This window comes from Heteronotia binoei, chromosome 8, assembly GCF_032191835.1.
Source record: "Heteronotia binoei isolate CCM8104 ecotype False Entrance Well chromosome 8, APGP_CSIRO_Hbin_v1, whole genome shotgun sequence".
NCBI lineage: Eukaryota > Metazoa > Chordata > Lepidosauria > Squamata > Gekkonidae > Heteronotia > Heteronotia binoei.
This window is the reverse complement of record NC_083230.1, coordinates 83,698,069-83,759,016: the sequence shown is the minus strand read 5'-3', so window position 1 is coordinate 83,759,016 and position 60,948 is coordinate 83,698,069. Positions and strand designations below refer to the sequence as shown.

General features: G+C 43.2%; 1 protein-coding gene across 1 annotated transcript; it reads right to left on the bottom strand.

The window, feature by feature from the left end:
• Positions 1-208: 208 nt before the first annotated feature.
• On the bottom strand, positions 209-42,177 carry CSNK1E (casein kinase 1 epsilon). The gene is made up of 11 exons (XM_060245455.1): positions 41,906-42,177; positions 37,729-37,816; positions 23,929-24,039; positions 23,596-23,744; positions 22,729-22,957; positions 8,908-9,078; positions 6,965-7,113; positions 5,283-5,472; positions 4,714-4,853; positions 3,543-3,608; positions 209-1,671 (listed from the first exon to the last, which is right to left on the bottom strand). Exons 2-10 carry the CDS (start codon positions 37,802-37,804, stop codon positions 3,576-3,578), a joined length of 1,248 nt encoding a protein of 415 aa, XP_060101438.1. The 5' UTR covers positions 37,805-37,816; positions 41,906-42,177; the 3' UTR covers positions 209-1,671; positions 3,543-3,575.
• Between the last annotated feature and the right edge of the window lie 18,771 nt (positions 42,178-60,948).

Here is a 60,948-nt window from a genome sequence, read left to right as displayed (position 1 = left end):
ATTATGAATCTGAAGGCCAGATCAGCTTTATTTTTAGGCGTACCAGTAGTGTACATTCTCTTCCCAGTGAATCTTCTTTCCTGGAACTTGGAACTGAGTAAGGCAGTATGTCTGTGTGCAAGACGATACTTCCGGCCTACGTGATATCACTACAGCCAGGTTGGCAGCAAGAGGGAATAGAGGGAAAAAAAGACAACAGATGCTTCCATCACTTTATCATTTTCTACTTTATTACTTCAAATTAACAACCACGATAAAGCTCAAAAAAGTCCAATATTTACACAGGAAAAAAGTACAAAATCCCCCCTCCCCAAAGTTCAAGGGTTTTTTTTCTGTTTTTTTAAAATTACAAAGTAATAAAAAGTTTTTTTTTTACTTTAATTAAAAAAAAGGAGAGTGAGAGACACAGTAAGCGGGGTAAATAAATTAGGGGGGAAATAAAGAATAGCCACGTGTTAAATAAAAAAAAATAAGAACCAAGCTGTCAAGTTTCCCGCCTGCCCCTTCAATGGTTCCCACAACTGTCCAAGGTCAGAAATCGACCCAAGTTTAGAGGCTGGAGGGCACCACAATGGCAGCTGCAATTCAAGCCCAAGAGGGATCAGTTCTCTTGAGTCAAGTCTAAATTTTGTAGAGAACAGGGCAAAAAGGAAGGTGGGAGAGGCCTGTGACTTGGGGGGAGGTAGTGCGTCTAAGCTGGGTTGTCGTCTGTAACAGAGGAAGCAACCTCTACAATAAAGCCAGCTTTTTACTCCCCCCTCGCCACCTCACTTTCACGTACCCCTCCCTTTTCTTCAACACCCTCCCTGTCTTCTGGGCAAGTAAAAACCATTTAAAAGAAATAACTAAACACACTCAAACAGATTGAGAAAAAAAAAAGACCCCCACTGCCTGCGTGAGAAGTGGGTCACATTTCTACATCCTTCACATTTGCTCATGCCTTGCCATCTCCAGCCATGTGCACATCCTTCAACACAGAATTGCTGCTGTGCCAGTATCATCTGCCTTACTGGTATATATGCCTGTTGCATCTCCCAAGGTGCCCATCAATACACAGAGGGACAGCAGTGTCCCCCCCCACCCAAGGAAACAATGCAAGGAGCAGGCTTTGCCCTGCCACCCTAAAAATGCAATGCCACCTTGCCACCGCAGTCTGTTTTGAAACTAACATTACACCACCACCTAGGGCTGGAATTTTAGATCTCCTTCAAACGTCCTCTCTCCTCCCCTTTTAAAAAAAACAATCCCAAAAGAATTTTAAAATTCATGTTGGAAACCATCTTGATTTACACAAGCCAAACTGTTTTAAAAAAAAAGTAGTCTGGGAAGATTTTTTTTTTTTTTTAAGATACAAACAGCTTGAGATGGGAGCGGAAAGCCTGGGACGGCTGGGCACGGCCTGCTGGCATGAGATGGTGGGCGAGGCCTGGGAGATAAAGCTGTACGGTAGCAGCAGAGGTGCTTCTGCAAGGCTCCTGCATCGGCGACTTGTCAAAGGCAAATTGGGCTTGGGAACGCAGGCGGCGATCTCAGAAAAAACGGACATGAACGCCAGCGCAGGGCAGTTCCTCTCCTCATTGCTGGCCAAAAAAAAAGGTTGGGTTTTTTCTTTTTTTTTCTTTTTTTAATTTTTGTTATTTTGTTTTTTAAAAGAAAAATACAGTGAAGACACTATAAAAAAGAAAGAGAAAAAGAATGGTTATATTTTCCCTTTCAGCAACATTCAATGTCTATCTCCAACACTTGTGACCTTTCCACTTGTTTTAGGGGGGAGAGAACTGTGGACATGATCAGTGGACTTTGCCATTATTAAAATTTTGAATGGTGCACAGAACGCACTTCCAGATCCTTTTTCAATGCTGCAAGATATGCAATCACTACTCCAATTCAATGTGGCAGAAAATGATCAAAATATCATTTTGTTAACATGGGAAAAGTAGACCAGGATTATGATATGACCCCCCACCCCTCTCCACACACCATAGTTCAGCTTTCTGAACAACTTTCTGAACTATGTTCAGACGTAAGCTGCCCTGAGCCTGCCTCTGCGGGGAGGGCGGGATATAAACTGAATTAAACATAAACATTCTTGATACACAAAATTAATCAGATTTGCTTCTGTTTGTATAATTTATTTTACAAATTGAAGTGATGCTCTGTATTCTTGGTGCTTGCGAGGTGGGCTGCAGGGGGAGGGCTTCTAGTGTCCTGGCCCCACTAATGGACCTCCTGATGGCACCTGGTTTTTCTGGCCACTGTGTGACTCAGAGTGTTGGACTAAATGGGCCAATGGCCTGATCCAACATGGTTTCTCTCATGTTCTTAAGGAGAGGCTACAAATGTATTTGACAATTAACCCCAACCCCAACAAGGGACTGTAATTTCATCAGCCATTTCCTACAAGTTATCATGCACACTTGGAATCTTAAGCATTAGACTCAGCTGGTTAAAAAAAACAAGCAAACACACAAACAAAGAAGTCCCAGGATGCTGAATTCTGTACAGCCCTAACAATGAAAAGTATTCTAGTTGTAATTGCCATATAGTATAATCTTAAGCAGAGTTTGCACCCTTCGAAGTCTACTGAAGTCAGTGAGCTTAGAAGGCTGGAACTCTGTTTAGGATTACACTGTAAGGAACACAGACAGATGCATGTCTCACTATCATATCCAACTCTGATATTAAAGACTTGCCCTTCCCTTCTATGCTTTTTTCTAGTGTTTTCTGCCAACAATATTTTTTTAAGAGCAAAAAAGGTAGACTTATGGCTGAGAAAAATACTGCAATTCATGAAGTCATCAACTGGGTCATCCATACTATCTGAGCTAGGACTCAAAGCCAAGAATCCGGCAACTATAAAATCAGTACATTTTTAAAAACAGCAGCAGTTTACTCCTGAATTCACAGTTGGAGCAGAATGTTTTACTTGCACACTGTTTGCCGTGGGAACTAAGCCCCTGGTCTACCTGGCTGCTACTCTGCCCCCACAGTCAAGGAGCAGCCATCTTCATATATTACATAAGGGAGAAAGGAGATTGCTGCTTTTGGAGAGAGGATTCCGTCCAACTGCCTGCACTCCAGAGGACAAAAGTAGTCCTGTCTACCAGAGAATCATCCACATGTCCTCATTCAAGAAGATCTGCTGAAACAATGGTTAACTACTGGTGGTCAACAGCAAGAATGACAATGACTTAGGCATGCCCAGCAGTAACTCCCATGTGAATGCATCCCTCGGAAAGATCATCTGATTATGCCCAAGGCTGCACATTTGGAACAATTATATGTATCATTGGTTGTTTGATACATTAACCAAAGCAGGAATAATTAAATCCCAAACACAAAAAACCAAACATTTGTACAGGACAAGCAGCCATGTGGTATGGGGAAAGCTTAGAGCATTTCATTGTCAATACCCGCAGCCACAAAACAATGAGCTGGAATAAAAAGCAGAGAGGAAGGGAGTGGACCCATGAAGATCTGCCTGTCAGATCAACACAGCAATCCTCGAAAGGCCAGAAAGCACAAGGGAAAAAGGCACTCACCTAAGCAAACACTGGTCTGGTGGCATTCTCTCTTCACTTCCCCAGGTGATCAAATGGCACACTTGTCTAGAAATAAAAACAGTCAGAGAAGTTAAGAGAAGGACCGTCATCCATAAATGGTCAATTAGGGTATTTCAGAGAGAAATAAGTAGCTCACATTATAGAAGAACCTCATCTATGATACAACAGGAATAAGTTCATTCCATATAAAACAGGAAGTCATATACTCTACAATACTCTACATTACACTACATATACTCTACGTTACCCTAAAATTTAACCTCTTCAGCAGTTTCAGGAACAGTTCTGAACAGGTCAGTGGGCTAAAACCAGATACCCAAGAGATGGCAGTGACAGGCATTGGCTTCTTCTAGATGCTTAGGCATGGGAGGAAGTCACATTCTTCCAATGTGTTTCTCCCCACCTTGGAAGCTCAAGTGATAGCCCTTAGCTATGGTCAGGAACAATTCCTACCAATACACCTACTGCTAGCCACTGTTATTGTCCCCCCCCCCCCCCCCCAAAAAAAAAGGCTAACACAGTTTTGTTTCTGAACACACACAATCCCACAGTTAACTGCCCAGGTGGTTTTATTTGGAAGCCATGTACCTTTCTGGTCATCCAGTCTTCTGACAAAATTTCCTGCTGCTTAGAAAATGACAGGTCCTCACACAATAGGGGAGCTCATACATGAGAATTCAGACCCCTGAATTCTTATTCTGGCACATGACCAGTACTGCAGCACAGAGAGCATCATTATTCCATTTGTCATGCTGAGCTGGCAGAATTTTTACATTATCCACAGTGGGACCTTGGTAACTGTTTCCCCTATGGCATAAAAACCCCAGCCATCCTCTTCTGAGCACCAGACATTATTTAAACAGACCCACATAGAAGCAAGAGTAAGCACCAATGGGCACTGTTGGATCCTGGTGGGTCTTGACTATAGATTAGGGGTGGCCAATGCTAGCTCTCCAGATGTTTTTTGCCTACAACTCCCATCAGCCCCAGCCATTGGCCATGTTGGCTGGGGCTGATGGGAGTTGCAGGCAAAAAACATCTGGAGAGCTAGCGTTGGCCACCCCTGCTATAGATCACTGAATGTAATGTAACAGCTAATCCACTGCCATACTCCACTTCTCTGAGCTCCCATTCACCAGAAGGAACTCACCTGTGATGCTGAAATCCGTGACACCTCTTGCCGCCCTGTGAGGTCAGATGAGGAGATGTTGGCAGGAGCTCCTCGGTGTAACCTCATGCTGACTTTCCGCTCCCTGTCCACCCGCGAGATCGCTCTGGGGGATGTATTTCCTAACAGGGGGGAAAGGGAGGAAGAGAAGGAATTAATAAGAGGTGGCCTACAAGGCAATATGCCCCTCCCCCCCCCAAAAAAATCAAGTTTACAACCTCAATTCCAGCTCTTGAGAAAGATAAGAGTGAAAGAATGAAGAGGCTAGAGCAGGGGTGGCCAACGGTAGCTCTCCAGATGTTTTTTGCCTACAACTCCCATCAGCCCCAACCATTGGCCATGCTGGCTGGGGCTGATGGGTGTTGTAGGCAAAAAAAAAAAATCTGGAGAGCTACCGTTGGCCACCCCTGGGCTAAAGCATCATAGGGTGGGGTGAGGAAATGGTAAAAAGGAAAAGTCACACGCATTTGGGGGCTGCCTTTTGGTTGGGAGGTGTGAGATTCCTATGCCTGACCTTGCATCTGCTGCTTCTTAAATTAATGGCTACTCACCAGACTGCTGGATGCGGGAGGTGGGCGTGGAGGCCATAGGCTCAGCGTTACGGAGGCGGTTTGCTGTGGCCCCAGCAGGAGGACCAGGGGGCAGTGCCCGTGTAGCAGAACCTCTGAGCTGCCCCATTCTCTCCTCTCGCTCATGTTCTCTCCTCTCCCGATCCATATCCTCAGGATTCCGGGCTGCCCCCTGAAACAGCAAACATCCCCACAATGCAACCATAGTACTATCCAGACTAACCTGCCAGGGTTTGGGAGGTCAACAAGCAAGGTTTTCCTGCAGGCTGAGGTTCATTCAGCCTGGGCCAGGGCCTTTTTATCCACTGCACCTACATTAGTAAGTTTCTCTCCCCCCAGATGGTATGACTAACATCATTATTTAAAATGCTGTTTGGCTTACGCTGAAGATGTTCTTAATCCAGAAAGTCTTTGAATTAAGTTGTTTTGCTACAAGTTTTAAAATTTTGGAGTGTTGGTGTATTTTATACATTCTTATGGACTAACTGCTGAGTGCTGCTTTTGAAGCAGGCAGGTTGCCAGTAAATTAATTAAAACAAGTTAAGACTTCAGAAACAAGCAAAAGGCACCATCACGTTCCTCACACCTCTCCATGACATTAACCTCGGCAAGCCAGTTACAGTCACAGAGGTAAAAGAACAGAGTTCTGTATGATTCATCCAGCAGATGAAATAATTTCCATACATTAGTTTATTATGTATAACAATATGTTTATTATTATTCCTTGCTAGAAACAACAGGATCAGTGTAGATGTAGGGATAGTCCAGGACCCTTCCTAAATAAACAACTTTCATTTTTAAAAAGGGAATTAGTCTCTGTGCTTTCCTAACTGCACTAAGAGGAAACTGCAAGCAGGCACTAATTCTACACAATTGCCTAGTAAAGGTTCTCTTACTCTCTCTCTCTCATTTCCCCTCTAGTCTTCTACAGATTTGGCTGATGAGATGGCAGTGAGATGACTGACAATGACTGTCATTTGATATTTTATTTTAACAAAACAGAAGCATGTTGCATTGGAGTTTAAATAAGTTCAATAACTTTCAAAGCATGGAAGGTTATAGGTTTTTGCTCTTTTGCATTGACTGAGGCTTGATTTAAATCTGCTGTTGAAGGGGGCAACAAAAATTTCTCCTGCACCTTTGAACAAGAGGTGTGCAAGTACAAAGTGGGCTGCTATCTGAGCAAAGCAGCTATGCGGCATACTTCGGCATTGCACAGGAGACATCAGCCCAATTTAATGAGATGCCATGTGAGCACGAACACCCAGAGATTACTTCTGCCTTACAAGCAGCGCAGGCAGATCGAGCTGTTCCATACTGCTCCAGAGCATCCTTTGGTTCCTTTCACCACAATGCCACTGGCTATGAACTAAGAAGGGCTATGCAGAATGCAGGAGGCCCTATTCATCCCCAGACTGCCTCCCAAGACATTATCAGGTACTTTTCTGCTTCTCACAGACACTTGCTTATAAAAACCTAGAAGCCAAGATCTAGCACCCAGTGACATAGTCAACATTTTATATTTGCACAACATGACTGCAGAAATGACCACATACATCATATCCCTGGGTCCAGGACTATGCAGACCAAAGCAATCATAATTGTCCCTGATCCCATCCCCAACTGCTTGCAGCTCACTAGCACGCACAATCTCAATTACTCACAAATTTGAGCATGTTCCAGTCAAACACATAGTCATAGGAGAAGCCCTGACGGTGGAAGAGGTTGCGGAACAGTTGCCTCAGGTAAGAGTAGTCTGGTTTGTCGTCAAACCGCAGTGAACGGCAGAAGTTGAGGTATGTAGAAAACTCAGCTGGGGAAGGAAGGAGACATGGTCATTACTTCTCAAGCACAGTTTCACTTTCATGAGGTGCTGCTATTTGCCATTTTGCCAATGCTTCACATTATAACTAAAAGATCACAACAATGTGACTACATTCCAGAGAACCACTGCAGTAAGGTAGAGATATGTGTGCATGCCCACAAGAATGCTGTTCATTCAGGCTACCTGGGTAAATCTCAGATTTTCCCATACAAGAAGCAGCAGGTCATGGAAAGGAGAGCAGAAACATCCAACTGCCTTGAATGTATATACAGGGCTGAGTGAAAAAAAGCCACATTTCACCCCAAAAACCCAAACGGGAGTTTTGGAACAGAAGGGTACATTAACTGAAGCCTAACTGGCATCCCAACCCCAACCTGGGTATGACACCACAGACAATGCAAATACTAACACCCAATTCCACCACTTCAGAAACAGCTGCCGCAGGGCCGCATTATATCTCATGTGGGCTCTAGGCACTTTTGCCTTCATAGGCCCCTCCCACCATAATATCAATATTAAATATTTTTGATATAACTTTAAATATTTCAGCATTTTTTTCTGTTTGGGGCAAAATGTAATAGATTTTCATGGGCCCTAAACACTTCATTTTTTTCTGATGTGAGGAAAAAAACCATTTTCTTTGACCCTAAATGTTATCCCCCCCCCTTTTGATTTTAAAAGAACATTTTTGTGTGCTTCTAAAAGCATAATGGGACTGTGCTTTCTGTGCCTAGTAGATAAGTCAGCCCTGATCTGCAGGCTTCCTCGACTCAAAGGCCTTCCATGCAATGCCAGCTGGTACACAACTCTCCCCATCCCCCACTGTCCTCCACAAGTCTTGCAGGCAGGCATGTTGCCCTTCCAACAGTGATTCTCCATCTCCCCCTTTTTTAAAACTGAGAGCTACTGTCTCAGCTCTAACACAACTTATTTTATTTATATCCCGCTTTTTGCCTTGAGTGGAGACCCAAAACAGTTAGCTCATCCTTTCTCATATACAGCTCTAGATGTTGCTTCTTGGTTTTGAGTTTGTATATTGGCCAGTGTGGGGGTCTAGCACTGATGTGGAAGGGCAAAATCTATTTCTTCTGTAAAACATATACCCATTACCAGCTGCTTAGTTATAAGCACTATGGCTTAGTAATGCAATTAGACAGCAATCCTAAGCAGGTCTACTCTGAATTCTAATACTGTGTATTCAATGGGGCTTACTCCCAGGAAAGTGTCCTTAGGATTGCACTGTTAAGTACATTCATATTCAAATAGTTTTCTGCAGACAGAAATGCCTTTCCATCACACAATCTGAAGCTTCCCTTTCCACTGCAGATCCGTCCATGCTGCCCCTCAAATCCTGTTTGCATGGGTCCCCGTTTCCTAGAAACAGAATTTCAGTGGGGCTCAGCAGGATGCTGGGGAAGTGGAAGAAATCCCCTTTCACAAGCTTTGCGCTGCTTGTGGTTCACTGGATACAAATTCAGGCTTCCCATTTTCTCTCTAGAGCATACAGTATAGTCTTTATTGTATGCACATAAGAGCCCTGAAGTCAAGTGGCCTTGCCCCACGTATTTCTGCAGATTGCTTCACCATGTGGGACAAGCGCGCCAAATGACCATGACTGAATTCCTGATGGTTCACTGAATATTTTGCATTCACGGAAGGGACAACATTCTTCTGAGTTGTAACCAGTACCCGAGTACTGCAAGAACATTAGAGCAGTATATGTCTATGCAAACTGAGTATGTTTATATACTCACATAAACAAAAAACAAAATAAGAACTTACAAGGGTACCCTTTGCAGAGCACTTCGATAGGCGTTGACATCTTTTTCTCACTGATGCGCTCGTATTTCTGGCGCTTTGTGGCAGCCTTCAGACCTTGCCAAGGCAGTGAGCCGAGATTGAAGTACATCAGCACGTAGCCCAAGCTCTCCAAATCATCACGGCGACTTTGCTCTGGAAAGAGTTGTGTACATGGGCATGAGAAGAGTTGTTCCAGCAACAGCTTATATAATGTCAGGAAAACAAGGAGGAGAAACTAGATATCAGGGCTTCTCCATGACTTGAGTGATGCTGAATCCAACACAATACTTAGCAGAGCTGGTCAAATGTCAAGAATCCATGTATCCACGTGCGTGTTACAACACACACAATTTTTGCCTTTATGACTGCAGAGGAAGAAGAACAGGAAAACCTTGTTCAATTCTTGTCTGGCCACTACAGTTTCAGCAGATGTTGCTCACATGAATGTGTAGGCAACATCTGCTGAAACCAATATAGTCAGAACTAAACAGGATTTCCTGTTGTCAAGGAAAGGGTTTAGGGCTTGGCTAGATTCTTGCCTCACTCTAGGACTAACAGAAGCCTGATGAATTATGCAAAGAACACAAACATGCAAATTAAACCTAGATATAAACTGTAGATTTCAGTACAAGATTTAGATTTAACACACACACAAAGAAAGAGACACTTCCCAAGGTGAAATATGTTACTTTTGCTATCAGATCAGAAGGAAGACTAGAATGCATTCAGTTAACATCGAGGTTCCTCCTGGCCCTATCTGTTTATATCTCTGCTGGTTCTCCTTTGCAACAATCTCAGTCTATTTTCCCTAATCTATGGTAGAATAGGAGAATTCAGTTTTAGAAGACACCTGAAGTCAGAACAAGAAATTCTTAATATTTAAGTGTGAGCCTGAAAAAAATAACAAATAAAAGCAATACCACAAGTCATCTTAAATCCAATTCCATTGGGTTTCAGCATGCTTAACAGGTAAATGGCCCTAGTATTTGGCTTCCAGCACACCTGACCAAAAATGTCAGTTCACAATGCTTGCCTTTCCAATCTGTTAGCTTGGATCCTAACTACAATTTTCATGGATGGAAGGTATGATAGCTGTTTACAAAAGTACAACTTTTCTGCCTTCTCCTCCACCCTTGACTATAGCCCACAATTCCCCATGGAATGCTGCTTCTGAGTAACAGAGGGACCACCGAGAAAAATTTAACTGGTGTTCTGCCACGGGAAGGGGGCTTCAGTGGAAATCACACACTTAGCCAGCTTTAATGTCCATGCCATATTATTGTAGGGGGAAAGGTTAGAGAGCTCTCAAAACTTTAGACCAAGCCTTGGGCTTCTTCACATGAAAGAACGGCCTCCAGCCTGGGGGAGGCCAGATGCCTGGTACACAATGCTTGAGCAATACTCACCCCTTTGCCAGTTTGAAAAAGGAACACATGTGTACACACATTTTCACACACAGCATGCCTGTATACATTTTTCTGGTCATCCCCAAGCAGCTATACAGCAACTTGCAACAAATTTTGATAGAATTTTTTCTCAATATTTGCATGACAAGTTTAGCCAGGCAGCTGCAATTGCCCAAGCAAGCTTGTAAATCTGAAGCTATGTTACAGTTAAATCAGACCACTGGTCTATCATTTTCTACCTCAACCAGCAGCAGCATTCCAGGGTCTCAGGCAGAGGTCTCTCATATCACTTACTACCTGATCCTTTTAACAAGATGCCAGGGATTGAACCTGGGGTCTTCTGCATTGGAGGCGGGGGGTGATTGCAGCCGTTTGGCACTTTAGGCCGCTTCAGGATCTGGCCCTCCCACAATTTTTAAATCACTTTATAACAGAAGCAGCATCCCTGCGGTAGCTATGAGGATGTCATCATACCTAATTTGACCCTGAGCCACAGCCTTTGCTCAAGGCTTCTGTGACTGATTAAGGATATCAACTATCTCCCACATCTAAACTCAAATCAAATCCATTGTGCTTTATCAGTGACCACAAAGCAGCTATAAACCATTACCCTAGCAAATGCGTCATGCCCATATGCACAATGCCCCTCCCGTCACAACTCCTCACAGTGTCTTTGTTCAGCCGCATGGAGGCTTCTGGTGGTGCCTAGCCCTCAGTTTGCCTCTCTGAGTACCACAAAGGTGAGGGCCTTTTTCATCTTGGCCCCAACCCAGAGGAGACTCACTCTCTATGGGACTTGTCTGCGATCTGCAGGGCATATAAGACAGACCTATTCCACTAGGCATGCCAAAAGCGGTGCACCGAGTTTTAACTGGATTTTACTGAAATTATGGTTTATTGTTTTTATTGTATTGTGATGTTGCTAGCTGCCCCAAGCCCTATTCTGTGGCAGGGGGTGGGATAAAAATCTAATAAAATAAACAAATTTCCAGTTTTACAGGGGGGGGAGAATAAAAAGGAATGCAGGCTGGGGAAGCAGAGGAGGAATAGCTGCCTGCTATTTTATCAGGCTGCACTAATTCTGGAGAAGCCACCATAGGCAGCCAGGTCTATAACTGCAACAGAATGAGGCTGCATAATGCTGAGCCAGCAAAATGGGCCTAACCATTTCAGACTGTGCAGGGAGGGGGGAATACTCCTTCACATAGGAAAGGATTCTGTAGCCTAGCCTATGCTGATCTTCTATTTGCAATTTTTTAAAAAATGTAGGATAGCACTAAAAAATGTGACCACCAACCTGTACTGTGAAGAATCCAGACTCATTCTGCACCTCCCTTTTCCCTACTATCTCAGCCTCCCCAAAAGACCCGCATTAAAATAGGCACATCTGCAATTGGGACATATGTCATATATATAAATTCTGTGGGGGCAGGGTTTAGTGAGGGGCTTATTTTTTAGAACAAAAGAAGGGGTCAGTGAACCCCAGGCACTTTTCTCACAGCTGGGCTTACACATCAGAAGTAAGCCTAGTTATGAGAAGAACAACCTTGCATGGCAGGTGGAGAAGAATCACAAGAAAGGCTGAAGGCCCCTCTCCTGTATGTGCCTTGATTTCTTAAAAGTTACACTGTGATAGAATAGACCTGTATTTTAGAAGATGGGTCTGCCACCTTCACACTTAGCCTGCTTTTCTGTTGTACCAAAAGCCAAGTTCTCAGGCTCCTTAAGATTCATACATGTACTGTGGCACAATTGACACTCCTTCATTCACTGGAACAACTTTAACCAAACTTAGCTGCATTTACCCTATTATGCATTAACAGGATAGCATAAAGCTCCAGTACAGATTCCTCTTTAAAAAAAGAGAAATATTAACCTAACTCCTGAATGACTTTGTAAACATTTACATGAAACTCACACATCAAAGTGAATCCAGAGGCTGCTACACACACACACACACAATGCTAAGTGGTTTTCAGCAAGTGGTTTTCAAGACAAGCCAGAAGCAAACTGCCTTCCCTAGAAGTCTCCCATTCATGTAGACGCCTGCTTAGCTTCAGAGATATACCATACCGCCTTCTGTCTCTTGAAAATGGGACTTAATGTATAAAATACCTGGGCCCTAATCACAAGCTCCATCCACAATATGCTATGTCACCTCCCCTACTTTCCCCAAAAATCTCTTCAATGCTTGCTGGACCATAGCCTCATGAAGTATTGGAAGCTTCTCTTCTCGACAGCAGCCCCCTACTGATGGAACCAGCTACCGGAGGAAGTGAGGGCCTTGCAGGACCTCGTCCAGTTCTGCAAGGTCTGTAAAACCACACTCTTCCAGTTAGTCTTTAACTGCTCTAGAGTTACCGTCATTTTGGGAGAAAATGTAAGAATACTGAAGCCATCGGAAGTGAAACTACATATGATATCAGCAACAGATTGTTTTAATGATTGAATTTTAATTGCTGTATTAATGTTATGCAATTTTTAAATTGATTGTTTTCATTTTATTGTTGTGAGCCGCCCTGAGCCTGCTCCGGCGGGGAATTAATCAAATAAATAAATAAATAAAATAAAATAAAAACGTCATGAACAAATGTGGGCTGCTGCTACCAAACAGCAGTGGGTGGGAGTATTAAACTTCTCCCTGAACAACTCTTATGTCACCAGTCCAGTTCCAATCTCTGTGTTGTACTAAGATAAAAGGGGATGGGGGGGAGAGCAGCAGACAGGGAGAGTTCAGAACTTCTTTTTCCCTTTTCCCCACTGCTCTGGATATTGTCTCCCCCACCATCCCCTTCACTATTGTTTGCCAGTGACCTCATTTTCAAAGACAGGCTACTGGCCATTAAATGCTGATGTCCCTATATTCTTTTGCATAGCATGCCCAACTTCTTCCTACTATTTCAGTGGGTGAGAAAAATTCAACACTTAGCATACCTGAGGCTCACACATACAGACAAAGAGATAAAGCTCTGATCATTTTAAAAAATCACTTCATTTATACATTGCTTTTCTCCTCAGTGGTAACCCAAAGCAGTCTACGTTGTTCTCTTACTTATCATTACAGCAACCCTGTGAAGTAGGTTAGACTGAGAGTGTGTCACTGGCTTAAGGCCTAGTCCAACACTCTTAACTACTGCACTACACTGGCAGATTATACATGGCAACCCAACTCTGGGAGTGTGCCAGCAGTACCATTTTAATTTTATTGGTAATCTTTAAAGAGATGGGAAAAAGAAAAAAGAAATTTGGGGGGGGGGCACATGCAGTGGGAGAGAACTGTATATATGGGTTTCTTTTCTCTGGTCACAGACAATTAATTGAACTCCTACATGGAAAGCAGAAAACCCTTAGCGATAATTAAGATTGGGAAGTGGACGGGTTTAGTATAGCTTGATCTCATCAGATCTCGGAAGCTAAGCAGGGTCAGTATTTGATGGGAGACCACCAAGAAAAACTCTGCAGACGAAGGCAGTGGCAAACCACATTTGCTTAATCTCTTGCTTTGAAAACACTGTGGGGTCACCATAAGTCAGCCGCAACTTGATGACACTTTATATAAACATTAATGGTGATTAGCACTGCTGCTCACAACTAATGGAACTGTGAAATGCTGTATTTTACAATTTCTCTCTCCCCTATCCAGTGCATTCAGTTATTCTGAGAATGATGAATGCCTTTATTTTGGTATGAGATCCGCTACTGGTACGAGAAAGTAAGAGGGCTTCAGCTGTGTGCTTCCAGACACTTGCAAGCATATAAAGAGAACTAGTATATATTTATGCCCTCCTCCAGCATTTAGACAGAATCTGTTACAGGCCCACTCTTGGACCCCTCAAGGTGTCTATTTCAGATCTCTCAAGGGTGCAGGATATGCTGGAAGTCATCTTCAGAGCATGTGAAAACTGAATGGAATGCATAAATCAAGAGTCTGCTTCTCCTCCCAAGAACTGATTCTGTAGGGTCCAGCTGAAGGGCCCCTCCCAGACTTCCTTTTCTTTCCTCCCAACCTTCTTTCATATAGGGTTTGACTGAATACACATCCTGTATTTCCTCTGGACATTAATCCTTGCACTACACATTCAAATGAAGGCTCTTCTAATTGAAGATACCACAGTCAAATAAGTCCCAAACAATGCAGTTCTCCTTCTCCTCTCTAAAATTAAATGCAAGAACTAAATAATGCAGCCCAGACAGAAAACTGACTAGCGGGGATTCATTAAAGACAGAGTTAAAACTGGACAGCCCAAATGAAGCCAGCCAGCCGACCTGGGGGTTTCCTGATTGCAGAATGCGATATTTTAAGCACAGAATTCCAGACTCTGAATAATTGCAAACTTTTGTCAGCCAGCCAATTGCCAGCTCTCATAGCGTCCCCAGCTTCTAATTACAGATCTTGCCTTGACTCCTCAGGCCTTGTCTAAACCAAGCTGCTCAAGCTATTTCTCTTTAAAAGGTTCCAGCGGTATAGGATTGATGGTAACAGCTCACAGCGCTATCCAACAGATAGCAATATATGAATAGAATGTTGCATCTAGCCAGGGATAAAAGGCTGGTAAGTCTGTCCTAGGAGTTTTCTGCTCAGAGAAAGGCTTGTGTAGTTCCCCCATTAAAGCTGCCAATACAGTGCTTCCACACAGGTTTCCACACGTTTTCCCTTTCCCAGTCACCTCACAGTGTCAACCCCCAACATCACGGATGCTTTTTCAGGTTCTTTTAAATCAATATTTGAATCTGTGTTATCAGATTATCTTGAATTCCCAGATCTCGTTTTAAAAACAGAAAAGGTGGGAGTTCAGAGAGCCTGATACACAGATTTTTATAACAATGCTATTCCATACCTATTAAAAAAAACAAAACTGCAGTAGCAGGGGAAAATGGACATTGCAAGGGACCATAGCAGGAACAGTGAATGGGGTCTGGGCTTCCCCATTCACATGGTGGCAACCCTGGCTTTGCTGGTATCTTTTTAAAAACATTGCAGCAAAACATGTTTGGGAAAGATCACAGAAAAGATGAGTGGGAACTAGAGGTGCATGGAAACACCATGGCGCTGTGAAGAAGCAGGAAAAATTCTTGCTTCACAATAGCATCCAAAACTAGGGCAAACAACCAGAGTGTAAGCAATCCTAAATAGATCACATGGTATGCACAAGTAATTGGGATGTACTGCACAAAATGGTTTTACAAACTTGCTTCAATAAATGACTAAGGAGTATTATGGTCCATACTTCTGTGTTTAGCTTATTGTAAGTAGGATCCTATTTGTGTAATTTCTGTACCACTCAATGAATACTTAGGCTATACTTCTGTCCCTTCTGGTGGTTCCAGACTTCTAAAATCCTGATGCACAGCTATTGGATGTCCCAGTTTTGTGACTGTACCAGCTCACTACGTGTAATCTGTCTTGAGTCCCTGTGGAAGAGGCGGACTATAAATAACAAATATAATAAATTGAAATAAAATGTGCACATGAATACACAGCGTAGTAGATTTGTGTAAAGGGTGCTCTCATGTCAGATCTCAAATTCGGATCAAGAAATTAAGATTCTTCCCCTAAAAAGAGAACTGGCTAACAATGGTGTGTTAGTATTTTTAAAGAATCTGAATGCAGAAAGAAGAGGCCAACGGTGGAAGTATTGTTTCATTTGTAGCCCCCCTTTAAGCGTAAGGAGTCTATAAGACAGCTCACACCACCATAAAAAACCATTCAGGGTACATTTCTGAATTTAGTATACTTTGCATAACTTATTCGGTTTAGAGAATGAGCTGGCATAATCTGGTTTTCCTCATCACGGAAGCATAAAAAGAATCAGGACTTCCACCAGATTAATCTTTAAATACCTAGACAACCTCATCAGGTTTATAGCATTTGAGAATGCTATGGGAAGGGCAAGCCATCTCTATACATCAATTTCAACAGGCGTGCCTTATTGCTGAGACTTAACATCCATCAATCAACATGCAAACTAACACTTGATGCTTATCTGCCAAGCTGAAAAGATCTAGTCACAAACAGAAGTTCACATTGCTTGATGCACAGACTGTGTACACGCCCAACTGGCGCAGCTGAAGGCACTATGACTAAGGGCCACTACAGTTGTGAAGGAAAAGCAACACACAGCTTCTGAGATTACCTATGAAACCATCTCAATGCAACTGTCATGTGGAAATTCACAAGCATTCTCTAAGTTCAGAAATCAACCAGACCATGGCTTATGCTAATCACAATTCAGAAACCAACTTCCAGATATGCAAGCAAGCAATGGTTTACAGTAGTTAGTGTTTTCTATATGCTCAGCACTCCTTTTTCTAGGTACCACACATCCATGGGCTGTAACTATGGTTTGGTCACTGAACATAAAAAGAGCCTTGCTGGATCAGGCCAGTGATCCATCTAGTTCAGCATCCTGTCTTGCACAGTGGCCAGTAACTCTGGAAGGTCTGCAAAAGGGCAAAGAGGCCAAGGCCTTCCCTTGTTGTTGCCTCCTCACACTGGCATTCAGGCTAGTGGTCACTGATAGACCTATCCTTCATGAATTTGTCTAATCCACTTTTAAAGCTGTCTATGCCTATGGCCATAGGATACTCTGGCAGCAAATTCCACCTTTTAATCACCTACTGTGTAAAGAAGTATTTATTTTTGTCCATCTACTCCCCATCAACTTCCTTTGATGCCTTTAGATTCCAGTATTTTGCGAAAGACATTCTTTGTCCATTCTCTCTAACCCATTGCTTAGTTTTATAAAAACCTCTATTACACCCCGCATTAGTTGCCTCTTTGCTAAACTGAAAAGTCCTAGACTCTTTCAGCCTTCCCTCCTAGGAAAGATGCTCCAACACACTAATTACCTTGGTTGCCCTCTTTTGTACTTTTTCCAGCTTTGCAACACCCTGGTTGAGTTACTAGACCTGCACATGGTATTCCAAATGAGGCTCCACCACAGATCTATACAACAGCATTATAACACTGGTAGTTTAATTTTCAATCTCTTTCCTAATAATCCTCAGCATAAAGGTTGCCTTTTTCACTCCTGTGGTACACTGGCTGCCACTTTGATAGAGCTATCCACTAGCTCCATGTAGGCAAGCACTGTAATCGGTCTGGGCTGCACTCTTCCAACAGGCTTGACTGGTAGCACAACAGGTTCTGCATCCACAAATTTTACAGAGGTCCCCAGAGAAACAGAGAGCAGAAAGACAGGAGGTTTGAAAATCACCAATTTAAGCCACTGGGAAAAATATGGACAAGGATGTGTGATGGGGTGCATTAAAAGACATTTAAGAAAGACAGTGGGTGACAGTTTATGAAATTAGTTAATAAACTGGGGGGGGGGGAGGCAGCATACATAGCTGTAGCCAGCCTGGTCACCTAGAGGTGTATTAAAACAAGAACCTTGAGCTAAACAGCTCATGGAAAGGGCTCTCCAGCTATAAGTCCAGAACTGCTCACAATCACACGTAGGTTCTAAGAGCAACACTGGAGCAGTGCTGGGGTATGCAGTGCCTTGACATGGCAAAAATCAGAAAGAACTGCTGACCACCACCTCCTTGGGTGGGAAAGACCATAGGATACAAGCTGTGGTGGTCTAGAAAGCTGTGCTTAATTGAATGATGCATAATAAATACCACTGGACCAGAACAGGAGTCAGCTTGCATGTACAGGGAGTGTTTGTTCTAATGCTTCCACACCTTGCTTGTCAAAGAAGAAAGCAAAGAGTCTAATTACTTCTGTCATTGCTATCAAAAACCCTTCATGCAGCTGTGAATCTGTTCAGGTCAGTTTTGCTCCGCTGGTAATTTCGTCAACAAAAAAAACAAGATTGTAATTCTTCAAGGGTGAGAGTGTGAGGCTTATCCCCTAATAACCCTTAAAAATAAGAGTCTCATTAAGAAAGAGGGATGAGTATTTAGCAACCTTCAAAATACAGAACATGTGAGAACATCTTTCTGCTGACTTAGATGCAATGCAGACCATGTTTACAGAATTAGGCTAGATAGTCTTCCACACTAGTGAAGGACCCTAAAAGCAAATTAGAGAACTGAGAGCACCTCCAGCACATGGCCAAGGCCATGATGCTCTCAAAAACAACATCTTAAATATTTTCATTGAGAATCCACTTATCACATGCCATGTTTGGGCAGTAAGAACAGGCAAAAAGGTGGTACTGGAAAACTGCCAGAACTCTCTTAAGAATGTAGGAATTGCCTGGCTGGGTCAACCCAAGAGCTGGTTTGCTCAGCTTTGTGTCTTCAAACGCTGTCACCCACAAGCCCTTGAGAACAGATCATGCTGTCAGACACCCCTTATTCATCCCCAGTAACTGATTCTTGGAGATATTTTACTTTGGAACATGAAAGTGCTACTGTTTTCATCGCTATTGATCATGGGAATACTCAACAAGGAATCTGAACAAGGTTAATTAGGTACTGTTGTGTGTCCTCTCTGTTGTGAGCCTCTAGTTAGTTAATGCCACTGGAAGACTTGGAGTTTGGTATTTGAGAATACTGATCTTCTGCATGCAATTCATGATTCTATAAACCATAACCATGTCTTCCTTAACCATCTTTTCTGCCAAAACTAAAGTACCATAGTTTCTGGACTCTCTTTGTAGGAAAGACCATCATTTTGATTTTCCACTTCTATATTTCCTCTACCTTTCTTTTACAGATGGGAGTGATCAGAACATCACAGTGGAGTCTACCTGGTTTAAAACTGAAAGCTTCGATTAAGCGCATGATCAATACAAAAAATAAAACTGATTAAAATTTGCCCTTAAGTGGTGCAAAAAACAAGCCCCCTCTAGGATTCTGGAAGTGCCAGCCAATGTGAAAAGTGATTGCTATTTCATTCCAGGCCAAATGCATAGGCTTAAAGATGATGTTCCTTTCTGGTATGTAGAAACAGGCCATTCAACATGGCCATTTTACAGATCACGCTATTGTCCAAGAGCCTTAAAAAAAAAAACTTTTGTGGTCTTTCAGTGTAACATTTAATTGATCTCCAGAAAGCCTGGCAGTTAATCTAATTTAAAGACATTTAATTGTTGGATAGTCTCTATTCCCAGTATTGTGTAGAATTAATCTAATCTATGCTTTTGTATTTATTTTCTAATTTTTTTATCAGCATGGGGGTTTGGAGCAGGCTATGCATTCAAGTATGTGAAAAGTGTCCTTCTATGAACACTTTGCCTCATGATATTATTATTATTTATTACTCATATGCCCCATGCACATCTTTCAGTCTATGTAACTACAACTCTGCAAATAGAGATGCAAGATTTTAAGAAATTTGAAGCCATTTGGTGGTTGGTGGTGGTGGGGAGAAGAACACATTTCCCCCACTTGGGGAAAAAAGGACGTTTAGGGAAAAAGTGAAACATAAGCAATACATTCTTATCAAATTTAAACATCTTATTGCTTTAACAATATAGAACATTCATACCTTAGCATATAAAACTATACTTTTAATTTTAAAAAAATATTTTTGCAACCAAGTTAGAGTTGTCTTATGATGACCCTAATGAGCTGGAGTCCCCAAAGTGGTACCCGTGGACTCCTTACATGGCACCCACCAAAGGTTTTGAGGGAGTGGGTGGGGTAAAATTGAGCTTTTACCCAGCAGCATTTCTCATTAGCGGTGCAGATTTTTAAAAAGATACTTTGGCAGCAGCTGCTACCATAGTACAAGGATTGTCACTGTGTGAAGGTACATGCAAGAAAATATTTTTAAACCACGTATTCATTTTAAGAGGCATCCTGTTAAACAGAGCTACTGTTAGAAATATTCAGGAGTTATGCACAACCAACTGTTGGTTGACTCCACCTCCTGTGGTGGCCATTTTATGGTTGCGCTGACAACTTGGAGTCATAATTTCAAAGGTGCCTGCAGGCTCAAAATGTTGGGGACTCCAACCATTGATTTTTTTCAAGAAAGAGATGTTCAGAGGTGGTTTGCCATTACCCACCTTTGCATAGCAACTCTAGACTTCCTTAGTGGTCTCCCATGCAAATACTAACCAGGCTGACCCTGCTTAGCTTCCAAGATCTGATGAGATTGGACTATTTATTTCAATTTTTAGTCCACCCTTCCCATAGGACAGGCTTGGGGCAGGTCTATCCTGGGCTATCCAGGCGAGGGCTTCAAAAATACACCAAGGGAGAAATGTCTTTGCACAAATCCAGTACTAGAGACAGAACTGCAAGCTGCTATACCCCGTGCTACCAAAACACATACTGCTTAGTTTGAAAGGTCATGAGATGAAGGAAAGCAGAAATTCACAAGAGGGTCCTGTGTGTTCCTCACAAAGATGGTAGGACCCTCTAAGTCCAGAAAAGCATCCTGGATTTGAGTACTGTAGTATATTCAGGAATTACACTGGAGCATGTGGCTCCTTCACACACATTGTGTGGCTCTCAAAGTCCCTACCACCCCATTGGCTGGCTTGGAGAAGGCACTTAAAGTTCAAGTTAGCCTTTATTGGCATAAAGCACTTAAAGTTAAAGTTGCTTTCTTTTCACCTCTCCCTCCATCCTCCATCTATTTGCTTTCCTCACTTCTTTCCTTGCAGCTCTCAAATACCTGACATTCATTTCTTTCAAACATCTGACAATTACTCTATATGGCTCTTTCGTTAAGCAAGTCTGGCCATCCCTGTTGTAGAAGCATATATAACAGAAGCATTATACAGGAATGTTCAAAGCATGCATTTTGGCTTCATTCAGACTGGCGGTCTGGGCGTTTTGGCGTTGGTGCTAAGTATTCCATCACATTGTGACAGGGTTTTCCATCAGACTCCCATCCTGATCTGGTCTCACTGCACACTTCTTCATGGTTGACCATTAAGATTAGTGCTGCACGTCAACCAGGGAGCGCGTGATCTGGTCTTTTTTTAAAAAAAAAAAATAATGAAGTGAAAAGACTTATTGGGTGTGCATGTGCTCTATGATTTAAAAAAAACAGAACAGCAAAATTTGAACTAAATTTCCACACTTCCAAAATTGGTTTGAGCATACATTGAGGGAGTTCAGACATTTAGACACGTGGGATGAATGTGTGGGGATTCATTAGCATCAGAATGCAACTACTGTCTATTTACTCCGTATCCAACTTGTCTCATGACTGGGTGATTGCGACTGGGGAATGGCTGCCAGATGTGACTGTGTGATTGAGCCCTTTTAATCCAATAAGAAAAAGCAACTATATGAGACCAAAACTCCCATCTGATTGCAGCCTTTGAGCGAGTAAAACCATCTAAACATTTCACTCTTTCCAAATGAGAAAATAGTTCATAGAAGGGTCTTTTAAAAGCATTTTCCCAACATTTCCATTGCAGAAACTGAAGGATTTCTTTGGGGAAAATACCTTCTTTCCTTGGTTTTCAAGCCTTCATATCTCTGTGCAAGGAATGCTCACTTTGCCTTAAAATTCTGCATATTTTGAAGCCTGCATAATAACAGAATGGTTACTAGAAAGCTAATCCCTACATTTGACAGCTTTTGAAATTTCCTGAAATAAGAGAAAGGCTAGAGACTATCTTGGAGAAGTTTGACACGGAGAAAGATCCAAAGTCATGGAGAGTGTAAAAACTGTTTACAAGCTAAACATTTGGGCTTAAGGTTAAGCTTTATTGCTAGCTTTCTTATTGTAGGTAGAGAATCCATTCTTCTAGTTGTTGCAAGTCTTTCAAAGGAGTGCCTCTCATTTAAGATGCAGAGTAGAGCAAGTTCATTCTCACTTACACTTCCAATAAAGCACTTTATTTTCTGTTAAATATGCAGCTTGCTTAAAGGGGCCCTTAAAGGGAACAAGATAGACCTATACTATATTGTGGAGAGATGCTGTTCATCTAGCCCAATATCCCATGACTGAAGAGGAATGAGTAGAGATTACAATACAATCCTGCAAACACTGACTAGAGTTCTGGTGAAATCTAGGAGCTCAGACCAGCAAAAATGGCTTATATATGGTGTTCCCCCAGCCAATGTCATCTAGCTGTTTTCTTGCTAGCATCCTGGCTATTGGGTAACTAGTACAAGAACAACACACAGCATCACAAAGGATTCCTTCTACCCATAGCCAAAGGAGAAATGCCTATTGTTTGGACAGCACTGAGCCAAAGATGAGCTCTCTCTTCTGTGCCTCATGTCCTTTGGCACCAAACCAAACATTAAAACTTAACCGCACACAGGTAATTAAGAATGCCATATAAAACCCTCACTTAAAAATCGTATTTCTGCCACACTACTTATATACACAATGTTACAGCAAAGTCAAGGCACCCTTCTAAACATTAGGGCCATAGTTCAGGCATTAAGGTCGAAGTTACTTTGCAAAGCATGCCTTCACAAATCTCTCCATAATCATGTCCACCAGAACCTAACTTCTAGACAGACTCACCAATGCCAAGATGGGTGTTTATAGAGGCATAGCGTGCTGTGCCAGTCAGGTTTTTGTTTTCCCGGTAGGGGATGTGTTGGTGGGTGCGGGCATCTCTGTACTTCTTGGCCAGTCCGAAGTCAATGATGTACACTAGGTTGCCTTTCTTGCCGAGCCCCATAAGGAAGTTGTCTGGCTTCACATCTCGGTGGATGAAATTCTTGGAATGAATGTACTCAATACGGCTGATCTGAAAGTGGGTTGGGAAAAGTGAAGAATGTTAAATCCTATCCACTGCTTACAGAGCACACAGCAAGAGGACACAGAGATAGGAGAGCTCTGCAATAACGAGAAGTCAGCCCTTAAAAGAAGTCAGGCGGGTAAATGAATTCTCTCAGCACAGCTTACTGCACTTTCAAAGCTAAAAGTAAGGCTCATTCACAAGACTGGAGGGATCCCAACAACTGAAGGAAGAGCCTGTCAAGAGACACAGGGTGGGAGCCAGTAAAAGCAGGGTTATCCCATGGTTACCAACATGGATGTGTTATGAGGTATTCCAAATACTTTGAGGCCACTATGTCCATGAGTTATACAAGCTCTCAGCCAATGCATCCCACTCTCCCTTCCCCAGTCATTTTCAGAAACTGAGAATAAGACTAGCTCCTTTCCTTGACACAGCAATCCACCTTTTTTCCCCTAAATGATCATGTGCTCCTCTAAATCTTTCAGACACCCTCTGTGAAGGCTCTCTTCAGCTTTGCTCAAACAGAGCCACTGTGCACTATAGTACTCTAACCACTACAGTGAAGAAGGGGAGTCAGCAACAAAACAGGGGGAGTAGCACAAGGAATGGAGGACAAGAACCCAAAGCTTTTCAGGATAACTCACCATCTGATCTGCCAGAAGCAGAACAGTCTTGAGACTGAATTTGCGAGAGCAGAAGTTGAAGAGGTCCTCCAAGCTGGGTCCCAGAAGTTCCATCACCATCACATTATAGTCTCCTTCTGCACCACACCACTTAATGGAAGGGATACCCACTAAAAAGGACCAAATGGCAGGGGTGGGAGAGAAAACACACGCACACCCCTTAGGACTCAGGAGAGAGGCAGGCATAAGACACCAGGTCCCAAACCATCCTGCTCTCCCCTATACCCAACAACATTCAAGAACAGCTTCTGCTGTATCATTCCTGAATACAATGTTGTTCTTCTATGAACCTACCACCTCCCTGCATCATCTTGTAAAATTTGCTTTCGATGTGGAGTTGTGGGTGCTTGGTTTTGACACATTCCAACTTAATGGCTACCTCTTCTCCTGTGGCTATATTGGCACCTGCATAGGAACAGACAACAAAAAAATAATAATCACCACACATTCCTGGGTCAAGGCAGTCACCTTCAAGGAAATGCATTTTGCAAGAACACAGGTCCCAATTATTCTAGCCACCATGGAAAACTCTACTCGCAGTATTTTTACTTTGCCAGGTATTTATGAATTTAAAATTCTGGCCTCATAAGAAATCTGAAAGTGCTGGTGTTCATAAATTTGGGGAACAAAACCACTTTGTGAATTCAAGCACGGAAAAAACAGAAATTTATAGCCAATGGAAGTGTTCATGGATATTGTTTTCAAAGCCACAGACCAGCATAAAATACACTTACCAATATATATTTGCGCGAAAAGAGCTAACTACTACTCTGCCCTCAGAGTCTCAAACCACAGATTGCACTCAAACAATGTAAGTTATTTGGTGTAGCAAATGTTTTAGCATGTTCATTATCAATCAAGGATCATTTGTAAGTAATTATGAGACAGCAACAGGAGACATTTAAGTGACAGCACATGTAAAACAAGCCATTCCTAAGGATGCAATGGACAAACATCTTGAGAAGGCAAACAGTTAATATTTGTAACCCAAGCTCTCAATAAATAAAATTCTGAGGCAATATAGAACTACCATGAAACACTGTTAGGCTAAAAGGAAGAACCAAAAACATTTCTTTAAAAAGCCATAAATATCAACTGAGCCATTAATAAAACCCAATAAAAAAGAAAATAAAAAGCAGCAATGTGCCAATTTAAATCCAGAAATAAATATTACAGAAAAGAATAAGACATTAAGCAGCACAGTAATTCAGTGAAAACGATCACAACTAGAGACTGGTAGCAGATCACCACCCTGGAGAAGTAAGGAACACATATTTCATGGCCATGCAACAAAAGAAATCTGCTTGGTGAAGGCTGTGAATCAGAATTCTACCAGCAGGGGAGTTCTTCTGGGTGAGTAGTTCCTGTTCACGCACATCACTTCCTGAGATAACACAGCAATGCTACTTCCAAAGAACGTGGATATTGTTATGCAGTGAAATCATTCACAGACCAAGCACTTTTTAAAAGTCATACTATCTCATTTGTCCTACCTATTTAGTAATCACTCTTTCACACTTCCGAGCAGTTACTAAAATGTAATCATACACACGCACCAATCCTGTGTATCAGTTCAAGAACACTGAAGGGAAACGACACAGGGACTTCTACACACAGACACATACGGAAGATACAATTTTATTTCTCATTTAATTAGATGTTGGGAAGGCAGCAGCCAAATTTAGCAGCCAGCCAAACCAGAAACTGTTTTAGAGCAGTACACGTCCCTTTAAACCCATATACAGGATGTGTTATAACTTTCCTAGGGGTCACAAGATAAACAGGAATTTCTAATTATGCCGCACAAGACCAGCCAAAAAGATTCCTGTCATTTGGAAAGTATCGCTGGGCCATTCCAAGCCTTAAGTAAGCAGGCTCTTCCCCCTAAACAATTATCAGTGAGCCAGTCACAAGGTTTCGAATATATGTTATTTTGAGATTTACATCTCACCTCTGTGCACTGAAGGTGATCGACAGCAAAGTTAATAAATACAACCCAAGATTAATACCAGCATCTTGAATTGAATTTGGAAGTCCACTGGTAGTCAATGCGGTTGATGGATATGATCATGACATTCCACCTCAGACAATATGGCGAGCAGCCATATTCTACAGCAGTTGGAGGTCTACTCTGTTCAAATGACACTCTGAGCTAGTTGCATTTAAACCACCCACCTCAAACAGCAGTATGAACACCACTCAGTTCTGAGCCCTCAGCTTTCTACACCTCCTCCTAAGGCACAAAGCTAGTCCATACTACCCATGCTCCAACATATCCCTCTCAGGGCACACACCACTATTACTAGGTCGCCAATGATCTCCTGCTATTATAATTGACTTCCAAATGTTCAGGATCATTTCCTTGGGGAAAATGGCTGCCTTGGAGGGTGGACTCCATGGCATTATATCTTGCTGAAGTCCCTTCTCCAAGCCCACCCCCAAAATCCCCAGATATTTCCCAACCAAGAGCTGGCAACCCTATTACCCCATCATATTGTTCCTTCTTTGCTTACATTAAGAATAGACTAGGCTGCTAACAAAAGGCCATGCATAAGAACCTCTGCAGGGTTTCTGATCTGCTGGAGAGGCTCTGGATTCTGCTTCTACCAGCAGCTTGAGTTGTCATTTAAAAGGAATGGAGTCCACGCTGTGCAGCACTCCCCAGTAGAACTCTAGACTCATTTTTGGAAGGCATCTGAGGCCATGAAGGTGTTTGTTTGTTTTTTAAGAGATTTAGAATATTTTTCAAGATGATCAGCTGTTTAAAATAGTTTCGTGACATGGACAGAAAGTTAACTCACTCTGGATAAAGAATCTGGGTTTGCCAAAAGCCTTACTAATGAATCAGCACTTCAACTCAAGACTGTCCCAGAATTTCCTAGGATCAGAATATTATGCATTCTGTGCAACAGTTGTCCATTACGTTTTAGAATAAAATGGAGATTTCAGCATGGCACACAGAATGCATCTTGAGAACCTCAGCTCTCATATTTAGAGACTTAATCACAGTTATTGAGAGCTAACAAACTGCTGAAGATAGGCCTGAATGTGTGTGGATAATGACTCTTGGAAGCAGCCTTTGTAGTAATTGTGGTGGTGAGCATCAGTAGCTCTGCACAACTCCAGAATGATGCAAAGTATGCTTCATTTATTTTGTAGCCAAATTTAGCTTTCTTGGTGAGGATCTTACTAGTAGCCAATATAGTACATATTTTCAAATATTTAACAAAGTTGAAAATTAGGGCAGCACAAAATTTTTACTCTCTACTTTGAGGCTAAATAAGAGCTTCTAGGGGGAACAAAACACTGAAATTCTAGCAGCAACTTTTTTGCTGCCATTTGCAGCAGTTAGCAGCTCTCCTTCCCTGTTTTGCTGCCACTACTTTGGTGCCCTGGCTTTGTTTTTATTTTTAATCCAGGCTTTCTTCTTCACAGGGATCATGTAGGGGTCATGATGGTATAACAGCGCCACATAGCCAGATTTAACAATGTAATGACACCAGTGAATGCAAAAAAGCCACAATGCTTTGCCTCTAATCTACACTGGTGCAAGGAAAAGAAAGTCCCTTGTTGCCAAGGGAACCATACTCGTGGAACATTGGCCCAGTTTCTTTGACAACAGGGATAGCCCCCATCTTACCCCACATTCCTCTGGTGATCTCATTACTGAGGCAAGACAGGAAGCATAACCTTATGCCGACCTCGGAAGGATGGAAGGCTGCATCAGCCTTGAGCTGGCTACCTGAACCTAGCTTCTGCTGGGATCGAACTCAGGTCATGAGCAGAGCTTGGACTGCAGTACTGCAGCTTACCACTCTGTGCCAAAGGGCTCCTTCTACTAGACAAAGAAGAGGGTAAAGAGCTACTACAAATGTCACAACCTTATCCCTGGCAAATGAAAATCCTCAGGAGCTTCTGTGTACAGATTTCACTAGGCACTGCATCTTCCACCAATAACCTATGTAACTACAGAGCTACAAGTGTGTTGGGAAAAAAGGTTATAGTGGTGATATTTTTGCCTAGTACTGTATTCCATAGTTGAACAAAGCTATCAGGAAAATACAGAGTCCACTTTTGACCTAAACTTATTTTTAGGCAGCCTTTGGCAGCCAATGCCACCGTTCTCAACCCTGAACATAAATCATAAGATAGAATACAGTTAAGATCTTCTACCTAGACCCTATGCCAGGTGCCCCCCTCCCCAAGTCGAGGCAAGGTGTATGCAGGGGTCGTTTTGTAGAAAAATAGGTGGTGGAGCTCATCCAGGCATTGTTATGCAGCTGCACCTACTATTCAATGGACAAGGAGGTGGAACTCTCAGAAAGGTTCAGGAGCTGTGCTCCTGTGAGCTCCCACTGAATCAGAGGCCTGGGTAGATGACTATCTTTTTCTGCAGGTGGAACCCAGCTACAGAATTCTCTTCTCAAATACATCCATCAGGGCTGTCTTATCTTTCAGGTACCACAAACACAGTTTTGCTTCTCCGCAGATTTAGCTGTGTTTCATTAGATGTTATTTTTATGATTATCTGCTGAGGTTTGTTCTGTGTAACTTCAGAGCGTTGAAGTTATTATTTTACGCCAATGCCATTTTAAATGGTTGTTTTATATATTCCTTGGGGACCAACAGGAAAAAACATTTTAAGTGTCTGATAGTTGGAAGTACAGCTCAGTTTCAGATATTGGTTAATGGAAAAAGAATACCCAGAAAAAAATATTCAAACAAGCAGCAGTTTAGCCAATCCACTCTGTTTCAGAATTCACACACACATGCACACACCCCCCCCCCCCACACAGGATGGGGAGGAGTGGAGAAGCAAACAGAACATGGCAATATTTAGTCACCTTCCCAGATTGAAACATCAAGAGGAAAGAATATAAGAAGAAGATATTGGATTTATATCCCGCCCTCCACTCCAAAGAGTCTCAGAGAAGCTCACAATCTCCTTTACCTTCCTCCTCCACAACAGACACCCTGTGAGGTGGGTGGGGCTGGAGAGGGCTCTCACAGCAGCTGCCCTTTTAAGGACAACCTCTGCCGGAGCTATGGCTGACCCAAGGCTATGCTAGCAGATGCAAGCGGAGGAGTGGGGAATCGAACCCGGTTCTCCCAGGTAACAGTCCACACACTTAACCACTATACCAAACTGGCTCTCCAGAGGCTATTGTGTAGTTCTGGTGCTTCCCAAATTTTACTATCAGATTAAGAATATCAAAGATTTCAGGTTTTCACAGCTGGTAACATCATTAGGGTTTGTAGAATCTTTTGGGCTCAAGTGCCGTGTTCTACTGGAGAAAGTTTTCCTTCCTTCCAGCTGAGAACGAAACGTCTGGAAGGAAAACTTTCTCAAGTAGAACACGGCACTTGAGCCCGAAAGTTTCTACAAACCCTAAAGATTAAGAATATATGGACAGAATCACAATCACAAGATGATGTGAACTTCCAAGGCTAAAAAAAGCCAATCAGGATCTTCAGCAGCCCAAATGCAACCTGGAACTAAATCCATTCACCCTATATCAACTGATAAAAGCTATCCTGTGAAACACACATGTGTAGGCAAGGAAGGCAGGATAGAGTTCAGATTGGGCCCATTCCTGGAACCCTGCATTCATTTCTCAAAGTCTGCTATGAAAAACATCGAATAAAGAGCAGCAACCTCTATGCATCAGCCACATAGTTATCTGGATCCAGTGAGAGACTACAGCCTACCCCTCCACATCTGGGATTAGGAAGAAAGGCTTTCAGACAGGATTGAATCCCAGCACCTGCCTTCAGAAATTAATCATGGGCATGCAAGCTAGTAAGACTCTGGTACTTATCTACACAGCTGGATTGGCTGATGAAAATGAACATCCATTTCCTCTTATAAGCGTTAAGTGACAACAAAGGGCTGTAAAGAGGAACCGCAAGATGAACAAAGAAGAAACAAATCCCAAACTCCTGCTGCAGCACTATTAGCAATATTTTGGCTCAGGAGGGAAGAAAGAAAACGACCACCACAACAAATTGGAAATATAAAATGATTGGGTGTACCAAAAGAACAGGAAGCTTTTAAAAAAAAAATGCAATCACTTGGACATGTCTTCAGAGGACAGGAAACACAGACTCACCCAAGCATTACCACCCTGCCCGTGAACTTTGTTAAGGCAAAGCTGTGGTATTCCATTCTAGTTGTTGCAGCCCTTAGGGCTAGGCGTACACTTAAGACAAGGATACTCCAATTCAGTACACAGAAGAACACCTCTGCTTGGGCAAGACAGATGGAACATGGCCCTTACATAATGCATGTTTTGCTTATTAAATACCCAGCCATTATCTTATCATCACGTCCTGCATTACTCATTAGGAGGTACGTCCCCCTTAGGACCGGCATTATACAATCCACCCATGTCTCGGGCTCCTTTTGGTTTCTCTTTATCTTCACAGTCCCTTCTTTCTCTCCAGTTTGTTTCTTCCTCTGTTAGGAACTCCTTGTCCTCTTCCCTACCTCTCCCAAGGGGCTGATTCTCATTCCATCTGTTAAAATCATCAGCAAACCAAAGTTAATGCTGACATTTAAGGAGTGTTGTCACTCGGCTTTAGAGCCAAAACTCCAATGAGATTAGCTGGGAGGTAGGGAGACTGAGAGCACACAGGAGCTGACATCTGAGTCACTGGTTCAGGTTTGTTGTCTGCAGACTCAGGAAAAATGGAATCCATTTATAACATCAGTGGCCACATACAAGGTATTTTTGTGAGCAGGTCTACAATCCTACAAGTGATACAAGGACTGAATGTGGGAAAGTATCTGTCCTCCAAAATGAAGGCCTAATACCTGCAAAGAGGTTTCTGCTCATAAAAAGTCATACAAAATTCTAATTCATTTCCAAGGAGACCATAGCCTCTGATTATGCACACCTACTTATCTTGCATACTTAAATCAGTACACTTTTCTAAACACCTTTATTTGAGGATTTTGTCATCTACAGGATTTGAAAGGAGGATCAGCTAGGTTAACAGGATAGATGTGAGCAAGATCCAAGGTATTAACAATGGGTAAGAAGATGGTGGCCAAGTTTTTTGGCAGGTGCATCACAGTCAGATCTGAAGTGGGAGATGGTGTCATTCCAGAAGTACAGTATCCACAAAGTCTACATGCTTTTAAGTGATTTCCCCCCTCTGATCTCCTGGTCCAGGGAACAGGCAGCAGCACAGTGCAGGAGAGGCAGGCAAGTACACACACCTGTCTTTTCATAACCAGACTAGACTACAACCCCTCACGTGCCTTTCAAATCATGTCACATGTTCCTGTTGCATGAGGTATTTGTAGCAACTGTGCCGCAGGCTAACTGTGTGTGCAGTATTAAAACAGAATTGCAGGCGACAATGCTGGAACAAGGACCACAGAAATTTCAGCCATCAAATGCCAAGAGCATCTTCACAAACATACGGCTCTATATCCCTTTGTCCTACCAAATGTTATCTCCACTGTCTTCTGCACTGCTTTTTCTAACTGCAAAGACTTCCCCATTATTCAGCAGTGAAGATACTGCAAAGGAGGCTCAGATCTCCTCTGAAGCATATAGTACCTTTACCTGATTTCAGTCTGAATGCCATCAGCACCCTTTCCTTACAGGCATTACTAGATCATCTAGGACCCAATCACATCGAGAATGCACTCTCTCATCATGCTCTCTATGGAACATCATTTAAAGACTGTTCAGAAGTCTTCAAGCAGTGCAAAAATGAAGTGACAAAAAATGCATGCAGCACAAACTACTGCAAATCTCTCTCACCAATCCTGAGAGACCTGCAATGGCTGCCTATTCACTTCTGGGCACAATTCATAGTGCTGGTTTGGAACCAGGATACTTAAAAAGACATCATGCTCTAAATTAAGCCTGCCCCCTCAGGTAAGAACTTGGGCAGAGACCCTTTGCTATGTGGCCCTCAGCTTCAGGTGATGGAGCCCTAGTTGCAGGGGCACTTTGCTTTTGAAACTTCTTCCCCATAGATACTCAACTGTACACAGCTTGGCTAGTTTTAGGCACTGGAAGCTCGCTTGTTCACTCAAGCTTTATGGTTGATTATGCCAAGTTGGAAGTCTTACCCTACAAATACAGACACCTTCCTCTGTTTACTTACTAATTTCTCTGCTGATAATTGGCTTCTACCAATTGATGTTACAATCTGCTGCAAATTTTTGCTTATTATTGATTTTTACTGGCTGCTTTAATTATGATTTTACTACTACTTGTATATAACCCACCTTGGAAGCTTTTGCATTCAGAATTTATGCAGGAAATGTACGTTTATAAAGCTTCCTTCTATCTTCATCAGTGTAGTTCCTCAGCCAACTCTTTCTCAAATCCCCACCAAATCATTTATACTAGATAGAATACCCCACCCCAAATGTCTGATTTAAAAGACAAAGCACAGAGTATTCAAATACAAGACATAAAAGGAATACACTTTGTACCCTCCCCACCCCAGACTTAAATCCTTAAGAATCCACATTTCATCACCTTATGTAGATTTGAAGGAAAGTAGCCTTCACTGCAAATAGGATTATGCAGTAATCAAGCCTCTGAAGAGTCCCTAGAAGCAGTCTCATTCTTTGTGACATTTCATAATGATGTAAAAACTAGAGACCTTATGCTTCAGGGATCTGAGAGATCTGGAAATCAACAATCCTACGCAGCATTCCCCCCTCCCTCACCCAACTGTGTGGGCTGCATGTTTCAGAATCCATTTGTTTCAAACTGCTCATATTGGGTGGGGTAGTCTTACAAACAAATTAATGTTCACCAACCTAAATGAAAATGGCACATTTCACAAGGGACTCTTAGAAATTTTAAAGTTACAGACCTGTTACCCCACCCCACATCTATTCACAGTCAAAAGCACAGCAACATCGGCCTCTTCCTTCTCCCACCCTGTCATTTTTGTTACCAAGTGGTAAAGGGAGGGGGGAGATGGAATTGAGCAGATGGGTGAAGTCAGGCAGGAAGAGACAGAGTTAACAGGCTGGGAAACAAAGAGAATGCATCTCCGTCTCCCTGAGGGAGGGGCATGCAACCAGGAACTATCCAAGCAGATATCACCAGTTTCCCAACATGCTCTGCAAAACAAACAGCCTTTGGCTTCAGATCGTTTCTATCCATATTCACTGCCCCCCCCCCTTCAATCCAAGACACCTCAATTCCAGCCTGTAGCAGCAACTCCTGCTGTTAAAGTCTTTGGTCTGCCACCACATTTCCTAATCTGCAGCAGCTCCAGTGTCTGAGACTCACAGCCCCCTCTCTCCTCCACCCACCCCCACTCCAGTTCAGCTAGTGTTGCGCAGCTGAGTCTCCTAAACAAAACAATCTTCACTCCCAGAAAAGCCTCTACATTCCAGACATGTGTTTGCAAGACCTACTGAATCACAGAACCAAAGAAAGCAAAAGGGGCCCAATATTGTCTCTGTCTCTCATCACCCAATGTAAGCCTGATCTCCCAACACTAATTTCCAATCTCAGATCCTGCCAAACAACAGAATGACCACTCGCTGAGATTAAGCCTCTGCAGTCCAATACACACAATCCAATTGGCATTCTGAGAAAATTGGTTCAATAAACACATGCAGAAAAGGGCATGTACTAAGCCATCCAGCCAACTGCTTCACTCAGCATACTACTTGCAGTAGTATAGCAGAGGAGCAGTACATGTAAGCATTCCCCCACCATTAAAAGAAACATGCAATTTAAAAAAGGATTTTTATATTATTTACTGGTCCAAGGAGATGAACCAAGGACACCTACAAGCGACAAAAGAACAAGTGCAGGCAGTCAGCAAGAGAAGACTGGTGACTAAGTCACATGCTCCACTTTCAAACACCCCATGTTGAAACCCGGGTAAATTTGGGGTGACATATAGTGATGTCATCCGCCAGGTGTGACCCAGGGATCCCTTGGAATTACAGCTAATTTCCAGACTATAGGATCACTTTCACTGGATAAAATGGATGCTTTGAAGGCTGGACTCTATACTACTATACCCAGTGAGGTCCCTGTCCTCCTTAGGCTCCACCCCCAAATCTCCAGGAGTTTCCCTGCCTGAATCTGGCAACCCTACCCCCTGCCCCCCCAAAGGTGGCTAGAAGGGACCTGGAACCCTAGGTGACAACTGGATGAAATGAGAACCTTGATCTTTGGAAAGCCAAGTACACTTCAAATTCATCCAATGCTAATTTTTTTAAAAGCTTGCTAAATTAACGTACCCAGGAAGCTGAGTTTCTAGGATTCCAAAACTCAGAATAGGAAAACTGAAACAAAAACAAAACCTTAAAAGATATGTTTACAATCTACATATTGACAGTAAAACTTTTTAAAAGCCTGGCAAAATTATTTTGCAACTGGGCACACAATCTTCAAGGCTGTACGTGCTTCCTGCACTAGAAATGCAGTCACCAAACACTGTGATAACGTGCGTTACCAGAGTGCTATGTCAGCTCCATAGCGACCCTCTTTGCTGGTACTGCAGCGGCCCAATTAAAATTGCTGCTGCAATACCAGCAAAGTAGAACACAGTGAAACCGACACTGACCTTTGGTAATGCAGGTGTAGCTGCCTGCCTGAGCCCATGTCCCAGCCAGATCCTTACTCAAGCTCCCAGAGCTCAAGGGAGAAAGCCACACAATAGTCTATCCTTCACAGCAGTCAAGGAGGGCTGACAGAGAATAGTCAATATAACCAGGTCTGGGGACCTGCTGGATGGTTGGGCCAGGTGTGTGGCTCCTGCTGCCAAGCTCCTCAGTTGGGAATTGCACCATCTGCCACACCTGGGTGAACCTGACCAAAGGAGGCCTAAGAAAGACATGGCTCTAGAAGCTCTGGAAAGGTCTAAGTGGCTGGGAGAATTCAGCATGAAAGCAGCAAGGAAGAGAGGTGGAGAAAGCAACAGGTATAAAAGAGACCAGAAAAGAACATGGTGGAGAGCTTGAAGGCACTAGCACTTGGGAGGAGTAGGTGGATGTGGAGTGAGGAAAAAAAAGAAAGAACAGCTGGCTAGAAGGGAAGAGAAAAAAGAGGCCAGAGTAGTCCAGCCCAAGTGTAGGGGGGGGCAGTGCTGGGAGAAAGCAGAGCTGAGTGAACACCAGTTGTCAGATTACAAATTTAAGCAAGGCTTTTTTTGTCAGAAAAAGCCCAGCAGGAACTCATTTGCATATTAGGCCACACCCCCTGACATCATCATTGTTACAGATAGGGCCTTTTGTAGAAGAAGCCCAGCAAGAACTCATTTGCATATTAGGCCACACTCCCTGGCACCAAACCAGCTGGAACTGTGTTCCTGTGCATTCCTGATCAAAAAAAGCCCTGAATTTAAGCATGGTGTAGTGGTTAAGCATTGAACTAGGATCAGGAAGACCCAGGTTCCAATCCTTGCTCTTCCAAGGAAGTTTGCTGGGTGACCTTGGGACACCACACACAGTCAGCCTTATCTAACTCACAGGGTGACTGTAAGGATAAAATGAAGGGGAAAATGTTGTAGGCCACTATGGTTCCCCATTGGGGAATTGATGGAGGATTAATATAAGTGGGATAGATAGGTAGTTGAGGTGGGGGGGGGGAAGAGATACAGGCATTGTAGAGCAATGATGGAACAGAACCAACTGTGCTGGATTGACTGTTGAAATGAAGGAACTTGACAGACAGAACCAAATCCAGTTTGATACTATGAGCAGAACACTGGACCAAGACACTGGGATTCAAATTTTCCCTGTACGTCCAGCATACCTTTGGGACTGCCTCTCCCCATATGAGCCCCATAGGTATTTAAGATCAGCAACCCAACACCTTCTGGTGGTCCCTGGCTCCAGAGACATCCAACTTGCCTCGACTAGGGCTCGGGCCTTTTTGGCCTTGGTTGCTGCCTGGTGGAATGGGCTGTCCTTGGACATCTGGTCCCTGCAGAACCTGCTCCAGTTCCACAGGGCCTGCAAAACAGAGCTCTTCTGCCAGGCCTTTAGTTGAGGTGGTGGACATCACTTGCTGTTAGCCCTCCCCCCTTCACTCCAGCGACTAGGATCTGAATGGGCTTTTGGACTGATAGGTCATTACTGTTGAGGCAAAGTTTCTTAAGCCGAGTTTAAAAGCTAGTTTTAAGTTTTGTCTGCATTTTTAGCCATTCCATAATGAAACTGTAATCTGATTTAATCATTTTAATTGTTTGACTTCTGAAGTTACCTGCCCTGAGCCTGCTTTGCGGGGAAGGTGGATTATAAGCAAAATAAGATAAAATATAAATAAATAAACTTACTTCAACCTTCACATCCAGTTTTAGCTCACCAAGATAACCTTTAAGCAACTTTCATAAATCAATACAAAGTTAAAATAAAATGTTTAAAGCAATACCATTATCTGGTAGTACAGATGTAAAGTTACTCCAGAAGAACCTGTCTAAAAAGCCATGTCTTGGCAATTTTTTTGGAAACTCATAAACAGGAGATCAGATCGGCTTCTCTGGGTAACCACTGAGAAGGCTCCCATTCCTGTTCACCCATTAAGTTCACACTCAGTCTATCCCACCCCACGAAACTGAGGATAAAATGGGGAAAATTCCACATAAAACTGCCCTGAATCTTTGAAAGAGGGAGACATAAACCTAACAGCTGAGGAAAGATGGGGAAGGACGAGGATACAAAAAGGGGAAATACCATGTAAGCTTGTGAGACAGCATAGAGATCTATTCTGTAGAGAGTGGAAGCCAGAAGCTTAGACATATCAGGACAAAACGAAAACAGCAGCATAAGGGGGAGACGCTCAACATAAAAGAATACAACTACCCCAAGCACTGCATCAGTGGTGCTAGAGAAGGAAAGTCTGGATCTACCTGCCATGGGTGAGGAAAATATTAACTTGATACACCCCCATCAGGATTCAAGAAAATTGAGATTACAACTCCAGCACAAAGAAAAGATTCCAACTGAAATGCTAAGGCAGGACAGCACAGAAATGATGTCTCTGTGTTCCAGAAAAGGAATCTGGGGAACAGTGAAGTTGGCAAATCTTGTAGCGATGCCAGACTGCAAACTGGAGATGGCATTTGCAATGTGATACAGGGTTGGATGATGGGGAAAGCCAGCTACATGGGAGGGAGGCCATGTAACACATTGGCATCATGTTACAGAACACTCAGGGTAGCCCTTTTTCACTGCAGCACTGGGCAGGAAGGCCACACCTAGAAGACTCTATTTGTTTCTGGGCACATCTTTAAGTAGACAACATAAAAGTGAGACAAAAAACAACAGATGAAATTCAGATGAGCTAAACGGAACAAAGTTATAGGTTATGCACAGAGGACAAAGACTGCCAGAGGTTTTTTTTTTTTTAATATGGAAGTCAAGCCACTAACATAATTTCAGTCAGTCCTCATATTGTTGAGGGCATTTCCCAAGAAGCAATGCTTCCCTGACAGGCAGGTTTTCACAGAAAGTCTTTCCAGTCCTGACTACATGGCAAAGATGTATAAGCAACAGCTCCACAGCCATTTGTAGTCAGCAACTTCCACAAGCTTACTCCTTTGACAACCCTCATTTCCCCAAAACCATCTTTTATATCACAACTCACTCAGCGTATTTTATACCAAAAGTGGCCAACTGATGTCTTCTAAAAGCATTCTACAGAACTCTAGAATTCAGAAGCTTATGAAGTCACACAAACTGTCTCCATCAAAACTGGCCAGACTTCATCATAAGGTGCCTGCAATCTAGCAGAAACAGCTTCTCAGTAACGCGATACATGTATTCTGGTACTTGCATCCAGATATGTACTTTATATACATCATTCAAAAGACTATGTAGTAAAGTGCCTTTCCCCTTAAAGTTATGGACAAACCCCACCATACTACCTTTATAAGATTAAAATTGGAGGGCTCAACCGGGATAAAAAAAAAACTACTTCAGGAGCCAAGCTTGTTGTCCATTACCACACAAAAGATGACTGTTCAATTCAGAACTACTGGAAAGAGGTGATCTGCCTCTTCCAGGTCTAGTGAACCTTTCAAGCCAGCCCCTCCAGCCCCTTTTGTGATGATGCAGAAGTCAGAAAACACCCACAGCTAAGAGAAACTCACCCAAATAAATATCTCCAAAGGAACCGCTACCAATTTTTCGTCCCAGACGATATTTGTTCCCTACTCGAAGCTCCATGGTTCAGTTGCTCTGAGGGATGAAACAGAGGACATACAGAGTAAAGTTAGAAACTGTTAACTAAACCAATGTATTCAGCTTCCAAATGAGGATGACAAGATTTATGCCTAGATTCATCCTCCAATAAGAATTTTTTGAGACCCAGATATAGTGTGTGCCCTTGGCTCTCTAATGGCCACTGGGCTTCATCTTCTGTCCTAAAGCCCATAAACATACAAATCCTAACACTGCAATGCCTAACACTGCTGATCTATACAATATCAAGTATCGCCAGTCACATTTTCACATTGTTCACTGTTATTTCTCAGATCTAACAGTGCAGATTTTAACAGAGTTACACCCTGCTAAGTCCATTGACTTCAATGGACTTAGAAGAGTGTAATTTTGCTGAAGGCTGTTCTGTAAGTCACTCACCTACAGGCCTTTGCCACCAGGTTTACCATATCCCCACATACATATAAAATGAGCTTTATCACATGTGTGGTGTGGACAGGCCGAGTAATTTGTTTGTGTACGCCTACATCAACCAGAGTTCTGGAGGTTTCCTAACAATATCCTCTAGGTCAGGGGTCCCCAACCACCAGGCTGTGGTCTGCTAGCAACTGGGCCGTGGAGCAAGGCAGAGCAGCCCCACTGCCCCTTTCACCCACTTGGGACTCAGGCAGATGAAAGAGGTAGATTGGCCTCACTCCAAAGCTTCGTCCCCTTGCAGAGGAGGCAGCCTTGGAGCAAAGTTACACTGCCTCTTTCATCTGCCTGGGCCAACAGAAGGAGCCGCACTGCTGCGACCTTAGCCTACCCCTCATTTATAGACCCCCGGCCATCAACTGATTGGCGGAGGTCTTTAAATGGGAGGGGGAGGCAGACTGGCCTTCTACCACCTGGCCACCTAGCAAGGAGGTGGCAGAAACAGCCCCAGTCTCCCCTCCCATTTAAAGACCCCCATGGGGGACAGTGATGGGGCACAGGCAAGGGGGCAGCCTGGGGTGGCAAAACCCCCAATGCTGCCCCCTCCACTGGTCCATGGAAAAATTGTCTTTCACAAAACCGGTCCCTGGTGCCAAAAAAGTTGGGGGCCACTGCTCTAGGGGGCCATCACTTTAGGCTTTCCCTTCCCTTTTTAAATAATGAGGGGCTATCTGAAGGAGGGGAGGATCCTTTTAGAGGACACTACTGTATGGCATGGTAATGTATGTAAAGCACAATTATTAAAGCATTGTACGAAGGCTCTGCTCCTGACCAGGTGGGCTGTTTGGAAGAATGGATGAAGACTAAGTAGACAAGAGGATGCTTTTGCTTAAGAGGGCACATTGCAGGAGAAGCAAGAATGCTAGAACGAGCCCAGTAAAGTGCAGTTCTGGTCATACCCCCCAAACCCATATTTGCCAGTATCACTAATCACCAGACTGCAGCAAGAAGAGCAGATGACAGACACACACCAAGATGTTCCCTGAATGCTTCGAGAGAATTATCACAAGCCTGACAACACACAGCTCCATACATCCAAAGAACGCAGAAAGAGGTCATGTTTACTTAAAGCTCATAAACAAACTTGCAAGAGATCACAAAACCACCACCCCTCAAGTAGATCATACAATGGTAGTACCAGCCTAGAAACCAAACCCAGAACAAAACAGGACATCTGACCAGGAGGACAAGACTATAAATCAGAGGGCAGAATTGCTCATGTGTCTTTGACCCAACATCCAAAACCAGTTACATATTCCTCATGCTATATAATTAGCGGCACAAAAGCTGGCTATAGGCGGAATTTTTCAGAAGTTACTCTACAGATACTAGGTCCCTAAAGGTTAGGAGTGTCCTCCATTTATCTGCCAGCTCTGCTGAACAGTTTGATCAGACATCAAGAGGAGGGCCTGAATTGCTAATAACCCATCCAATGAAAGAGTTGCAGGCTCAGCCTTCAGGGGCCCAGCTGTTCATGGAAGGGTTTTTTTCCCCTCTAGTTAGTAAGTGACCTTTTAGTTTCCACACAAGTACCATGGATTACCTCTGGAGTATCCTGGGTAGCTTTGCCACAACCCCTCCAGCTGACTAACCCAAAAACTCTCTCTGAAAAATTGTGGCTGTTGCTCAGAGTCTAAAGTCAGTGAGAGGGCAAGGAAAGATCAGAGGGGTAGTAATAGAAGACAAACACACACACACACACACACACTACATCTTTAAATATATATGGTCTTAAAAACTACTTTGTTCAACGGGACATACTGCCTGATAAGCATGGATAGGGTGGAGCATTAATTAATACCGCAAGCAAAGCCTTGGGCATACAGATAGGTTCACAGAGGCAGCAGCAAGATCAGCTCATGGCAAAGGCAAAGCCTCTTCAGGAACTGCTTCCAAGTCAGAGGGAAAACTAGCTTCCTCTCTACATTCACACAACATTCTCTAGTCTCAGGCCTCAACCTCTACCTCCCAAGGACAGAAAGAGGGGGAAATAAGCATATTACTCTAAGCATATTACTCAAGCCAAATAATCAGCCCCAGGGAGTCAAGAGGACCACCAAAGTCTCCTGTTTTCCAAAAAGAAGTCCCACACGTTGACCTAATGCAGACACTCTGCATGAGTGGATACTTATATTAATATTCCCTTTACTCACAACACTAGAAAAGCTATAACCCATCCAACTCCATATGCATGCACCCTCCCAGACCTACTATACATTATATAAATATGTACAATTCCATGAAAAAAACATATATACAAACAGTAGCCTTTCACACACTCAAACACACACACACATCCCAGCATTTCAATGCAGACTGGAAGGTCAGGCAAGTAACCAACGCTGCCCTCCCACCAAACAATTAGTGTAAATAAGAGGACTCTGCGAGTCTTGCTTGAGCTGCTAAGAACCAAGAACACAGTACCTAGGGCTAGGGCAGGCCAGACTGTATGAGAGCTGACCAGCTATATAATGGATGCTGTTGGGTTGCAGGAATGGTGAGGGGGGGGAGAGAGAAGAGCATTTAATTCTAGCTTCAGTGTCTGGTGGAAAGGGAGGGGAAAAGAGAAATATATATTAAAATTAATATATGTTAATTTTAAAAGCAGCATGCAAGATTAGATTTGTTCCTCCCCTTCTGAACAGTTACCCCAAAAGAACAGAAGAGGACCTAAAGGCACACAACAAATGCAGTCGCTAAGAAGAGAAAGAGATCAAAATTGATAATGTCATTTTTATCACTCAGCCACAAGCATCACTTAAAATTAAACCACCCTCAGCCAAAACACTGGAAATGCCTTTGGAAAAAAAATATTACATTGCAGGAGGAAGAAGGCAGGGATCCATTCAAAACGGTACAAAACTTCTATTTCCTGTTCTATTCTCCTCACAAACCTCCGAGCTCAGGCAAGAAAGCAACACCTCAGAATGAATGATAAAATTAAACAGATCCCCCCCCCACCTCCACAACAATACCCCAACCTTTCCCCGTGCACAAAAGGAGACAAGAGATTTACAATAACACCCCTCCCTCCTCTAACGCACACCCTGTTGTTAGAGGTTACACTCTCACAAATACACATCCAAGGATGACTATCACGCACCCCCAAAATCAAACAGTTTGGGGGTGAAGAGAAGAAGGGTGGGGAATGCATCCGTTACTCACAGCTGATTGTTTGAAAATTACACACATACACTAAGTAAGGGAAGCGTAAGAAGGCGGGGGGAACCCAGTGGACCCCCCAAAAACAGGGACATTATACAGATACCCCCCCCCCAAAGGAAAACGATTATTGAAGCCATTTCAACATTTAAGACAGCGAAGCTGCCAAAGGCAAAAGAAGAACGTATGCGGGAGGGGGGCTCCCCAAAACTGTCCTTCTGAAATTTAGGCGGGGAGGGCTGCTGCGGGAGCCTTTGTCTTCCCTTTTTTAAAAACACAAAATCTTTTGTCCTCCCCCTCTTCGGTCCGTCTTAGCCACCTGTCACCTAATTCTCCTTGTGTGGGAGCGAGGGAGCCCCTTCCCCTCCCCCAGCCTTCTCCTCCTCTCAGCAAAAAAACAAAGAGACGGAGGGGCCGCCTTTCCCCCCGGATTTGTACCCCAAGAACAGGCCAGATCCCCCCAATACTTACCCTGTCTGGAAGGAGCCTCTCTCCCGCTTCTGCTCCTGGGGCTGTCAGGGGGGAAAGAAGCCGGCGAGGGAAGGATGAAGGAGGATTGGGAAAGGGTTGCCGCGGCCGTCCCCAGCTCCAAGCGCTCTGCTTCCTTCTTCTCTGCTCAACTGCCTCCCTCCTTCCTCTTCAGCCTCGCAGTGTGCGTGTATGTATGTGCGTGTGTGTGTACAGCCCAGGCTCTCGCTCATTGAGTTTCCATTGAGTGTCAGGGCCAAACCCACTGATGTCATCCTACAAAGCCCTGGGCCCTCCCTCTGAGGTTTAAAGGGACAGCGCTTTGTTATTTTCACTCTCCAATTTCTTCATGTTCACACTCGCCAAGCGGATAAACAAACGCTGGAGACCCCGCACTCCCACCCCCGCGCCTCCACCCCCCAAAGTCTGCCAACACAGTACTGTAAACACAAACGCTTCCCAGTGCTATATATGCATTGCAGCAGTGTGCAACAAACACATGCAGAATCCACAACGTCAGGAAATTGGCTTTGTGAAAAGATGGGTCACAAACATCGGTAATGTTGCCATTGTTCAGGTAAAGGCAGTAAAAAGCTGTGATCCTACACACGCTTACCCAGGAGTAAGTGCTGCTAACCTCAGTGTTACTGATTGTTCAGAAAGGATGCACAGACTGAAGCTGCACTGCTCAGAACGTTTAAATAAATCCCAAATGTGTGACCTGATGTTTTTGTTTTTGTTATTGATGTGTATTGGTTTTTACTATATTTTTGTAGATGAAATTAAAAGTAGATGTTAAACACTTCCAGATTAGAACAGTAATGTTTTACTGGACAAGTACCGATGGGGTGGAGTTGTGGGGGTTCAGAAGAGGAAAAAGAAAGAGAAGGAGGGCCTTCCCTTCCCCACAACAGACACCGTGTGAGGTAGGTGGGGCTGAGAGAGTTCTGACAGAAACTGCTGTTTTGAGAACAGCTCTGAGATAACTTGATGACTGACCCAAGGGCATTCCAACAACTGCAGGTGGAGGAGTGGGAATCAAACCTGATTCTCCCAGATACAAGTCCGCACACTTAACCACTACACCAAACTGACTCTCACATCTTAAGCGTGTGCACAAATTTATTAGTGATGTCTATCCACATTTTGCTTATGCACAAATCCTACTGAACACAGCAAGATTTCTTGCCATCATATCATACGTTGTATCAAGCTGCTAATGTAACACTAACGGCATCTCAAGAGTGGCTTAAAATTGCATGTTCCTCTCAGTCCTTATAGTCGAAAACACTGTAAAATTATAAATCTTTATTTGCTTTTATTTTCCTCTTTATTTCTGTTCTCAACATTATCTCTGCAACTAGTGAAATACCACACAATTAAGGCTGTAATCCTATTCACTCTTACTTGGGAGTAAGCCTTCCAAATACATATGTATAACATGTTTCATTAGGCCAGTTTTGAGATCCAGACAGAAACCATTTTTGTCCCATTATACTACTTTATACACTGATTCCTGGAGACATCCTCCATCTCTCTGACATACACAGTCTTTTCTCACATAGGATTTCACATGCTATCCGTGTATTATTTCATTGAAATTATTTTATATTTCTGCATGTTATATTGCAAAACATTTCCTTGAAAGCAAGTCCCACTGAAATCAATGAGATTTCTAAATAAACATGGGTAAAAGGTAAAGGTAGTCCCCTGTGCAAGCACCAGTCGTTTCCGACTCAGGCGTGACATTGCTTTCACAACATTTTCACGGCAGACTTTTTATGGGGTGGTTTGCCATTGCCTTCCCCAGTCATCTACACTTTCCCCCCAGCAAGCTGGATACTCATTTTACCGACATCAGAAGGATGGAAGGCTGAGTCAAGCTACAGTCGGCTACCTGAACCAAGCTGCCACTGGAATAAAATTCAGGTCTTGAGCAGAGGGCTTCGACTGCAGTACTGCAGCTTTACCACTCTGTGCCACGGGGCTCTAAACATGGTTAGGTCCTGTATTTGTCATGAACATTCATCGTGAAGTCAAACATAAATGTTTGGATCATCCACAAGTGTACTTGCAGCTATAATATTTTGAAATGGCTCCATATTTCTCTGGATGTCCTTGATCAAAAGCCACCACAATGCTAACAAAAGCACACATCAGTAATACAAAAGCAGCAATGACTTCTTCCTGAAAATGATTCAAAAGAGTCCATAGTGCTCAGCCAAGGAGAAAAGTGCAGAAAAAAAGATCAATAGGGCCTATATTCAAAGGACAACATGATATGAGAGATGCATGCTATTATACAACAGTTAATATAGTCTGGGAACAAAAAGATACTGTAGTGAACCCTAAGTAGAAGCACTGATCAAATAATGTTACTGACTCTCCTAACTCCCCAAGCAACCCTGTTTATATATATTTAGAATATTTAAACCCTACTTCTCTCCCCCAATGGCAACCCAAAGTGGCTTACAACATTCTTTTCTCCTCCTCTGTTTTATTGCCATAACAACAACCCTGTGAGTTAGGTTAGGCTGAACAAGAATGACCAGCCCAAGGTCATCCAGCAAGCTGCCATGGCGGAGTCAGATTTTGAGCTATGCTCTTCCAGAAACTAGTCTGCCATTCTAACCATTAACCTAAGAAGACTTAAGCCCTTCCAAGTCCACTGAAGGGACTCTAAGTAGGACGTAAGTCTGTTTAGGATTGCACAGTAAGCGACTAAACTGGGTCACTACTTCTGCTTCAGACGTCCTTCCAAATAAACAGAAAGGTGTGCATGTATATGAATACACATGGGTTATCTATTTCCATTGAGCTGCCCAGCCCTTCTCCTCCTTTTCTGAGTGTCTGGGAGTAGCTGCAACTAGGGATGGGCACAAACCAATAAACAAATCAGGGTTCATGCATTAATCAGGCCAATTCGTGCTTTGTTTTGAACAGATTCATGGAATTGTGTTGTCCCCAATCCAAAAATGAAACACATTTTTTCCATGTATCATTTGTTTTGTTCAGGGGTTTTTTTGTAGAAAAAGGCCAGCAGGAACTCATTTGCTATTAGGCCACACCCCCTGATGTCACCATTGTTTCACGCAGGGCTTTTTTGTAGAAAAACCTCAGCAGGAAATCATTTGCACATCAGGTCACACCCTCTGACACCAAGCCAGCCAGAACTGTGTTCCTGTGGGTTTCTGCTCAAAAAAAGCCCTGGTTTTGTTTTTGCGGTTTGTTTGCAAGACCGCCTGGTGCCAATTCAACCAATTCTTCAGCAACACTGAGGGTGGACTTCTGGGAGCCCTAGAAATCCCCATAGAAATTGTCCATAGCTTGATAGGCAGCCCTAGGAGCCAACCACTCTGCTCTATGGGAGCAGACACCCTGACTCAGCTGCTTTCACTTTGCAGCACAAAGAATTAGTTGTTCTGAGAGAGCTGAAGCTGAGCTTTCCTGGGGACACTTTGCTTTGGGGGGCTATAACTTGGACAGTCCAAATCCAATCTTCATCAAACTTGATGGCACATGGAGGAGAGTCTGCTGAAGACTCTCAGTGAGTTTGGTGTCACCATGGAGCTGTTCTACACCTCCCAAACCAAACCATGAAACGATTCAGGAAATCAAACAAATCACGAACCAACACAACATACCAATTCATGCAATCAAATGAACCACGAACCAACTGAACCACAATTCTTCTGGTTTGCGCCCATCTTTTCCAATTCGTGCAATCTGTGGTGACCAGAGGATGTGCTTTACAAAGCCAGTGAAGCCACAAAGCCAGGCAAGCCTTGTTGCCAAGGTCTCTCATTAGAGAGTGATAACTCTGGAATTGTCTTCCTGCCAACACACACTATGTGGCAAACCTCATAAAGGGTGTGATGGCCAAGGCAGGGATATTTTGGTTGCCCTGCTAGGTCTGCAATAAACTGAGATTTACAGGCTTTGGACTAGGTTTCTGTGCAATGGCCTTGAAACTGAGATGACAGCGTGTTGCGTGTTGACAAAACTCTACGAATCCCCTTGGATTTCCTTTTCATGGCTTAGCTGTTATTAAGTATGGAAAGAAAGACTCTTGAGGAATTCAAAGGTATTAACTAGAAAGCTCTATTATCAGCACACAGAACCCCTCATAGTTTGGCTCATAGGAAGGATAAACCAGCCTCAGAGAAAATTAATTATAACCACACTTACAGACAAGACGTGTTGATACTATGTACCTTGTCACCTCCCAATGTCCCCAAAGCACCTCTTGCCCAAGGGAGGACAACAGCACACATAAATTCCCAGCTCCTTTGTTATTAATTTATACAACACGCTTGTCTAACTAGCTGTGTTCATAAAGTGGTGTGAAGAGCCAAGACTGGCCTAAGTGAGGTTTAAGGTGCACTGAGCAGATGAAGACTATCCATGGACATGGCTGGAAAAAAAGAGCTAGAAGAATGTGACCAGAACAGAGGGAAGAATGGATAGCTTATAGAAAAAGCAAACTGACATACTTCCCCCCTTCCTTTCCCATAATCTTAAAACTTGGGACACCTAATAAAACTGATTCAGGCTACAAACCTGCCTTCAGTAGTTCTTCACATAATACATAACTTATACATTTATTTATAGTATATTACTACAGGTGTAGTGGTTAGAGGAGGTCTGCCAAGCTCCTGCTGGGGCTGGGGATCCCCAATTTGGAGGGGCCCAACCCACCAGCATGGAGCAGGCCACTGGGGGGATCCCCGCCTCAAAGGGCCCTGTCATTGCACAACATGCCCTGTGCAATGATGTCACCTGGAAGTGACATCATAACACCAGGGATGATCTAGGATTCCCAGTAAAACTCTACGGTACCTAGAGTTTTTACCATGAATCAAAGAGCATCTTTGGCACACAATGACGTCACTTCCAGGTGACATCATAGTGCTGTGCATGCTTTGCATGCAAGAGAGGAGTCCCCCGCCACAGCAGCAGAGAGATTTGGCAGTCCTAGATCAGAGTGGTGGACAAGTGTCTGGGAGACTCAGGTTCAAATTCCCACCCCGCCAAAGAAGCTTGCAGAATGATCTTGCGCCAGTTGCACTCTCCCAGCTTAACCTATGAACCCATCCAGCTACAACAGTCACTCTGCTTCAGGTTCCCCCGTTTTCTGAGATGAGGTGCATGGCAAACTGGGAGACGGCCTTATTAATCACAGCACCAAAGCTCTGGAACTTTCTTCCCAGGGAGATTCGTCTGTCCCCTTCTGTTGCTCTCTTTTGACAATGGGTTAAGACTTTTTGTTTTGTTTGGCATTCTCTCAATAATCCTTCCTTCCTATAGTGGCAAAGATAAATAAACAAATTCATTCAGAATGGCAAGAAACCAATAATAAGTTTAAAATATTACAAAATGGGAAAAAGAGAGAAGGGTTAGCTGTTCCAAATACAAAGTAATATTACTAAACAGCAGACCCAGATTGGATTGTGATTCAGATTAAAACCCCAAGACAAAGAATAGTAAAACTTGAATCAGCAGACTTAAATGAAGGCTTACACAATTATTTATGGATTAAGAAATCAATTAAAACAATCATGACACAAGAAAGGAGTCATATAATTAGAGATGAACTTTTGAGAATATGGTTTACATGCTGGGATTTATTGAGCCCTTCAAATACACCACTCATGTCCCCAAAAGAAGTTTATCATGATTAGAAAATGAGAAATAAAAATGGTTTTTAATGTATGGCAATATGGTAAATAGAGGAAAATCAAGTCCTGGCAAGATATTAGAGATGAAGGAATCAACATTCAATTGTTGCTGTATTATCAATCAGCTTCAAGACTAAAGATTATCAACACGGAAGATGGAGTTCTAAGAGAGGTGACTGAGTTTGAACAGCTGATTATAAAACAAAAAGTCCCTCTGCCGCTGTGACGGGGGACTCCTCTCTGTAGCAGGATAGCTACAGCAGAGCTGACTGAAGTTAAATCCAACTAAAATAGAGGTCCTGTGCCTGAGTCGAAGGGGAGGGGGTTTGTGTACCCAGCTCCCAACCCAACAGGTGAAGAGCTTGGGAGCGATCCTGGATGTCTCACTCTCCATGGAGGCCCAGGTCGCAGCAGCTGCCAGGTATGCCTTCCACAGATCAGGCAACTCGCAATATATCTCTCCCCAAGACTTGGCCACAGTGACCCATGCAATGGTCACTTCCAGATTAGATTACTGTAACTCGCTCTACACTGGCTTGCCCTTGAAGCTGATCCAGAAACTACAGCGGGTGCAGAATGCGGCAGCCTGCCTGCTGACTGCATCACCTATATGGGTGAGCATGCGGCCGGTGCTCCTTGGCCTGCACTGGCTGCCCATAGAGTACCATATCCGCTTCAAGGTGTTAATTTTGACTTTCAAAGCCTTATGCGGCCTGGGACCAGCATACCTGCGGGACCATCTCTTCCTGTATATGCCCCGGAGCTCACTTCGTTCGGCCTCCCAAGATGGGCTGACTGTCCCTGGCCCAAGAGATGCCCATCTTGCCTCTACCAGGGCCAGGTCCTTTTTGGTCCTGTCCCCAACCTGGTGGAATCAGCTCCCTATAGAGATCCGGGCCCTACCAGGCTTACTAGACTTTCGTAGGACCTGTAAAACGGAGCTGTTCCACCAGGTCTTCGGGTGAGGCAGCGGGCATCTGCCCATTAGATCGGTTGGCCTCCCCTACTGTATATCCTACCATATATCTTACTGCACTGATTCGCTGCACTGTCCAGCTGCACCATCTCATCATAATTGTTCTGCCGAGCTATTTTGTTTATTGAATAACTGTCATTGATTTTTATAAATATATGATTTTATTGTGATTTTATTATCTATGTTGTGCTCCGCCCTGAGCCCCCATGAGGGAATGGGCAGAATATAAATAAACTTTTAATAATAGTTAATAATAATAAAAAGACCATTTACTACGACGGATATATGTCATTACTTCAGTTAGAAACAGAAGAAGTTGAAATGTATGATGCAGAATTTTAGAGAGCAGATAGTTATGCATCAATGGGAACAGTTATGGGAAAAAAGAAATTACGTTTACAGCCAGCCAGCAAGGCATTAAGAGAAACGGCCGGTGCCAGGGTTTCTGGCAACCTAGGCCCCCTCCCCCCAACCCCAACCCCTGCACCTGCAGTGGCAAGGGTAAGGGCAGCAGGTACTGAGCACCTCTGAGCACACCATTCCTGCTCAGCTTTCCCAAGTCTGTGCTTGGAAGCACAGACCTAGGAAGGCTGAGCAGGGGCAGTGGGGTAGTGGGCGTGCTCAGAGGTGCTTGGAGCCTGGCTCTGAGTGCCTTTGAGTCCACCCGTTGCTGCCCCTTCCCCACCAACCCCACTGCTGCTGCCCCCACCCACCCGCAGGGGGGTGGAGAGGAGGGCAGCAGGGGTGAGCGTGGCAGCAGTGGGGAAGAGGCATCGCTGGTAGGGTGCGTGCAGGGACGGGGCATCCGTTGGCAACCCCTGAGGTCAGGTAGCACCCTGGGCGGTCACCTTCCTGGCCTATTGGGACCCGCTGGCCCTGAAGATAAAACGGGTACAAAATGTTTTTTAGATGGTAGGGTATTGAGAAAGTAGACAAAAACAACGAAGGAAAATGCTGGAATTGTCAAGTCATAGATGGAACCTTTTATCATATCTGATGGACTTGTAAAAAAGCAAAAAGATATTGGAAGGAAATACATGGAAAATACAGAATATATTAAAATTTAAATTCCCTATGGAAGCTAAGAATATGCTATTAGGTATACTGCCTAATAAATTACCAAAATTTTTTAAAGAGATATTAAAATACATGGTGACAGCAGCTAGAATTCTCTACGCAGCAAAATGAAAATTAGATGTCTGTCTAAGCTTAGAAGAATGGGAAAACAAATTTGTGGAGTGCCCATGCCCACTATGCAGTAATGGTGAAATTAATACCCTATCTGAGAAAAAGATCAATTACAAAATTTGAGGAGCAATGGAGTGTAGGGTTGCCAATCCCCAGGTGGGGGCAGGGGATCCCCCGGTTTGGAGGCCCTCCCCCTGCTTCAGGGTTGTCAGAAAGTGGGGGGAGGGAAATGTCTGCTGGGAACTCTATTATTCCCTATGGAGATTTATTCCCATAAAAAATCATGGAGAATTGATCCGCGGGTATCTGGGGCTCTGGGGAGGCTGTTTTTTGGGGTAGAAGCACCAAATTTTCAGTATAGCATCTAGTGCCTCTCCCCAAAATACCCCCCAAGTTTCAAAAAGATTGGACCAGGGGGTCCAATTTTATGAGCCCCATAAAAGGTGCCCCTATCCTTCATTATTTCCTATGGAAGGAAGGAATTGAAAAGGTGTGCCATCCCTTTAAATGTGATGGCCAGAACTCCCTTTGGAGTTCAATTATGCTTGTCACAGCCTTGATCTTGGCTCCACCCCTAATGTCTCCTGGCTCCACCCCCAAAGTCCCTAGATATTTCTTGAATTGGACTTGGCAACCCTAACGGAGTGTGTATAGGCTTCCCAATCCCCAGGTCCCAGCGGGGGATCCCCCATTTTTACCGGCTTCTCCCCGCCCCCAGCCAGCTAGCCGGTGGGGGAAGCCCCGCCCCCCCACAATCACCATGTAGTTTTAGAGGTCCCGCAGGTCCGTTTTTAAAATATGTGCCTTTAAGGCTGAGCAGGAAGCAGGAAACAGGAAGGGCTTCGGAGTACGGCCCCTCCCTTTGTTTTGCTTTCATTTTCAGATCAAGTAAAGACTTTGGCTCCATCCCCAAAGTCTCCTGGCTCTGCCCCCAAAGTCCCCAGATATTTCTTGAATTGGACTTGGCAACCCTAAGTGTGTATTATGCAAGCAGAATACAAATTTAGAATGAGAAACAGTTTAAAAATTGTATATAAATGTATTGTAATGCAGAAGCAGAATGAGAACAAGTTTTTAATATAAATGTATAAGGTAGTGGATTTTTAGCAGAAACAGCTTTCATTTTCTTTTTATGTATGCAGAAACGCCATTTTAGGCTACAGTTATCTGGGAGTTGGCAGGAAGAGGCCATCAAACTCTAGTTAGGCTTTGGCCTAGTCTCTTCCTCCTGCCTGGAACCAGCAATTCTGGGGGGGTTGCTCCTACAGAGACAGGAAGTTCTTGAGGCCTGTCTCCCAGAATGCTGCAAGAAAAGTAAACCAGTTCCAGGATGGGAACTGGATTTTATACAGGAGATTTTGGGTGGGAAGCTGGGAGTTCAGTCAGTTGAGTTCAGTCTTGGAGTTCCGATAGACTCAGGAAGGTATGGTCAGGCTTGCAACAATCTAAGTGAAGTGCCTGCCCTGCATGACATCCAGTCAGGGCAAGTACTAGAACAGAGAGAGACTCAGCATTTTTTCCTACTATGATTTGTTTCTTCTGTTCACTTTTTGAAATGCCTGTATATAATATAATGTTATATAATGTAAATAAATATTTTCTTTGTTATAATCTTGAGTCCCTCTGTGCCACATAGTTCCCCTAAATGCTAGGAGTGGGTTGGGGAATCCCTAGGGTGGAGAGGTGATGAAAGAGCTGGTTGCCAGCTGTCCAGGGGAGCCCCAAAATTCCTTGGAAAGCCCTGAGCAGGGTTCCTAGTGAGTCCAGAGGGAGGTTAGGAGGCTGTCCTGCCTAACTAGAGCCCCAGACAAGGCCAGTGGTGGCAGCGAATATCCTGAGGCAGCAAAGTGGAACAGCCCTTTCAGGTCAATATACTGGGCAGGGCCAGCTAGCAGGACCGGCCCACCACATTATGAAATATATAATAGACTTTCCTTTGTACTTTGATATATTAAAAGTTATAGTGAGTATGCAGAAATGGCAAAATAAGTAATATTTAAAATGAGGTAACAAGGAAACTAATAATGTAGTTGCAAAATAGATCAGTTATGAAAACTGAAATTAAAAAATGTTTAATATAAAAGTATCCTAACAGAAGTAAGGAGCATTGTAATTTATAGATAATGTCTTATAATGAAGGGGATGATGAAGATAAATATTTTCTGTTCTATACACTCTGTAATATATAATTATCCTTGATGTAAACAATTATGTTGCATAATCCCTCTTCTGCTTTTTGTATCCCTTTTATACTATTATTTTGCTTTCTAAAATTGTATATACAGTTTGGTACATAGATGGAGGCTAGTCCAAGCCTCTAGCAATGGCAAATCACCTCTGTTCTTCAGTTGCCTTGAAAACTATTATGTATGTTAAGGCATGCCTGGACATGTTGGGTTTAGTGTCCTGAGCTTGAGGTGCAACACGATCGACTGAGAGGATCCAAAGATCTGCATCTCGATTGGCTGCATAATTCAAACTGGCCGATCAGGAGGCAAGATCAGAGGATCCTAGGATCTGCCAATGAAGATGTGTATTCTAATGAAGGATCCAAAAAAGGCACACTCACATAAGAGTTTCTGCTCCTTGGGGACTTGGTTTCTAGTAGTAGTCACTTAGTAGACATGCTGAATCACTAATAAAGAGCTTTAATCACTACGCAAGAGCCCAGTATTTAACAAAAACCCTACAACTTGATGGCCAAAAGATGGGGGAATTTTAACATATGGGAAACCATGCTGAAATTCCATATCTTGTCAAAAACTGTGAATGAAAAAAACGGGATGAGAGAAAAATAAACGTACCATTGCCATAGATTAAAATTGTGCACATTCTTATCCTTTTTTCATAAATGCGCATTTTATTACTAGAATTGTGTTTTACAGAGCTCTCAGCTGCAGCTAGGCGCATACAGTTATCTGAACAGAAGAGTGGCCTCATAGGCATCTTAGTCTCTTTTTATACATAACTTGTTTGAAGATGCCCAGCTCCACCACCAAATTCATCCCCCCCTCTGCAACTATGCAACCAGAAATCTAATTTTGTTGGCAAACTCCTTTTAGCAAATGCTAGACCTGGCTGCTTCCTCACCCTGTCTCAAAGTACTATCCTCCCAGCCTGCTTTTCTTTTTGCACATTTATTGAGGGATGCATGGGAGCCATTGTGCAAATTCGGCCTTTATTAAGAAACTGAAAACAAAACAACCAAAACTTTACCCACAGTTCTGGGAGCAAGAAATACTTATAAAAGAGAAGCAATCAAAGAATAATTCTGAAATGGCAAGGACCAAAATTGTCCTGATGAATGAAACAGGACAAAAGTAATCCAACTGCAAACTGTGGTTTGGGAAATTCCTGGAGATTTGAGGGTGGAGCCTAAAGAGAGCAGGGTATGTTGATGGGAGGGGCCTCAGCAGAGCGTAATGTCATATAGACCCACCCTCCAAGACAGCCACTTTCTCCAGGGGAACTGCTCTCTAGTTTGAAGATCAGTTGTAATTTCAGGACATAGGCCCCATCTGGAGGTTGGCAACCCTAGCTAACATGGAAACACTCGACAATGAATACACACTTTTCCCTTTCATGGGCCTTATATCATTGTAGGAAAATGTTTGAAGCAGCCCTGTATTTCTACTGGAAGGTATTTAGAATGCCATAGAAGTTGCCAAGTACCTTATAACGCAGCACTGAAAAGACAAGTTTTCATCATTCATACATAAAATAGATGACCTGACTTAAATCTCAATACATGCACTCATTTGATACTAAGGATAGCCTTAAACAGACACATATCTAATTATTTTGTAGAAGACATCTATGCAGGGGGAAACTAATTTATCTGTCATGAATTTTGTATTTTGTATCATGTATTTTGTAGAAGACATCTATGCAGGGGGAAACTAATTTATCTGTCATGAAAACTCAGGGTCAAACTAAATGTGATTCTGGGAATCCATAATTGGATCTCCTAATATGTGATTCAACCTTAAAAAGAAGCTGGAAACTGCTTCTTCCTTGAAGATCAACCACTCCTTGAAGATCAGCCACACTGCAACCCTCCCCCTAAAACACCTTTTCTTTTCCCAAAACTACTTCATGTGAGTTGTGCAATCATAAATATTGTTTTAAAAAGAAAAACTGATAGAACACATAAGAATAAGACAAAGTCAGAGAAAATAGGCCCAGCATGCAAAGCCATCCATCAAAATGTCAAGAGAAAAGTTAAAACTTTGGTTCTACCTATTACATATTCCCACAGGAGCTTATTATTTTTGTTACAGGGCACGGGAGGAGGGGCATATCTAAAAATCATGATACTAAGCAGATGAAGTGGTAGTTAGTTACAAAAATTTCAGTGAAATTTGCTTCCACTAGAAACAGCAGGATTGGGGATGAGTCTACAAACATTGCCAGATTCATCCCTATTGGTGAGTATTAGCCAATCACTAAATGTAAGCTCTGTGTAGGAAGCAGTACATCTCCAAATATCAGATGTTGGGAAGAAGTTGCCTTTATGTCTTGGTTGAGGGCTTCCTGCAAGCATCTGGGTGGCCACTGTTGGAAAACGAGGTTGGAAAAGACAGGCCATTGGTCTAATCCAACAAAGGTCTTCTTACTTCTGGGTATGCTCACTATATCTTTGTTCTGAGTGTTGGCTGCTGAAATAAATTTCTCTCTCTGATCAGGATGGTGAGAACAGAGAGTATTGTGAGGCACTCCAAAGGGATCTGTCGAGGCTGGGCGAGTGGGCGTCAACATGGCAAATGAGGTTCAACGTGACCAAGTGCAAAGTAATACACATTGGAGCCAAAAATCCTAACTATAAATACAAGTTGATGGGGTGTGAACTGACGGAAACTGACCAAGACGGAGATCTTGGAGTAGTGGTAGATAACTCACTGAAAATGTCAAGACAGTGTGCGACTGCAATAAAAAAGGCCAATTCTATGCTGGGAATTATTAGGAAGGGAATTGAAAACAAATCATCCAGTATCATAATGCCCCTGTATAAATCGAAGGTGCAGCCTCATTTGGAACACTGCGTACAATTCTGGTCACCGCACCTCAAAAAAGATATTATAGCACTGGGAAAAGTACAGAAAAGGGCAACTAGAATGATTAAAGGGTTGGAACACTTTCCCTATGAAGAAAGGTTAAAACGCTTGGGGCTCTTCAGTTTGGAGAAATGTTGACTGAGGGGTGACATGATAGAGGTTTACACATTTATGCATGGGATAGAGAAGGTAGAGAAAGAAGTACTTTTCTCCCTTTCTCACAATATGAGAATTTGTGGACATTCAATGAAATTGCTGAGCAGTTCGGTTAGAACTGATAAAAGGAAGTACTTCTTCACCCAAAGGGTGATTAACACATGGAATTTACTGCCACAGGAGGTGGCGGCGGCTGCAAGCATAGACAGCTTCAAGAGGGGACTGGATCAACATCTAGAGCAAAGGTCCATCAGTGGCTATTAGCCACAGCGTATTGTTGGAACTCTGGGGCAGTGATGCTCTGTATTCTTGGTGTTTGGAGGGGCAACAGTGGTAGGGTTTCTAGCGTCCTCGCCCCACTGATGGACCTCCTGATGGTGCCTGGTTTTTTTGGCCACTGTGTGACACAGAGTGTGGGACTGGATGGGCCACTGGCCTGACGGAGGCCACTGGCCTGAGGGAGGGACGGTGGCTCAGAGGTAGAGCATCTGCTTGGGAAGCAGAAGGTCCCAGGTTCAATCCTCGGCATCTCCAACTAAAAAAGGGTCCAGGCAAATAGGTGTGAAAAACCTCAGCTTGAGACCCTGGAGAGCTGCTGCCAGTCTGAGAAGACAATACTGACTTTGATGGACCAAAGGTCTGATTCAGTAGAAGGCAGCTTCATATGTTCATATGATCCAACATGGCTTCTCTTATACTCTTACGTTAAATTTTATTTTATTTTTGTGCCTTATTCAAAGTCCATCCATGAGAGAGCCTTTGGGCAAACGTCTGTCATTGTCATCATCATCCTTTATTCAACAGAGGAAACAATTTCCTTCTCTCTCTTTATGGTCTTTACATGGGTATGAATTCCTGATGCAATGTATCTCCCACCTAAATGGAAGGCAGAGCTGAAAGCCTATTTTTGCCAGCGAGCTTGTGAACCACAAATAAATATTTCCATTCTTTCTAGGAGCCATCCCTACAAATGCATTCCTATCCCAATACTTATTTATTCCATAAAGTTTCCATTTGACAGGTACCGTAATTTAAATGTTCTCAAGACCACTTCCAATCTCACTTTTCCGATACGTGGAATGTTATCTAAAAGTGTCTTTTAATCCATGGGCAGTGTTTGCTCATAGAGGGAGCCTTCAGATGGTGGAAAGATGGTGTTCACAGAAAGTTTTCTGTAAATGCATGACTCCTTTCATCCACAGAAGATTCCTCTGTGATTTGCAAGGGACCTTTGGATCCAAACTACAAACTACAAAGTGAGCAGAAAGGACAGGCTTGGACAATAGAAAGGATTTCAGATCGGCCAGGGGATTGGTGACCAGTCACTTGTCATATCATGATAGTCCAGAAAAGAAAATATGGGAGTAGTTTTATGGTAAGCAGAGTGTATCCAAAAGGCAGGAGAGGGAGGGGGAAGGGACTGACAGCAGCTACATAACTGTGTTTGTGTAGAACTCTAAACAGCCAGCAAAATTAGGTACCAGAGAGAGCTGAGGTGTTAGGACTGTACTACTTCAGACTGCAGGTGAGAAATCTTTTTTTAAAAAAACTTCTACAACATTACTATTCTCAGCTAGCACAGGGAAACTGATCTCTGAAGTCTGGATATGGGGCCCTATCTTGAGGTTGGTAACCATAGGGAGCATACAAAACAACACTGTTGCCACCTACAGTCTGAAGTGGTACAATCCATTCTACCAGCTCCTGTTGCATGTGTGTAGGGCATGGTAAGTATGCATTGCTGCCTTGCAGGGTAACTTGTATGGAAGTGCATTTTATCTGGCCAGTATGATGTTTAAACAAAGCCTAAGCTAAGAGGAAACAGGAAGGAGAATAAGGTAAGATAAGGTTACCAACTAAAGACTAGGAAATTCCTGAAGATTTGGGGGTGGGGGTGGAGCCTGGAGAAGGCAGGGGTTAGGGAGGGGAGAGACCTCAGCAGGGTATAAGGGCATACAGCCCACACTCCAGAGCTGTGATTTCCTCCAGGGGAACTGATCTTTGCAGTCTGGAAAACAGCTGTAATTCCAAGGGACCCTCAGGTCCCACCTGGAGGCTGACATCCTTATTAAGTCCCTTTCCCCTCCCTAAACCCTACCTTCCACAGACACTACCCCTACAAATTTCCAACTGTTGGCCTACAGGGAGGATGACCTCCCAGAAGAAGCACCAACTAGCATGGGACACCAGTCTGCGCATGGAATGACTCAGACATCAGAAAACATGGAGAGAGCTGGCCCGTAGAATCCCCAAGAGTCAGACACAACTGAATAGTTAAGAACAACAACAGAGCTGTTTTAGTGCTACAGTTGCTGTGCATTATGCCATCAGTCTGTTTGAAGCAGAGGTGACCTGCCTAGAGTCTTTGTGTAGATGTCTGTGTAACTGAGTTTGGGCACCTGACACTTCGAGACCCTTCTGTTTGGAAGCGCTCTGGTGCAGTGAACATGAGAATCCATGTAAAGACCTGAGGAGAGGAATAACAAGAATGTATAGCATTTGTGTGGGAAACAAATTATTTTTAACATCGTTCTATATATAATTTAAAATGAAGACAAGAACATCACTAGGAAATATATGTCCTTTTGTTTTACCTAGACTTGTAGCAAAAGCAATTAACAGGCAACTTTTATTACTTTTTATTGGTTTCCACGCAAATGCTATACAGACCAAATGGTCTTCCAATTTATTACACTATTTTTCCATCTGACCCTAACTTTTTATCAGTTTACTTTCTTAACCCACCAGCTATATGCATTTCAGTTCACTGTACCCCATCCCCTCGTTTGAAGAAGTATGCATGCATATGAAAGCTTACATTCTGAATAAAGAGATTCTGTCTTTACACATTCTGTCAATCTTTGTTGGTCTTAAAGGCGCACTTGACTCCTAGTCAGTTCTACTGCTTCAGACCAACACGACTGCCCACTTGGATCTATCTGTCAGAGGCTGTTCTGGAAAGAATAGTTTCTGTTAGAGCTTTTAGCCCCACCTACCTCACAGGATGTCTGTTGTGGGAAGGGGAAGGCGATTGTAAGCCGCTCTGATTCGTTTGGGTAGCAAAGGGCAGGGTACAAATCCAATCTCTCTTCTTCTTCTACATTGTCCAGCTACCACATAACCAAAATATTACCTTATTTAAGTATCAGGTGCAAAGTTCCTAGCAAGAAAAGGCCCACGGAGTGGAACTAAACATTTTGTCACTATGCCATGTGCAGTTGGCTCATGAACAATTTGTTTTATTTATCAAGATTATTTGCCAATATACTTCATTCCAAGTTGTTGTTTTTTGTTCAAGGCTAACAATTCAAATAAATCTCAGCATTATCAAATGACATTTTTCAAATTAATTTTTTAAAGGACACATCTCCAGGCAGACATCAACAGAAAATAAAACTAAACAACCACCACAGTCATAAAAAATAGCAAAATGGATCAAAAGCAGTCTGGAACAAAAAGATCTTTACTTGGTGTCTAAATGACAACAGTGAAGGCCCCAGCAAAACCCAGGGAGAGTATTCCCAGAATGTGGTGCCACAAGAAGGCCCTCTCTCTCATTTCTAGCACCAGGAGGACCCAGAGGTCTTCAGAGAGGACCTCAGTGAACTGGCAGATTCATATAAATCAAACCTTAAGCACTTCCTAGGTCAAACACAGTTTTGAATTGTCCTGAAAACAGGAAGTCTTTGTAAATCATCCAAGAGAGACATAATATGTTCACTGTGACACCTTCACTGTCAAGCACTGCAAGATTTTGGAGTGCTTGAGAAACCTTCAAAGGCAAGTCTATACAAGGAACATAGGGTTGTCAATCTCCAGGAAATGGCTAGAGCTCTTCCACTATTACCACTCATTTCTAAGCAATATATATCTGTTCACCTGGAGAAAATGCTTTGGAAGGTGGACTCTATGATATTAGACTCCATTTAAGTCCCTCCCCATTCCCAAACTCTGCCCTCCTCAGGCTCCACCCCCAAAATCTCCAGGTATTTCCCAATCCAGACCTGGCAAGCCTAGGGGTGAGATATACTTGGGATATTTTGAGGGTGGAGCCTGAGGAGGACAGGGTTTGAGGAGTAGAAGACCTCATCAGGGTGCAGTGCCATAGAGTACACCTCCAAAGCAGCCATTTTCTCCAGAGGAAGTTATTTCGATCACCTGGAGATCAATTGTAACACAAGGCCCCATGTGGAGGGTACGTCACAGTAATCTTACGATCAGATGGATAATTGTGCTAAGATCATTCATTGCTTTCCAAAAAGAGGCTTAGGTAGGACATGCACCATATCAACCACAGCTTTGCTACAGTTACCACTTGGGCATCCAAAGATAAGGTTGGATCTAAAAACACCACCAAGCTATGGACCTGATTCTTTAGAGGAGTGCAACCCCATCCAGAACAAGTAAATAAACATCTCCCTGGATCAGAGAACCTGCCATTAGCAACTCCTTAGTCTTATCTAGATTGAGCTTGAGTTTATTAGCTTTTATTCAGCCCATCATCATCATTGCTACTTCAAACATTTATTCAGTACATCCACCACACCATCTGATTCTGATTAAAAGAGAAACAAAATTTGGAGTCATCATCCTCATGATCTCACCCCCAATCCCTACATGAAGCCATATTTAAATGTGTCCAGATAATCATCTTAATCAAAAAATTTCTGGCATTGAACCAATATGAGCACTTTCCCCAGAAAGGAGAGATTTGTGATTGAGTGATAGAACAGTTGTTGAGGTTGCAGTGGTGACTTCTGTAAGTGTGGCCTAGCCACTACCTCTGACATGGCAGTTTTGGACAGCTTTCCTTTTCAAGGAATAATTTATAATAGGGTTGCCAGTTCTGAGATGGGAAATACCTAGAGATGATGGGGGTGGAGTCTGATGAGGGTAGGGTTGGGGGGGGGGGGGGGGACAGGGACCTCAGCAGGTTATGATGCCATAGAGTTGACCCTCCAAAACAGCCATTTTCTCCAGGGGAACTGATCTTGGTCGCCTGGAGATCAGCTGTAATAGCAGGAGATCACCATGCGCCACCTGGAGGTTGGCAACCCTAATTTATAACTTTCCAGAGCCCGTCAGTCACTTCCCTTTAGCTAGATGTAATCTGTCAAGAAGCGCAAGGATCAAGTGGACAGGTTGTAGTGGACTACCTCTTATCCTCAGAATCTTTCCATTTTAAACTTGAGTTTATATACCTGAGCTCCAGCCTTTTTGTCTTCTCTAAAAGAGATTGTTGGTATTCAACAGTATTTCTTTCATGTAGTCCTCAAAGGCAGTGTTTCATGTGTAGTCCTCAGAGGTCATGAGAAATCCAAGCAGTGAAAAAGAAATGGTCCACCTAGAAAAACTGGTGTCATAGAAGCTCAGTGTGCTTCAGCAGCAGCTTAGGCCTTTGGCAGTTGACCACATGGCTTTTCATTTGTGAGGAATCGGTGAGGTGACCTCATTTCTAAAAACCTGTGCTTTTCCATCATACCAAAGGCCAAACTTGGACTGTGATGCTCCTTCTTCAAGATATCTTTGTCTGAGCAAAGATTTCCAGGCTTCTCGTAACAGGGATTATCTCTTCAGACAGAGTTCACAGACCACCACTGTTCCTACTCAGGCTCCAAGTCACAATCACACAATCTCTATGGCAACTGTGTTACTTGGTAAATTTGTACACACATCACTTAAACAACATTGAATTGACTTCCTTTAATTTTTTTCTCCCCATGACCTATGTTTGTCTTACACCCTCACTTCTCTACCACATGGGGTCTTCCTGCCCTGGATCCTCATTCTTCCAGATTTTTGTCTGTGAAGATATCTTTTTAAAACTTCTAGTCTTCAAAATGTCAGCAATGAATCCTAGCACTTTATATATGGTTAGCTTATAAGCAGGGTCCCAAACACTTCTAAAAGCAGAGCCATAAATAATATTTTCATTAGCCTTACAGGCTGTTCAGTCTTCTTTAGATCGTGTCTCAAGAGCCCAACAGTGTCAGC

Bases quoted from the DNA above. Each gene is read 5' to 3' on its own strand.
- CSNK1E (XM_060245455.1), bottom strand. From the start codon at position 37,804: ATGGAGCTTCGAGTAGGGAACAAATATCGTCTGGGACGAAAAATTGGT. The intron at 5,473-6,964 runs GTGAGTAATTGA...TTGCTGTTTCAG, and splicing joins ACTGGAACATGCTCAAATTT to GGGGCAGCCCGGAATCCTGA. The intron at 3,609-4,713 runs GTGAGTTCCTTC...TTTTATTTCTAG, and splicing joins CACGGATTTCAGCATCACAG to ACAAGTGTGCCATTTGATCA.